The sequence below is a fragment of the Chlorocebus sabaeus genome, chromosome 11 (genome assembly GCF_047675955.1).
Source record: "Chlorocebus sabaeus isolate Y175 chromosome 11, mChlSab1.0.hap1, whole genome shotgun sequence".
Classification (NCBI taxonomy): domain Eukaryota; kingdom Metazoa; phylum Chordata; class Mammalia; order Primates; family Cercopithecidae; genus Chlorocebus; species Chlorocebus sabaeus.
In genome coordinates this window covers 8,395,018-8,466,717 of record NC_132914.1, presented here as the reverse complement: position 1 = coordinate 8,466,717, position 71,700 = coordinate 8,395,018, and the positions used below count along the sequence as shown (strand labels likewise).

General features: G+C 50.5%; 1 pseudogene; it reads left to right on the top strand.

Moving 5' to 3' along the window:
• Positions 1-14,131: 14,131 nt before the first annotated feature.
• Positions 14,132-42,319, top strand: LOC103218873 (SH3 domain and tetratricopeptide repeat-containing protein 1-like; annotated as a pseudogene).
• Positions 42,320-71,700: the final 29,381 nt, after the last annotated feature.

Sequence of the window (71,700 nt, the reverse complement as noted above, 5' to 3'; positions counted from 1 at the left end):
GAACAAACCTTGCAACATCCATTTCTGCTGAGTCTCATCCGAGGTCTGGTTCTTGACATGTACACTTTTCAGAGATACTTGGTTTTGATTTTTGTCATGACTCACCTGAGCAGCCATGGTTTCAAACTGCCTGGAGATGTGGTCTGGCAGGCCAGTGCTATGCCCATCCTTCCCACTCCTGCAGGAGGGGAGTCATCCTGGACTAGAGGGCTTCGCCTGTAATCAACTATCCCATAATAAGTGTTTTTGATGCTGGTTTCGCTGGGTCAGGAAATTTCCCATTTGGAAGGAAAACTGATACTTTTTTTGGGGTTTTGCTGAGGAGCCACAGGGTTTAGAGCAGGGGCTGGAAGTTTGTTGAGACACACGTGAGTGCACTCAAACATCTTCCATGAAACGTGGAAATACAGTATTCCAGAGAGGTCCCTGGCTTTGGGATATAAATATTTCTGTAACAGAATGGCACTGGATACCTGCTGTATTTTTTTCTCTATTTTGGCAAGTTTTATTTGGGGTGTGTGTCTCCTGTACAGAAGGTATGACATCAGTTTTTGCCACCAAGTATTTACAGCCGTTGGTACCTCCTGTGTGGGTCACTTTTGTGCCGTGGTTTCTTTGGGGAAATTGTAGGTCTCCTACCCAAAGCACATTGTCCATTTCAAGGTGCTCCTGGTTTCTGAACACCTGTGGCAGTGCCTTCCATCTGGGTGAAGCCAGCCGAGAAAGTACCCCTCCCCAGGAGGTGGGGACTGGTGATTGCCTGAGTGAGGCGGCCAGGGATGAGCCCTGGACTAGAACTTGTGACTGGCTGCTTTTCCTTCCCCTCCTCTCCCTCCTGTTTTTCCACCACCCCCACTTTGTAAAAATTTCTTATTAAAAATTAAGCAATTATTTTGGTTTCCTTTATTCACTATTCCTTGCTAATCGTATGTAGAGTGAGCCTGGGAAAGTGGAAAAGAAAGTTGTACTTGGCTTCAGATGATCCTACCAGCTCCACACTGAGGGGCTTCCGCCAGGGGGCATTGTGAAGTGGCGTTGTGGAGGTTCTCCTTTCAGTCCTCAGCGTTAACCAGCAGAGGCAGGTGCTACTTATTCCTGGTTAATGTTGAGGAAGTTGAGCTCAAAGTGGCTAAGGGAACTTCCCAAAGTCACATAGGAAGTAGCAGAGTAGAACCAAACACAGATTGTCTCTGAATCAGGCAGGTCGTCCGATTCCAAAATGGGCTGTTAATTTTTGGAGGTCAAAAAGCTGAACAGACACAGATATTTCTTTTTCCTTCTTTTTTTTTTTTTTTTTTTTTTTTGGAGCTAGGGTTTTGCTATGCTGCCTAGCCTGGTCTAGGCTCAAGCTGTCCTCCTGCCTTAGCGTTCTGTGTGCTGGGCTTACAAGTTTGTGTGACCACACCCAACCGAATAGACATTTCTTGAAAGAAGACATACAAATGGCCAAAAAATATGTGAAAAAAATGCTCAGTATCACTTATAATCAGAGAAATGCAAATCAAAACTGCAGTGAGGTATCATCTCACCTGTTAGGATGGGTATTATCAAAAAGACAAAAAATAGCAAGTGCTGGTGAGGATATGGAGACAAGGGAGCTCTTACCCACTGTAGGGGGGTGTAAACTAGAGCAGCTGGCTGGGCGCGGGGCGCACACTGACATCCCAGCACTTTGGGAGGCCGAGGCGGGCAGATCACCTGATGTCAGGAGTTTGAAACCAGCCTGGCCAACATGGTGAAACCCCGTCGCTACTAAAAACACAAAAATTATCTGGGTGCGGTGGATCACACCTGTAATCTCAGCACTGTTGGGCGGCTGAGTTGGGCGGATCACTTGAGGCCAGGAGTTCAAGACCAGCCTGGCCAACGTGGTGAAACCCCATCTCTACTAAAAAATACAAAAGTTTGCCGGGTGCAGTGGCGGGCGCCTGTAATCCCAGCTACTTGGGAGGCTGAGGCATGAGAACCACTGGAACCTGGGAGGCGGATGCTACAGTGAGCAAGCTGGGATTGCACCACTGTACTCCAGCCTGGGCATCAGTGAGACTGTCTCAAAGAGAAAAGAGAAAAAGAGGAAGAGTAAGCTAGGGCACCCACTATGGCAAACAGTATGGAGGTTCCTCAGAAAACTGCAAATGAAATTACAGTGTGATCCAGCAGTCCCACTACAGTGTAGACACCCAAAGAAAAGGAAATCAGTGTCGGAGGGGCATCTGCACCTCTGTGTTTCCTGCAGCACTGTTCACCATGGCCAAGATATGGAATCAGCCTCGGTGTCCAACAGCAGATGATGGGTAGAGAAAACGTGGTCTTTACACACAGTGGAGTACTATTCAGCCATAATACAGGATGAAGTCCTGTTATTCTCAGCAACGTGGATGAAACTGGAAGATATATGAAATAAGCCAGGGACAGAAAGTTACACAGCACATGTTCTCTTATGTGGAAGGCAAAAAAGAGTGGGTCTCATGGAACTTGAAAGCAGAACAGAGGATCCTAGAGGGTGAGAAGGGTCGGGGAAGAGGGAGATAGGGAGAAATTTGTTAAAGGATACAAAATTCTAGCTGGATAGGAATAAGTTCTAGTGTTCTATAACATAGGATGACTATAGTTAACAAGAATATACAGTTTCAGGCTGGGCGCTGTGGCTCATGCCTCTAATCCTAGCACTTTGGGAGGCTGAGGTGGGTGGATCACCTGAGGTCAGGAGTTTGACACCAGCCTGGCCAACGTGGGGAAACCCTGTCTCTACTAAAAATACAAAAATTAGCCAGGCATGGTGGTGGGTACCTGTAACCCCAGCTATCAGGGAGGCCGAGGCAGGAGAATAGCTTGAACCTGGGAAGCAGATGTTGCAGTGAGCCGAGATCGCGCCACTGCACTCCAGCCTGGGTAACAGAGCAAGACTTTGTCTCAAAAAAAAAAAAGAATCTATAGTTCCAGATAATTGGAGGAAGGGCATTGAACGTTACCAACACAAAGAAATGATAAATGTTTGAGATGGTGGATATGCGAATTACGCTGATCGCATACATTACATGTATTATAACATCACTGTGTACTCCATACATATGTACAGTACACAATTACGTGTCAATTAAAAAAGAAAAAACTGAACTTAGATTGAAACGGCTATGAAGTAGCTTTTTCATATTTTTGATATAGACCTTAGGCATTTATTTTAAGTAAACTACCCTTGACTTCAGGAAATGTAGAGTATTTGAATTTTAGCCTTGCATTTTATAATACAGAGAAGTAAAACTGTAGGCTTGCTTTGGATACAGTCACAGGAGTTTGCAGTGATGACTTTTTTAATGTAATAAGGGGGAAATGTACCTTAATTAATAGGCATACATGCTCATTTTTCTTCCTCTTACACATTTTTAGTTGTCGTCCAGACATTGTGATACTTATGTAAACAGTATGTGATATCTTAGATAGGAATCAGAATTTTAAGGTAAGAATACTTAGAGTTATATAGTTTCAAACTTTCAAACTGGATATTTTACATGTCCATTGTATAACTGTAATTAAATTTTCTTTTTTTTTTTTTTTTTTTGAGACGGAGTCTCGCTGTGTCTCCCAGACTGGAGTGCAGTAGTACGATCTCGGCTCACTGCAAGCTCCACCTCCCAGGTTCACACCATTCTCCTGCCTCAGCCTCCCATGTAGCTGGGACTACAGGCACCCGCTACCACACCCCGGCTAATTTTTTGTATTTTTAGTAGAGACAGGGTTTCACCGTGTTAGCCAGGATGGTCTCGATCTCCTGATCTCGTGATCCACCCGCCTCGGCCTCCCAAAGTGCTGGGATTACAGGCGTGAGCCACCCCGCCCGGCTTGTAATCAAATTTTCAAGAAGACAATACCTGTCTTTAATATGGGTGATGCTCTAGCTTTTTTTTTTTTTTGGAGAGGCTGGAGTGTAGTGGTGCAATCATGGCTCACTGCAGCCTCAGCCTCGTAGGCTCAAGAGATTCTCCCACTTCAGCCTCCCAAGTAGCTGGGACCACAGGTGTACAACACCATGCCCAACTAATGTTTAAAATTTTTTGCAGAGACAGGGCCTCCCTCTGTTGCTCAGGCTGGTCTGGAATTCCTGGGTTCAAGTGATTCTCCTGCTTCGTCCTCCCAAAGTGCTGTGATTACAGGCATGTGCCACTGCCTGGCCCCATATAAGTGGGATGATGACTTGAGCCTAGGAGTTCCACACCAGCCTGGGGAACATGGCACAAGACCCTGTCTCTACAAAAACTAAAAAAATTAACTGGGCATGGTGGCACCTGCCTGTGGTCCCAGCTACTCCAGGAGGCTAAGGCAGGAGGATAACTTGAGCCCAGGAGTCGAGGCTGCAGTGAGCTCTGATCTTGTCATTGCATTCCAGCCTGGGTGGCAGAGTGAGACCTTGTCTCTTTAAAAAAATTACTGGCTGCCTGATTGTACATAGGAAGAAAACCTGAACTCTGATCTAAACCTCATACCTCGTACAAAAAATAACTCAAAATGGATCATGGACCAAAATGTAAAATGCAAAATAAAGGTGAAAAGAGGAGCTGGAGACTGGGAGAAACTATTTGCAAACCACATGTCTGATAAAGGACTCATATCTATAATTTATAAAGAACTATCAAAATTCAGCAGTAAAACCAAACCATCTACTTTGAAAATGAATAAAAGACCAGAAGAGACATTTCAGATAACATATAAGCACATGAAAAAATGTTCAACGTCATGAGCCATCAGAAAAATGCACACTAAAGCCACGTCACTATACACGTGTCAGAATGGCTAAAATAAAAAGTAGTAACAAGACCAATGCTGGTGACGATGCGGGGAAATGGGATCACTCACACTTGGCTGGTGGGAATGGAAGATGCTACAGCCATTCTGAAAACAGTTTGACAGTTTCTTAAAAAACTAAACGTGCAATTGCCATAGGACGCAGCACTCACATTCATGGGCGGTTATCCCAGAGAAATGAAGACTTATGTTCACACAAAAGCCTCTATGTATCTGTTCACAGCAGCATTATTTATAAAGGCTAGAAACTGGAAACAGCCCGGAGACTGCTCAACGGGTGAATGGTTAAACAAACTGGTGCCCCCAGGCCCCGGATACCGCTCTGCAGTAGTTAATGACATCCTTGTTCATCAGTCTTTCAAACTAGAAACCACCATCATGCTTACTCCCCTTTTTTCCATCCTGGGTCTGAGTGGATTTCATTTTGCATTTCTTTCCAATGCATTTTCCCTCTGTCTTTTCTGGTTGCGCCTCATGCCTCATTTGAACTGTTGTAAGAGCCCCCGAATTGTTTCTCTGCCTCATCATGGAATCCTTTCTACACTTCATGCCCCGCATTGCCATTGGAACAATCTTTCCAAAACATGAACAAACTAACTTAAAAGAAATATCCCAAGTAGGCTTCCAAATAAGTGTAAGCTTTCTGTTAGAAGTTTGACTTCTTGTCTATAGGGAACCCCAGGACTCTAGAGAGACGGATTTGCTGTCTGCATTTTAAGATCAGGCAGAAGTCCCTGGAGGGGCCCATGTGGAATAGTGGCACAAATACTGGTTCTAGAATCAGAAGCCCTCATATCCTGGTTCTAACACTAGCTGGGTTGTTCTTGGGAAAGTTTTGTTTTCATAACCTCAGAAACTCCATTTCTTAAGAAATGGAGATGAGGAAGCATACTCAAGGGATCACACAAGGCTGCTGGGAGGAGTGGATGAGGGGCATGGTGAACATGCTGTGTAATCCGTGAAGCACGTCGCATGTGTGAGAAGTGGAGCTGTGTGGATAGTGGTTCTGGAATCATTGTATGAAAACAATGGAAAGCACATTCGTAGTTCTGCCTGATGATACCACTGGGCACCTGTGTGCCTGCAACATGGGCGAGGCCCAGGTCAGTACAGCTCACAGTTTGGTTCTCATGCAGTTTGAAAAGCCCGAGAGGACCCTTCCCCCCCTCCAACTGTAGGAAGGAGGCGGCTGTCTCCTGCCTATATTTGGTGGGATTGTCTCTGGCTCCTTAGGGACGGGAATGCAGGGAGTGGGGGAAGAAAGCCGGCCTGACTGCTTGCTAGTCAGCCTTCCCCCAGGGAGGAGTGGAGGGGTCATTTCGTGATAACTTGCCAAGTCTTTCTTAACCCATCTGCTCTTAGAAATGACCAGCATGACAAGTGAAAGACCCGTTAGAGACAGATGGGCTGTGTGTCCCGTGCGTTTATGGCTTTGTGGCCTCAGAGCTGGCAGGACTCCATAGCTTTCTGGGGAATGCTGGGTCAGCCAAGGGGCTGAAAATAGTGAGAGGAAGACAATCCACCCTGGCTGCTCTGGTCTGGGAGTGATCACTGAGGAGAGCGGCATGGAGGGCCCAGCCGTGGGGTCCCCTCTCAAGCACGCCCTCACCGCAGTGGGAATGCTGGTCTCAACCTCCCTAGGCCTCCGTGATTTTCGTCTGTCACATACTCACCTCCAGCAGGGATGTCTATGGTGATGAGATGAGGGAGCATCATAGCACATGTGGCACTTAGTATGTTATGCCCAGACCGTTTGTTCCCCAAAGAAGACCACCAGAGTCCAATGTCAAAGCCAAGCGGCAAGGATCTTTATTACAAGTTCGAACCTGGTCCCTCCATTCTACAGCATACAAGAGAGGGCCCCGAGTAATGTGAGCGTTTGCTTTTTATAGCTCGAAAATTACAGGGGAACAAAGAAATTCTTTTGGTTCCCATGCTCTCAGTAAAACCTTGAACGGCTGTCTCCTTATCGGAGGCTTTCCAGGTGGTGTTTATACTGGGCTCAGGGAGTTTGAGAGATATATGGCGATATGTGGTGGGATGGGAGGATGGAATGTTTTTGTACTAGGCTCAAGGAGTTTTGAGCCCGGGGCTGAGGAATGTGCCCAGTTCCTTTCATTCCCCCCCTTCTTTTCAGGTATCTCTAGAACCAATCTTGGGTCTTATAAGTCTGATTCTGCTTCAGCATTTACAGGTTGGTATTGGGCTCTGAGGACCATGAGTTGTACGGTGTCAAATCTTTCTCTAATAAATCGTAAAATTCTGTTAACAACACAAGGTCCTACGGTAAGTAGAAATAGTAGACTTAGCAGGGGTCCAAGGAAGGGGGCTAACAGAGAAAACATAGAGGAATTCCACCATTGGTCTGCAGCTGAAGCAAACTGCCATGTTTTTACTTCTGCGCTTAATTTGCGTAATTGTTGGACCCGGTCCTCTACAAGCCCTGATTCATTTATGTAGAAACAACAGTCTTCTTTTAGAAATATACATGTACCACCTTTTTCTGCAGTGAGTAGGTCTAGGGCCCTCCAGTTCTGCAAGGTTACCTGAGCTAGGGACGTGAGTTGCCGCTGAAGGGAGGCAAGGGACTCAGCCGACTCCTCCATAGCAACGGCAAATTGTTGGTATAACCTGTTGCTTTCTATGAGGGTGTGACCTAGGGCTCCCCCTGCCAGTCCGGCCGCCATGAAGGATGCGGTGAGAGAGATTCCTGCAATGAGGGGGAGAAATATGGCTCGTGCAGGTCTTGGTCTAGGGACTGAGTGAATAGCGGTACTAGTCCAGTTACCGGTGTACCCTAGGAACTCGCCAGCAGTTAGTAGAGTCAACCGGGGAACTAATGTGACAGGAAGACACAGTAGGTTGGTAACAGAGGGACTAGGTAGGTTTTTAGATAATGTTCCATTACACCAGAAGAATATGCCTGGCGGAGCCTTCAGGGTGATATTTGGGGGCATTGCAGTGATGCTGCAGAGGCTGGTATTGGTTCCTGAGAAACAGTAGGGAAACTTCTCTTGACTGGGATTTAGGTATAGGGGCACGTCTAGGATAGGAGCATATGAGAGGTTTCGGAGGTTGTTAGCTTGGGCTAAGGTAGAGGATCTCCATGGCAGAGGGACAGCGGTTAGCGGTGGACGCCCTAGAGTGGCACACAGAAAGCAGCCAGACAGGCTGTGAAGTCCTGTAAGGTTAGCAAGTTCTAGTCCTTCTTGTAATAACTTTAACCAGGAGAAAGGACGTAAGTCTTGTGTTAGTCTGTTTTCTTGTCGTTGGATATTCCCGTGGACTAGGGGCAGTACTTGCACTAGGCCTCGCCACAGATAGAGGTGACCGCTAGGCCATGTAGAGGAGGGGGAGTAGTATACAGCCCCATGTTGAGGCGTGGTCCAACGGGAGTTCCAGGGGTCTTTAACTATCTATGTATATGAAAAGTTTCCATCTCGTCTACGATGGAAGGGCCACTTAGGGTCTAACTGTTTTTTCTCTCCCCAATAACGGGGTCTATGGATGTTACAATAGTTATAAGGACAGCCGGCATTTTGGTGCCACCAATAGTGTTTACAATTGTATTTAGTCTGATCAAACTCAAAGCATATTATTGGTGTCTTAGGTTTGGCTATTTGAAAACCAGTAAAATTTAGTAGAATTGGGCTGTTGCACTCTGAGGAGGGGCAATCAGCAATGGCCAATAATTTCCCAGGCTTATGAGGTTGTCCTGGGTGGGTTTGGTTTTCATAAAGCCAGAATCTCCAGACAAAGGGATTAAGAGCTGGTCTTGTAATTTCTCCAGCGGCCACTAGGGCGGCTAACGTTATGGTTAAACTACCTAACTGCATGTTTACAGCGAGCTATGCTGCCGGCGCAGGGTGAGTTTTAAGGGGTTGTTCTTAGCTCTGTCCACAGTCCACGTGTCCGGTGCTTTTGCCGCCACCGTGATTGGTCCTAGAAGGTCGGAGGTTGGGTCCACCGGCTTGACGTGAGTGTAGTGGATCCACGACGCGATGCCTTCTACTTTCAGGGCGGTGGGTGTGGTTAGGAGTACCTGGAGTGGTCCTTTCCACCTGGGTTCTAGGGTCTCTTGTCGGTGTCGCTTGACCAGGACCCAATCTCCTGGCTGGTACGGATGGGGTGTCGGCGGGGGACCAGTCTCGTATAGTTCTTTCAGCTTGGGCCAGATTTCTTGATGAATTCTCTGCAAGGCTTGTAGGGAAAATAAGAGTTCAGAAACATTTTCTGTTTCAGACTTGAGCAGATCATCTTTTAGGCTGGGAACTAAGGGTGGGGGTCTGCCATACATAATTTCATAAGGGGTAAGGCCTAGTCTGTAAGGGGTATTACGGGCCCGGAACAGAGCGTAGGGAAGAAGGACTACCCAATTAGCGCCAGTCTCCATAGTTAATTTAGTTAAGGTCTCTTTTAAGGTCCGATTCATTCTCTCTACCTGTCCTGAACTCTGGGGCCTGTAAGCGCAATGTAGTTTCCAATTTGCCCTAAGGATGGAAGCCAAATCCTGACTTACCTTAGCGACGAAGGCCGGCCCATTATCTGACCCTATCTGGACGGGGAAGCCATACCTGGGGAGGATATCTTCTAGGATTTTCTTTGCTACAACCTGAGCAGTTTCTCTTTTGGTGGGGAATGCTTCAGTCCATCCTGAAAAAGTATCTACAAAGACAAGTAAGTACCAATACCCGTATTTTCCTGGCTTTATCTCAGTAAAATCTACTTCCCAGTAGATACCGGGCCTGGTTCCCCTGAGCCTTGTTCCCGTTGTAGCCTGGGATTGGGGGTAGGCGTTGTTAAGCTGGCAGACTTTGCAACTTGTCACAATGTTGCTGGCCATCTCGGCTGTATGTCTGAATCTGAGCTTAGAGCGTCTGATCAGGTCTATCATCCGCCGAGCACATAAGTGGGTGGTTCGGTGGACGTGTTCTAATACTTGTTGTCCTAATTTTTCTGGTAGGATGGTTTGGTCATTAGTATCAGTCCACCACCCATTCTGGGTCTGTTTCAGGGGAAGCTTGTCAATCCACTGGAGATCTTGTTCTGAATATTCAGGGGAATATGGCAAGTCCCGGGGGCCCGGGTCAGGGAGCTGGAGTGTAAGGAGTTGGCTGGGAGCCTTTGCCACCTTTCTTGCAGTTTGGTCTGCCAGAAAGTTGCCTTGAGCAGTTGGAGTAGTTAGTTTCTGATGCCCTGGGCAATGCACAATGGCTAACTTTTTTGGCCTCCACAGGGCTGTTAGCAGGGCTAGGATCTCTTGCTTGTTTTTTATCTCTTTTCCTTCAGCCGTCAGCAACCCTCACTCCCTGTAAATAGCCCCATGTATATGCGCCGTTGCAAAAGCATGTCGGCTGTCTGTATATACCGTCAGCTTTTTCCCCGCCCCTAAGGTAAGAGCTTGGGTGAGCGCTATCAGTTCGGCCTTCTGGGCCGATGTCCCCCGGGGCAGGGGTTCCGCCCAGATTACCTTAGTCTCTGAAGTTACTGCCGCTCCACTCCAGCGTACCTCTGGCCTTGATGCATGAAGCTGCTCCCATCAGTGAACCAGACGAGGTCGGCGTCAGGAAGTGGGCGGTCCTGCAGGTCTTCTCGAACTCCGTGCACCTGAGCTAGTATCTCGGTGCAGTCGTGGAGTGGGGCGTCCAGGTCCGGGTTGGACAGCAACGAGGCAGGGTTTAAGGTCGTTGGGGGCAGGAAAGTTATCCTGAGAGGATTTAGTAGCAGTCCTTGGTAGTGGGTGAGCCGGTCGTTACTCATCCATCGATTAGGTGGCTGTTTGAGTACACCTTCGATGGCATGTGGAGTAACGACCCGCAATTCTTGCCCCATGACCAGTTTATCAGCATCTTGCACCATCAGAGCCGTGGCTGCAATCATTCAGAGACAAAGGGGCCACCCGGCAGCCACTGGGTCTAACTTCTTTGACAGGTAGGCAACTGGCCTCCGCCAGGGGCCTAAGTTCTGAGTTATTACTGCCTTGGCGACACCCTTATTCTCATCTACATATAAGTGGAAGGGCTTGGTAACATCAGGTAGTCCCAGTGCAGGCGCGGAGAGTAGGGCGGTTTTAATCTGTTGGAAAGCCGACTCGGCTTCGTCTGTCCACCTAAATGGCTGCTGCCCCCGTGTTGCCTGATATAAGGGTTTAGCCAGTTCTGCGAACCCAAGTATCCATAGTCTGCAAAACCCCGCTGACCCCAGGAATTCTCTTACTTGTCGGGTGGATTGCGGCCTGGGGATCTGCAGAACAGTTTGTTTCCGGGCGTCTGTTAACCAGCGCTGCCCTTCTTTAAGCAGGTACCCCAGATATGTTACCTCTGGCTTACAGATTTGAGCTTTTTTTGCCGAGGCTCGGTAGCCTAGATTTCCCAGAGCTTGTAAGAGACCTCTGGTCCCTTGGATGCAAGCTTCTTGGGTCTCAGCAGCAATTAGGAGGTCATCAACATACTGTAGTAAGGTTATTTCAGGGTGTTTGCGTCGGTACTCACCCAGGTCTTCATGGAGGGCCTCATCGAACAGAGTAGGAGAGTTTTTGAATCCTTGCGGTAGTCTGGTCCATGTCAGTTGGCCATTTATGCCCCTATCAGGGTCATTCCACTCGAAGGCGAAGAGCTTCTGGCTCTGAGGGGCTAAGGGCAGACTGAAGAAAGCATCTTTCAAATCTAAAACAGTGTACCATTGATGTTTAGGGTTTAAGGTACTCAGGAGGGTATATGGGTTAGGCACAGTTGGATGTATGTCCACAACCCTCTTATTGACTTCTCTTAAGTCTTGTACAGGTCTGTATTCTCCACTATTAGGTTTTCGTACCGGCAACAATGGAGTATTCCAGGGTGAGTGACATGGGCGAAGGACCCCTTGGTCAAGGAGCCGGCGGATATGCGGGGCAATTCCTTTCTTGGCCTCTAGGGGCATTGGGTATTGGCGTACCTGCACGGGGTCTGCCCCAGGCTTAAGTTCAACAAATAAGGCAGGACGGTGTTTTGCTAGACCTAAGCCCCCCGTTTCCGCCCAAGCTTCTGGATATTGCTGGAGCCAGGTTGCTATGTCCTGGTCAGGGGCCGCTTGCTCCTGGTAGAGCCGGTACTCATCCTCTAGGGTTATAGTCAGGACGGACACGGGCTGATTGTGGGAGTTGGTCACGATGGGCCCCTCAGGGAGGAAATGGATCTGTGCTCCCATCTTGGTTAGCAGGTCTCTCCCCAATAGGGTACAGGGGCTCTCAGGAATGACCAGGAAAGAGTGGGTTACATTCTTGGCTCCGAGGTTTACTGTTCTTTGTGTTGTCCATGGGTATTTCTTAACTCCTGTGGCCCCTTGTACCCACGAGGACTTGGAGGATAATTTTCCATTAGTTTTAACTAAAACTGAGTGTTGTGCTCCCGTATCGACCAAGAACTGGACTGGGGACCCCTCCACTTGCAAAGTTACCCTAGGTTCGGGGAGGGGATCCGAACCCCGTCTTCCCTAGTCTTCATCTTGAGTGACTAGTACGGATGTAGACCTAGGGGGTCCCTGTCCTTGTTGTTTCTTTTTGGGGCAGTTTCTTACCCAGTGGCCAGTCTCCTTGCAGTAGGCACATTGGTCTTTTCTCAGATTATCATGCCGGGGGTGCCGCCTAGGTTGGGTGTACTCTGGCTGTGGATGCTCTTTCTGTACCGCTGCTGCCAGGACCTTGGTCATTTTTTCAGTGGCCTTAAAATGCCTTTCTTCTGGAGTATCTCTGTTATTGTAAACCCGCTGGGCTATCTGAAGGAGGTCCTGAATCTGCTTTCCTTCTAAGTCTTCTAATTTCTGGAGTTTTCTTTTAATATCTGAGGCTGCCTGATTTACGAAAGACATTACAACAGCTGCCTGACTTCCTGGAGCCTCTGGATCTATGGGGGTGTACTGTCTAAAAGCTTCCATTAATCTTTCTAAGTAGGTAGCTGGGCTCTCTGTCTTTCCCTGCAGAACAGAATATACTTTAGCCAAATTAGTGGGCTTGCGAGCAGCTGCCCGGAGACCTGCCATAAGAGTCTGGCGATAAAGGCGTAGCCGTCCCCTACCTTCTGCCGTGTTGTAGTCCCACGCCGGCCTGGTCAGAGGAAAGGTCGCGTTTATGAGGTCGGGGTTGACAGTTGGTTGCCCGTCGCCCCCCGGGACCAGCTTCCTAGCTTCTACCTGTATCCTTTTTTGCTCTTCCGTGGTAAACAAGATTCGGAGGAGCTGCTGACAATCATCCCAAGTGGGCTGGTGGGTGAACATGACACTATCTAGTAAAGCCAGTAAATCTTTGGGGTTGTCTGAAAACCGAGCATTCTGAGTCTTCCAGTTACACAGATCACTGGTGGAGAATGGCCAGTATTGGAGCCTGGGGATTCCTGTGTCATCTGGGGGTCCTATTTCCCGAAGGGGTAAAGCCACCATGGAGTCAGGCGGCTGGGGGGGGCTAGTCCACGAAGTGCGCCTTCGCGTCTGCCCCACCTGCCCTTCAAAGTTACTTTCCCTTTCAGCGGGTCCGGGTGCCCCGGCCGCCTCCCGTCTGCCTGCTTCCTCCCGCGGCTCAGCCCGGGGGGCGGGTCCGGGTGCGTCAGCCACCTCCCGTCCGCCTGCTCCCTCCCGCGGCTGAGCCCGGGGAGCGGAGGCCTGGGGTACGGAGGGGGTTCTGCGAGCAGTGGGTCCCCGCTGTCAGGTAGAACAGGATTGGGAGGGGCAGTTGGTTGCTTGGGCCTTAGTGGTCGGGCAACCAGCGCCTTACAGGGTTCAGAGGCTAATTGGAAAGGGGACAGCCAATGAGGCGGGTTTTCAACAAGGTCCTGCCATGTGAGGATATATGGTATTTGATCTAAGTGGCCCGCACGCCCAGGTAGAAAAATCTTGGACTTTACCCTAGTGATGATAGCAAGTCGGAAGGTCCCTTCGGGTGGCCACCCTACATCAAAGGCAGGCCATTCGGAGCGACACAGAGTAATTAGCTTTCTTTTTCTGATTTCCATACCAAGATCATGGCCCCTTGCTCTAACTTCTTTAAAATTATTTGTGAGGAGAGATAGAGGAGTGCTCTGGGTATTACCCATCCTGTAATGATTTGTAGTCTCTTTCTGTAAAGGAATGTGGGTAAGAATTCTTGTAAAGGAAATCCGTGCTGGAAGCCGGGAGCTCGGGGACCGGGGCCGGGAGCGCGGCGGCGCCGGGAGCCCGGGGACCGGGGCCGGAAGCGCGGCGCCGGAAGCCCGGGGACGTGGCCGGGAGCGCGGCGGCGCCGGGAGCCCGGGAACCGGGCCGGAAGCGCGGCGCCGAAAGGCCGGGGACGGGGCCGGGAGCGCGCGCGGCGCCCGGAGCCCGGGACCGGGGCAATTCAGACCACACACGCGCACCCGGGGACCGGGGCAGTTCAGACCGCACGCGCGCACCCGGGGACCGGGGCAGTTCAGACCGCACGCGCGCACCCGGGGACCGGGGCAGTTCAAACCACGCGGGCACCCGGGGACCGGGGCAGTTCAGACTGCACGCGCGCACCCGGGGACCGGGGCAATTCAGAGTCAGCTGTTGCCCGGATCGCAAACACGCTCCTGCAACTCAGATCGCAATTTAAATCAGAAGAGAGCCAGGGGACGTCTCCCACTGGTCTCCACTGGTTGTCCTATAGCGCGTCCGCCAGGACTGTGCCAGCTCCAGTTTCAGACCTCGCGAGCTACAGATTCAGATTCCAGACACAGACAGACGCAGACAGACACAGGCAGACAAACGGTGATGAGCTAGCTCACCTATCAGTAGATCGATCGTAGTAGATCCGTTGACCAGGGGTCTGGTGGGCTTGGGGAATCCCGGACGGGCCCCCAGATGTTATGCCCAGACCGTTTGTTCCCCAAAGAAGACCACCAGAGTCCAATGTCAAAGCCAAGCGGTAAGGATCTTTATTACAAGTTCGAACCTGGTCCCTCCATTCTACAGCATACAAGAGAGGGCCCCGAGTAATGTGAGCGTTTGCTTTTTATAGCCCGAAAATTACAGGGGAACAAAGAAATTCTTTTGGTTCCCGCGCTCTCAGTAAAACCTTGAACGGCTGTCTCCTTATCGGAGGCTTTCCAGGTGGTGTTTATACTGGGCTCAGGGAGTTTGAGAGATATATGGCGATATGTGGTGGGATGGGAGGATGGAATGTTTTTGTACTAGGCTCAAGGAGTTTTGAGCCCGGGGCTGAGGAATGTGCCCAGTTCCTTTCAAGTAGGCTTGCGGTGAGTGGACACTGGCGTCAGTGGAACAGGAGACTGGGCGCTGCGTGTGGACGCACTCACGGGCTCGTGGCGTGGGTGGACAGAAGAGAGAGGGACGCTCTGCAGTTCTCCTGTTGGTCTGTCAGCCCTGCTGTTGTGAGCAGAATCCGTGAGTGTATTCTGTTGCCCCAGGCAACTTGGTAGGCTGATTGCTCAATTTTCTGCTTCCACTTTTGATTTCTTTTTTTTTTTTTTTTTTTTTTTGAGACGGAGTCTCGCTCTGTCGCCCAGGCTGGAGTGCAGTGGCCGGATCTCAGCTCACTGCAAGCTCCACCTCCAGGGTTTACGCCATTCTTCTGCCTCAGCCTCCCAAGCAGCTGGGACTACAGGCGCCCGCCACCTCGCCCAGCTAGTTTTTTGTATTTTTTAGTAGAGACGGAGTTTCACCGTGTTAGCCAGGATGGTCTCGATCTCCTGACCTCATGATCCGCCCATCTCGGCCTCCCAAAGTGCTGGGATTACAGGCTTGAGCCACCGCACCCAGCCTCACTTTTGATTTCTTAAGAGTGGGAAAAGGAATACTTCAGTTACTTTTCTGGTTGATGGCATACATTCTTTGATATCACCCTAATGCTTTTTAATTTCTATATATTTGATGCTGGAGCTTGCCTGACATCTGTGTTTTTATGCCTCACCCTCTCGCGTAACTGTTGGCCACACCAAGACCAGAGAGAAGTGACCAGACCGATCGGTAGCAGGGCTAGGACTGGAATTCCCCAGCCTTTTGGCACCCAGCAGGCTCTGTTTTCTGTATTGCACTGCTCTTCCCTATTTTGACCCCTGTTGGGACAGTGGATGTGAAATGTAGCTGGGCGCTTTTGGGGGTGTGCTAGGAGTGTGGCAGATGCCTCATTCTGGCATTTTCCCCAATTCTGAATTCTCATGGCTCAGAGTCAGTCCCTCGGCTACTGACTGGGAAGATACAGGAAGTTGTTTTGTATGACAAACTATACCAGGGCATTTTTTTCACCCGGCAATTTATTTGGTTTGGACTGGAATAAATCTCTGATATTGGTTTCTTTGCCAATATTGTTAGGGAGTGGAGCCTGACTTGTTAACTTAGCCCGATTTGTAGTGCTTAGAATCTCAATGAGTGTGTGTTGAACTGAGTGGAAGTGTGAGAGTGTCTTGGACAGTGGTTTGCAAACCTAGCTGCGTCTGGGGGGCTGTGAAAAAAGCATGCATGCTTACTCCAGACCAGTTGAAATAGAATCTGCAGGAATGGAGCCTGGGCAGCTATAGTGCTGTTAAAAACCCCCAGGTGGTTCTGATATACCGTAAAGGTTGAGATCCACTGATCCACAGTGAATTGGAGTCCTGGATCGTAGACATGCCTTATGCTTTCACCAGCTTAGAATGGCTCTTGTGCTTTAGAACTGTGAAAAAAAGTGTTATGCAAACAAATGTGGAAATAGCCTAAGTGCCACATCCTGTTACTACCTGCCATGAAGTATATTTACCAGTTATTCACTCTGTTGTGACCTGTACCCATTCCACCTTTTCTTCTTGGAACAATAATTTGACAGTTGGTTATGCAGAACCAGAGTAAGTCTAGTTTGATTGGCGGGAAATGATTTTGGGTATGAGGTACTCTTTAGGCATTTATTGAACTCTTGTTTGTACCACCGCTCTGCTGGACAGTTTATAAATATTACTTCTTTAAACAAGGCCTACGGAGTCAGGCTGCCTGGGTTTTGCTAACTAGCTGTGTCATTTGGGGCAAGTTTTTAAGCTTATATAAACCTGACTTTCTTCTGTGAAATGGGATGACAAGGGGTCATTATCATCTCACAGGATTGTGCAAATGTGTGTGTAAAGTGCTTAGTTTGGTGCCTAACACATAGTAACTACTCAGTGAAGTTATTATTACACCGTCATCATCATATTTAAATGTAAGTATTAAGAGCTAATAAATTTGTAAAAGGTAGTATACCCTTACCCCTTGAACCAAAGACTACTTTAGTTTTAAGTGGTTGGGTTAATTTATCACTTAAATATTGGCCTCTTGAATACCTTGAATTTCAATTGAACATAGCCAGAGGATTTCATAATTGGACTGTTGCCTCTGGAAGTTGGAACTTTGTTTGGTTTCACTTCCTACACTAAGCATGTAGCTGTACGCACCTTTGTGGTGACTCCTGGTACTGGGGAATCAAAGCTTCATTCGCTTCTTTGGAGGAGATGATCTTACGCTGTACGAAGCACTCAGACTTCGTTAACTGTGTACCATCCAGACAAGACCAGGTGCTTCCCATGGCAGCCTGTCCTTTTCTTAGCTCTCTCATCAATCTAGCCTGTTCCTTCTATTCCTCTTTATACTACAACTTCTCTTTGAACAAGGAATGTTGTTTTGTCACTGCTAGGTCCCCAGCAATTAGTAATGCCTAGCACACACTAGGTGCCTCCTGAATGTTAATAGGTGATAATCTAGCAGAACACAAGATAAATCCGCAGGTTGAGATTTAAGCTGTGTGGTATGAACGCTGCATTGGCAAACTTATTAACTCAATTTTGTTAATACAAGTTTAAATGTCTTAGTAACTGACTTAGTTCAGTAATCATTTACTGAGTGTCTTCTAGGCCAGACACTGGGGACAGAGAAGTAATAATATATGATCCCTGCCTCATGCACAGGAAGTCTAGTGTGATGTACAGACATGCGCCAACGGCTGCCATAGAATATGGTGAGTACTAAGATAAAGGGGCACCCTGTGTGCCCTTGGAGCATAGAGCAGGGCTTGTGTTCTGGGAACATGGGCTCCCTGTGAAAACACAATTTAAATTAATTTTTTTTTTTTTTTGAGACAGAGTCTTGCTCTGTCGTCCAGGCTGGAGTACAGTGGTGTGATCTTGGCTCACTGCAACGTGCTCCCCCCAGGTTCAAGTGATTCTTGTGTCTCAGCCTCCTGAGTAGCTGGGATTACAGGTGTGAGCCACCAGTCCCAGCTAATTTTTGCATTTTTAGTAGAGATGGAGTTTCACCATGCTGGCCGGGCTGGTCTTGAACTCCTGACATCAGGTGATCCTCCTGCCTCGGCCTTCCAAAGTTCTGGGATTATGGGCATGTATGTATTCATCCTTTTAAATATCTGTGGGTAGCACTTAACTTTAAATGGGTACTAATTAAACTATTGAATGGCTTTAGTATGGATTGAATGGCTTTGCTGGGGCCTCATTTTTAATTTCCTTCATTAGAGGGGGGAAAAAAATGCAGGCTGAATATCCCTCATCCAAACTGCTTGGAACCAGAAGTGTCTCAGATTTTTTTACATTTTTGGATTTTTGAATGTTTGTATTATACTTGCTGGTTGAGCATCCTGAATTCAAAAATCCAGAGTCTGAGCTGCTCCAATGAACATTTCGTTGAGCGTCACGTCGGCACTCAAAAAGTTGTGGATTTCGGAGTTTCTGGTTAGGGAGACTCATCCTGTATGGGTGCTGGATTGTCGCAGGAGTTCTGGACCAGAGGTTAGGTGACGAGGCTTTGGTTTTCGCTTTGTTACTAAACAGGTTGTTTTCTTCCATAATCTCGGCTTTAGATCCCCCGGTTGTGAAAGAAGGGGATGGGCCATCTGACGTTTAAGGCCTCTGTTAGTTCTGACTTGGAGACACCTGGCTTTAGTTCATCTTCCTTAGGAGTGGACAAAGAACATGGGAATTTTGAAATTGTTAGTCAACATTTACGGGGTCTTTGCAGCCTGGTTTTGGGTAAAGGTCATCTTTAGTGAGCCCAGGGAGAAGCACTGGTTTAGCTGTCAGCTGAGAGGGATAAGCGGTCCTATTAATTTTCCTCTGTGGTAGTGAAAGCATTGTTAAGGGTCACAGCGTTAGTGGAGCTGGCTGGAAAGAGGAGGGGAACTCACTGTTACAGGTTATATTGAATGTCTTTTCTGTCACTAAATGCTTTTTATGAAATGTTTTTCAGGATTTCAGTGTTGTATGATTTCTCTGTGTTAAGCACAGGAAATTTAACATCAGCAAAAAAGAATGCTCTTTTTTGCGTGATCTCAGCTCACTGCAACCTCGGCCTCCTGAGTTCAAGCGATTCTCCTGCCTCCGCCTCCCGAGTTGCTGGGATTACAGGTGCCCACCAGCATGCCCGGCTAATTTTTGTAATTTTAGTAGAGACAGGGCTTCGCCTTAGTGGCCATGCTGTTCTTGAACTTCTGACCTCAAGTGATCCTCCGGCCTCGGCTTCCCAAAGTGCTGGGATTACAGGCATGAGCCGCCATGCCTGGCCTTGAATGTTCTTTCTATGGGAATCTACAAAAGCCAGCTTTTGAGTCGTGGCAGAAAACCTCTTCTTCATTGTTGAGCTGTGCTGTGAGCTTGGAGGGCTTCAAGCCCAGCTGAAAAAGCTGTAGTATTTTCTGTCAGTTGGCTGTCTTGGAGAACTTAATGAGCACTGGGCTGGAGTGATATTGTCAGAGTTCATGAGCTGTTTGAGGCTCTCGAAGCCTAGATACTGGGGTTGCCCGAATACATCAGCTGGACTCACTATTTCTCTCGGGAGTAGGGGGGTGGAAAGTGCTGCAGTCTTAACTCTGCTCTTAATTTTACAGTGCTGTTATTAATGGTAAGAATGATTTCATACATTTGTATTTTGCTTCGTAATTCACAGAGAATTTTAAAATCCATTATCTGATTTTATTCCCTCAGCAGTTCTGTGAAAAAGAGCAGTTTTCATATCTTCTGTTTTCCCATGATTCTCTTGTGGCTCACAGAAGCTAAGAGCCTTCACCAAGGTCATAGGGTGAATGAGTCACAGAGCTGGGAGTAGAGGCTCAGGCTTCTAGGGACCCTGTTTCTTCCTTGATAGCTCGCTCTTGTGGCGCTATGCTCAGGTAACTGTGCATGCTTGCTTTGGTCTTTTGTAAATCCCTGCCCCATTTCGGGGGAGGTTCTTGGGAGGTTTCTATTCATTTTGGAGCATTTAAGTATCTTGTCCTCTTTCGCTCCTCCCAGATGCATGGGCATTTCTGCAGGCCCCCAGGCTAGCCCTTGTGCGTGAGGGCATCTCCTGCCTCCACGTTGTTTGCATGCCCCCTTCTGAAGGTGCTCTTCCCTACCTGGAGCCCCCTTGTGCCTGCCTCCACACTGCAGGCCGTTCGGTAAATGTTACTGACTCAGCATCGTTGTTTTCTAGAAATGGGACGGGGTATGGATGCCAAGTTCTTTTCTGTGTGAAGGCTGTGATTGTATCATCTTGCCTTCCCCGTGTGTGTTCCCTGAGGGTGTCACTGTGCTGTGGTCATCTGTGTTCCCTGGGGTGCCTCCCTTGGAGTCCTGGCCGTAGCAGACATGCAGTCAGTGCTCATGGCCTAAATGAGAGGAAGGCCAACAGAGCCATTAAATCTGGAAAATGACAAGTGAGGGAAAGGAATTTTTATTTAAGGCATGTGAAAAAGAAATCTTTTTAGGAAAGTTGACCTGTTTCTCAACTGGAGTTGAATTTCAGCTCAGAAAAGCAGCTGTGTGCCCAGAGGGCTTTGGGATTTCAGTTTGTGGCGGATGAATTTAATTTGTTGTTGTATGAATGTATTATCCTTTTGTGGTTTTATTAAACCTTTCTCCCAAATGGAAGCGATTTTTCTATAAAAGTCATACTTCCTTTTTGAGAAGTGTAACACTAATTGTATGGGATGGTCTCCCAAAAGATTACGTGCCAGGAACCAAGCGCACTGCCTCAGACTCACGGCCCCTGGTTTCTGCCTGTGCAGCTGCAGGGCCGAGAGGCACGCTCGAGCTGAAATCAAGACGCGTGTCTGCACCTTCTCTTTCTTTACTGCTGTTTCGTTTCTGAGCTGGCCTGCCTTCAACGTCTGGGAGCTTGGTGGGTGTAGACACATGCTACATGGAGGAGGGATATGGTGTTGCAACAGCCAGGAGACTCGCTGAAGTCTCTGTTCTCTTCCTGCTCCCTGCTCTGACTTTGTATAAGTCACATTTGTAGAGCTGTGCACAGTGGCTTACACCTGTAATCCCAGCACTTTGGGAGGCCGACGTGGGAGGATCTCTTGAGCCCAGAGTTCAGAACCAGTCTCTGGACAACATGGTGGAACCCCATCCCTACAAAAAATGAAAATTAAAAAATTAGCCAGGTGTGGTGGCTCATGCCTGTAATCCCAGCTACTGGAGAGACTGAGATGCAAGAATCACTTGAGCCCGGGAGGTCGAGGCTGCAGTGAACCATCATCACGCCACTGCACTCCAGCCTGGTCAGAGCAAGACCCTGTTTCAAAACAAACAAACACAGAGAAACCCATTTGTAATAGTGGCAGTAGTTAACTTTTGAAAGTTTGGAGAAAAGTTCCTAAATAACCTGTGACCATGGACAACTTACTTAGCCTTTCTAGGCCTCAGTTTCCTCACTGATGAAAAATGAGAGAATATGGTACTGATCTTACAGGATTTCAACAAGAACTAAACGAGATAAAACTCAGAGCCTGGCACCTCGTGAGTGCACACTCAATGTTATTATTTCAACATTTTAGAGGAAAAAGAATGCTAATGGGTCATTATGGCTAAACATAGTCTATCACTGGCGTTACTCATGGTATTGGAAGGAACTTGAATTCCATATAGATGGTGTGATGGAGAAAGTATTTTGGGCATTGGCAGTATTTATTCAAAGAACAAAGGACGTGTCTGTCCTGTGTGGAGAGCCGTTTCCGCTTGTTTCTTTAAATGCTATGGGAAAAGCAGTCAGCCCTGTGCTCTCTGTTGGACAGCTTCAGTCTCCGCGTATTGATTTGGCCAATTGTCGCTCGCTGTCATCATGGCAGCAGCAGTTGAAGGGACAGCTTGTCTTGATTTGCATTTTTGGGTGTTTGTGCTATTTATAGACAATTAAGAAAAGACATGGAAGCCTGTTTATGGCAAGCTGGCAAATTCAGCAAAACATGGAAAAATCTGATAGCACAGTTTGCACGTGTGCGGGCACAGGGCAGCCAAGGAAACACACACGTTTTCCTGTATTTTAAAAACTCTCTGAAAAAAAAAAAAAAAAGACATTAAACCATTGCCCAGATGGCTTACAGAGCTTTTTCCTTGAAGTACATGAGTATGGCTGTCAGACATCTGAAACCCGAAGCCAGCTTAAAACATCACCATCATTTTGATGCTACCCCCTACCTGCCCTTTTTTTCCATTTGTAAGGGACAAGAAAGGAAAGTATCAGCTTACAAAGCCTTTTGTTACAATTAATCTTTCATGTTCTTTCTTTTGGTATCTTATTCTCTGTTTACATTGTATTTTTATTTTTTATTTTTTGAGACAGAGTCTTGCTCTGTCACCCAGGCTGGAGTGCAGTGGTGTGATCTCGGCCCAGGCTGGAGTGCAGTGGTGCGATCTCGGCTCACTACAACCTCTGCCTCCCAGGTGCAAGTGATTCTTGTGCCTCAGCTTCCTGAGTAACTGGGATTACAGGCGTGTGCCACCATGCCCAGCTAATTTTTGTGTTTCTAGTAGAGACAGGGTTTCGCCGTGTTGGTGAGGCTGATCTTGGAACTCAGGTGATCTGCCTGCCTCAGCCTCCCAAAGAGCTGAGATTACAAGTGTGAGCCACTGCGCCCGGCCGCTGTTTCCATTTTGTAACGCTAGCATCACCCCAGTGTAGGGTGGCTAGGGGTTATTCTTCTTTCCTGTTTCCTGGTGTATTTTCCTCTACAGCATTGATCACTCTTTAACATACTTTTTGGTTGTCTATATCTACCTACAAAAATATATGTTCCCTGTTATATCTGAGATATATATATATTTCCCTGGTGATATACCAGTGCCTGGCACGTAGATAGTCAATATTTGTTGAATGAATGAACGAATGAATGGGCTGAAAGAACCTTATTCTTCTTTCTTCTGTCACTTCACGCCAAATGCTTTTGGAAAATGCTATGTGAACAGGGATCGTAAGCAGGAGAGGTTACACACATGGCTGTGGGATAGCCCATCATCCTCAGATACTTGTCTGGAAGGAGGTGGAGTACTTGAGTAGAAATGATACAAGATAACTTCTTCAGGAAATCAGCCGAGTGTCACAGCTTTTCACATAGGCATGTGATGTTTGCGTATGTGTGTATGAAGAGCTGTCATGGCCTAGAATCACGGGCCTTTAGATCCCTTGTACAGATAGAAAAGTAAAGGCCGAGGCCCAGGAGCACTGCAGGCCACCGAGGTGGACTCCCTGTCTGCCCTTCTCAGTGTCCGGTCACTTCGCACTGCACTCCCCTCTTTACTGCTAAAGCCACCTTCCCTGACTCTGAATGTGTAACCACGAGGGAGAAAATGTACTCCAGGCTCACAGTTTGTGGAGAAAAAGCCCAGCAGCTGAAAATCATGTTCACAAAGTTTGTACCTAGAAAAAGTGGCCATTTCTATTGTGTCTTTAAATTTCCCTGTTTCTCATACATTTTATAAACAAGACAGTAGAAGGAGATTCGGGAACAGCAACTTTAGAACAAGGGGGAAAAAATGAAACCTAGAGCATTCCAGTTTCTGTTTTCTTCTCGGTTTAGGGCTGAGGCACTTTAGCTTCCTGTCTAAGGGACTACTCAAATCTGATTAGAAGCCATTGTGGGCTGGTAATTATCCGTAATTTTAGGAAGACAGATGCAGCACCAACTCTGTTCTCTAATAGCAGGCTTATTAATTTTAAATTTACGTGGCAGGAGAAGCAGTTGGCGAGGTGGGATAAGTGTTCAGATGCTTGGTCACTGATAGCTTTTTACTTCCACATATCACATGGGGATTTGGGACCCGGGAAGCCAGCTGACAACTGATGATTGTCTGTCCCCTAACCAGCTGGGTTCTTTTTCATCCTGAGCTCAGAAAGATTGCTGCTACTGCAGCCAGGGAAGACGGGCTGTTGACTGGTTAGAAATCATGGCAGGTTATTTTCTCCACCCGCAGTTCACAGTTCAAAAGCAGAGCTATCAAAAAGTTGTCTTCTCAATTGTATTTCAAATCTGGGTGTTTAAAAAATGATGTAAACAAATTGTCGTGTGTGTTCTTGATGCAAATGAGAGGTGCATTCCCTTGTAAAATCCCTGGGACTTTATAGGAAGATGTGAGCCTTAGAACAGAAGTTGGTTTTCTAGATGATCATGTAGACATGATGCTGAGCACCAGACAAAGATGTTGATTGAAGCGATTTAAAAAAATTTTGTCTGAGTTCAGATTTTACATCAATATTTAGAAAATCAGCAAAAGAACTTGGAGGAATGTTCTCAGGCATCCAGTTCAGCCCCCTGCCCACGTTGTCATAAAATCCGAGTGTGCGTACAGGGAGGCGCATTCCTTTCTGTTCTCATCACAGGTCCTTCCCTGGCTCTGCACCTGCCTGTCATGCACGTCCATGTGAAAAGACCACCAAACAGGCTTTGTGTCAGCAGTAAAGCTCTTTAATCACCTGGGTGCAGGCGGGCTGAGTCCGAAAAGAGAGTGAGGGAAGGGAGATAAGGGTGGGGCTGTTTTATAGGATTTGGGTAGGTAAAGGAAAATTACAGTCAAAGGGGGGTTGTTCTCTGGCGAGCAGGAGTTGGGGGGGTCACAAGGTGCTCAGTGGGGGAGGTTTTTGAGCCACGATGAGCCAGGAAAAGGAATTTCACAAGATAATATCATCTCTTAAGGCAAGGACTGGCCATTTTCACTTCTTTTGTGGCGGAATGTCACCAGTTAAGGCGGGGCAGGGCATTTGCACTTCTTTTGTGATTCTTCAGTTACTTCAGGCCATTTGGGCATATACGTGCAAGTCACAGGGGATGCGATGGCTTGGCTTGGACTCAGAGGCCGACATTGCCCTCTTCTCTACCTTTCCTACCTTTTCCCTCCTGTGCGGTTCTCTCACAAAGTGAATGGCCTCAGCCACAGCTTCTCTGCAGCTGCATCAGACTGTGGTGACAGGAGTGGTGGCTGCTGCAGGGCCTGCTGTCCCCACGGAGCCCAGTCTTGCTTGCCGCTGCAGCCTGGTGATCATTTTGCACTGAAAGTATGTAATTCTACAGAACGAGAGCCAACATGCTGGTGATGGAGGCGTCTTTATCACGGTGCTCTGCATGTTTTAATCTTGGGTGGAAAGGATGGAAAATTATGTGATACCTGTGGTTTGATGTCAGAAGGACGTTGTGAACTTGACGTGGACTGAGGATGTTAAGGTACAACCGGCCCCCCTGGCCTCACTAAATGAGACTTCCCCATCTGCCTGCCAGACACGCACAGGCGTGTGGCCACATCTTATGTGTTATCCTTCTCTAGAGTTCGCCTTGTCATCATGCTTAAAGTTACATGGTGATATTCTTCTTCATAGAGTAGGTCCCAAACCGCATTCAACACAGAAATGTACTCTTGCTATTATACACAGAAAGGGCTTTCATATACCAAGTGGGAGAGCAGTCCTAAAATCTGGGCTGGAATTGCAGAAGGAAGGCATTGGAAAGCAACAGGTTCCCTAGTCCAAAGCTGGTTTTTGATGAGCCTAGAAACACGACCAAGAGAAGTGAATTTGCCTAAGGCCATGACAGTGTCTCACGGTAGCATTTGAACCTAGCAGTTTCTTGACCTGTTTCTTTAAATAATTAGTCATGCTTCCTCTGATTCCTATATAAAGGTATTCCTCATTCATTCTTTCATTTCAGTGAATTATTGCAGTGCTACCATGTAACAGTATTTGAGTCAAAATGTGGCAATGTTTATCCCTTTCCAAGGTTTTTAGTTGCACAGTTTTTCAAAGTTGTGCTTACAGTTTCTTGTTGGTTGCAAGGTGTCCTTTCAGAAGCCAATTGTGTGGTGTATTTACGTTGATTGTTGGAGGTAGTTTGGTTAGAACCTACTTCGAGTGGCTGGCGTGGGCCTGGGGGACAGTGACAGCTGCCAGCTTCGTGGGCAGAGATGAAGTAATTGCTTCCTGGGAAGTACCATCCTCCTGGCCACACTCTCCAGCCCATTTCATTTGTGTGGGTTTCCTCGCATCTGCACGTTTCTGGCTTCATGCGAGTCTCATTTATTTTAGCATAGGACTTCAGGCTGTGGGGAAGAATGGCCATTTTAGCACAGAGATGCACACAAAGGAACAACTGGCTACATATGAGTGAAGACATTCTTAGGGGGGGTTTCATTTCTTTTATTCTGTAACAGGCAGTCTGGGAAGCATTCTGGACATGTGGCCTGCACTGTCACAGTTCCTCCTTGCAGGATCGCAGATGTTTGGAGATTGTAGTGATAACTGTTATCATTGAGAATGTCATTCTCGCAGGCTCTAATAAGTCAGGATTTATTCAGTGTTAATTTGTTAAAGACAACTGTATTTCTAGCCAAATCCATGTGAGCTGTTTCTCCTGGCAGAGTTGCTGGGGGTATTCCCGTGGCTTAGTCTTAGGGCAGCACACGCCTTTGAATACTGCTGAAGCTGTGAGGACCCAAAGTGCACCGGAATGCTTTTGCCATATGGGGTGTTAGTCACTGATACATGTCTCAGTCAGACCTGATGGATTCTTGACCCCTTCCTTTTTCACTTTTTTACTTTTTATTTTTTATTTTTGTTTTTTAAAAGCACAACCCCTCAGGTGGCCACCGTGAGTCTCTGGTGTTTTCAGTTGGTTGCAGCCTATTTGCCATCTCAGGTTCAAACATATTCGGAGCCTGCTGATGCTTCCCTCTGTTGTTGTTCTGCTGTGTGACCTCCGCGCCCGCAGGGTTCAAGACTGTCAGAGCTGGGAGCCACCTTCACAACTACCAGGGTTTCCGGAACCTCCTTTGTCTAGCCCTGGGGATGGAAGAGATGTCATCAGAGGCGGAGGCGTACTAGGTTTACGTGCCATTGGTAACGAATGAGGAGGTTTTCTGTTATATAAGGGGAGCTTCTTGTAATGTGCTTTAGTAGGGTAAAGAAGTTTTTGAGATTTGCTTTCTCTGGAAAGACAATTTGTGATCCTGCCCTTGCTTTCAACACAAATATAATTTGCATATCAGTGCGTGTTGTATTACTGAGCACTGGCTGACAGATGGCTCTTAACTCGTCCTTCACTCCGCCACTGTTTCTTGAATGGCACGTGTGCCAGCTGTAGTGGGAACTTGCTAGGCTCCAGGACTAACCCTTATGAAACGGGGGTCCTGGGGGAAGCAAATGCATATAACTATAAAGGTTTGTGAGGATATCAGTGGGGGTGCCTATAGGTGCAAAACTTAGTTCATTCATTGTCCTATCTAGGAGGTTTTGTGTCTTAGCAGCGTGTTCCATAGCAACGCATCCCTCTGTCAAAATATTCATCATATTATTTTGAAATCCTCTGCTTAGGTATCTGTTTTTCCCACTAAGTTTAGAACTGGTTAAGGACAAGCTAATGGGGTATGTATTATATACCCACACACACACACACATATATTTATATATACATATTACCATTGTCAATATGCAATATATATTTATATATATACACACACATATATATTTCTCTATATATATATACACACACACCACACACACATATACACACACACATACATATATATGAAATACACACACACACACACACACACACACTTCTACTGCCAAGCACAGAAAGACAAAACTAGGCAAGGGTTCTTTTAGTGTTCATGAAAAAATAGGTGTGTTAGTTGAGAGCGTCCTTCAGTTGCCAGGGGAAAGACAGGATGGGTTCACAAAGGGAGATAGTGGTTTTTTAATTTTTCTTCTTTGTTTAACTCTTGAATTTGAAATAATCCAGACTTATGGAAAAGTTGCAGAAATAGTACAGAGAATTCCCGTATGCTCTTCCCTCAGATTCCCCAAACATTTCACCCCATTTGTACTTTCTCTCTCTGTGGATATAATTTTTTTTTCTGAAATGTTTGAGAGAGGAAGGTAGAATGCAGGGCAGGGTGAAAGGCGGAAGGAGAGAGGTGGGTTGGGAGGCTTTTTTTTTTTTAACCTTCTGAGATGGAGTTTCACTCTTGTCACCCAGGCTAGAGTGCAATGGCACGATCTCGGCTCACTGTAACCTCTGCCTTCTGAGTTCAAGTGATTCTCCTGCTTCAGCCTCCCAAATAGCTGGGATTACAGGCACCCACCACCATGCTCGGCTAATTTTTTGTATTTTTAGTAGGGTGGTTTCACCATGTTGGCCAGGCTGGTCTTGAACTCCTGACCTCTGATGATCCACCTGCCTTGGCCTACCAAAGTGCTGAGATTACAGGCATGAGGCACTGTGCCTGGCGATTGGGAGGCTTTTGCAGTTACCTAGAGCGCTATGATGAGGGCTGGACCTGGTTGGAAATGATGAGGAAGGTGGGAAGTGGTTAGGTCTGGCATATATTTTGAAAGGAGAGTTTAAATGGGTTGGATGGCAAGAGAGAGAAAAAGAAGTTTTAAGGATGATGTCAAGGATTTTGGCCTGAGTAACTGGAAGACTAGAGATGCTGTTATTGGGATCGGGAAGACTGGGAGGAGTGGGTTATAGCAGAGGGAATCAAAAGTATGTTTTGGGCATGCTAAATTTGAGGTCCAAAAAGAAATGTTAAGAAGTGTTGGCCGGGCGCAGTGGCTCATGCCTGTAATTCCAGCACTTTGGGAGGCTGAGGCGGGCAGATCACCTGAGGTCAAGAGTTCGAGACCAGCCTGATAATTATTAAAATCGATCATTGATGTTTACTAATTTATAATATTATTGCTTCTAATACCGCAGGGGGTGTACACCTACCTGTGATGTCGTTCCTAATATCCAGAGACAGAGAGCATGATATTAGTTTTAATATCGCAGTAGGTGTACACTCACCCCGTGACACGGATCCTAATATCCAGGGGGGTAGAGCATGACATGACTCCCAACATAGCAATGAACGGACAGCCACCCGGTGATATTGCTCCTAATATTCAGAGAAGAAGCCTATGATATTACTCCCAATATCGCAGGGAGGGTACAGCTCTTCTGTGATATTGTTCCTAGTATCCGGAGGGGGAGAGGAGGATAATAATTCCAGTATCGCAGGCTGTGTTCACCCGCCCTGTGATATTGTTATTAATATCCTGGAAGGGAGAGGATGATATGACTCCCCATAGAGCAGGAGGCGTACACCCAGCCTGGGATATTGTTCCTAATATCTCAAGGCCGAGAGATTGATATTATTCCCAGTATCGCAGACACTGTACACCCCCGTGTGATACTCTTCCTGATATCCAGAAGGGGAGAAGATGGTATTAATCCCCATATCGCAGGAGGTGAACACCCACTCTGTGATCTCTTTCCGAATTTGCAGGGGGAGAGAGGATATTATTATTCCCAATATTGCAGAAGATGTACACGCCCCCACCTCCCCCCGCCGTGATATTGTCCTTAATATTCCAAGGCACAGAAGACGATGTTACTCCCAATATCGCAGAAAGTGTATACCCCCCAGTGATGTTGTTCAAATGATCCAGGAGGGAAGGGGATGATATTACTTTCAACCCCTGCACCCTGCAATGCTCTCACCCTGCAACACCGACACCGAGCTCAAGCTGACATGGGACCAGAGGTGCTGGCTGGGGGTGTTGATGGCTTCTCTTTTCTCCCTTGCCAGACTCAGTAGAGGAAGCTGAGACCGAGCAGCCGCAGGAACGAGGTGGGTTTTGCCGGTGGCTCAGGCTTCCTCTGGTTGAGTTGGGCCTTGGAGTAATGCTGGCGGAAGTCACAGAGCTGAGTATGGTGGGCATTGGATCCGGCTGTCACCCCTCTGAGGTGTGGGCTGGGGGCTTGGGGGATGTCACCTGAGGTGGGCCTGAACTTCCCGTCTACTCTGGCACTGGAGGCTGTGGGGTCCCACACTTCTTCCAGTGAACATGCTGGCCCCCGCCTGGTCCCCGAGCCAGGTGGGGCATCCTTCCACTGCTGGGGCCCACGTGTAGCTGTGGGTTCCTTTCTCATGACCCGGAGAAGCTGCAGCTCACCCTGTGTTCTGCCTCAGAGGTGGGAGGCCACACTGCCCTCAGTGGGTGGCAGAATTCAGAGCCTTAGGTTGCAGGGGTCTCAACTGAGATCCCTGAAGGGTCTGCTCCTTCCTGAGGGGCTGATTCAGGGAGGCCCTCCCGTCTCCCCTCTACGGCTCTGTCTCTTCCCCTCACACAGGGTCTGCATGTGGACAGCCTGGTGATATGGATGCCCCAAGGGCCCTTGGAAGTTCCCTGGGAATGGGATCCATCCCAGTACGTTTGGGATGCAGGCACAAGGTCCCAGAGGCAGCCCGGGGAGCCAGTGGGGAAGGGAAGGCTGCTGTAGGTTTGCCTCAGGGACGGGGTGGTTCCACCCGCTACCAAAGTCCCTGGAGCAAAGGCACGTGGCTCTCCAGCTGCCTTGGAGGCCAGGGTAGTGGCTGGGAGGGGCTGTGTGCCTCTGCCGGGTGGGGGAGATTTCTTAGCTCATCTAGTGTAGTCAAGTCAGACATTTGTCTCTAAATCATATTTATTTTTTTAATTCCAAGGCTTTACAGACGAATAAGGAGACAGTTTGTATTGAAAATACTTTTTACATGTGAGCTTGAAACAGAGTCTGTTTAAATCTAGGTTTTTTCCTTCCCAGTAATGCCTCCTTTCATCCCAGGTTTTCCAACAGGAAATGCGCTTGTTTGCTCACCTCTGGGAGGGGGCTTTGGCTAAGAAGCCAGCAGGCACCTGCGGGCTGCTTGAGCAGCCTGGCCTTTGTTAACCCTTTAGGAACTGTGGGCTTCAGGTTTTCAGACCACCCAAGGTGAAGGTGGCCACAGGGGCCTGGAAGCTTTCCCATCCTTCCTGCAGGGATGGTCCGTTTCCCTGCACGGAGCTGGGTACATGGCTACAACACCCCTGTCCTGTGCCATCAGTGGCTTTACCAATTTTGCTAGCAACTTTTGAGCTGATCAATAGCTCTGATGGGCTGTTGGGGATTTCATGGAGTCCTGTACCCCATCGGGGGGCCTGAAAAGGCATCTCTGAGGGATCACTGAGCTGACATAGTGCCCTAAAACCATGCTGTCAGGTGGGTGACAAAGCAGGACAGGAGGGTGATTTTGTAGGAGAGTCGGGCCACAGGCCTGCGTGTTCTGTCCCCATAGTGCCAGAGTTCCGACGTGCTCCAGGCCCCGGGTTTGCATTGCACATAATTCTCAAGGGCTCATGGCAAGCTGCACCAGGGACACAGAGGGCAGGGATGCAGGGACCCTGTCCCCAGTGGACCAAGGACTCACTGCTGGACTCTAATCTGTCTAGGTGTTTTTGTGACTTGCAGAAATACCTCCACCTTGCCTGGGCCCGAAGCCACAGGCAACCCTGCAGAAGATGAAGAATGTTCCGGAAAAATGTAACAAAGACCTGCCCAGGCTGCCCCCAGCATCCAGCAACGTGAGTTTGCAGGACCCCGAGGAGCCCTCCTTCTGCTTGGAAGCTGAGGACGACTGGGAGGAGCCCTGAGCTCACTGCTGCTGTTCCTGAACGCCCCCGGGTACAAGGCCAGCTGACGTGGCGCTGCCATGGCTGAGCACCGTGTTCTGCAGCTTTAGTGATGAGGAGCTGATTGGGCGCCTGGCATGGGCCCGAAGGGTGGCCAAGAAAGCTGGCCTCGTCACGGCCCTGGCCAGGCTCTGCTTCCTCCTGGGGCGGCTGTGCAGCAGGAGGCTCAAGCTGTCCCAGGCCTGGGTGTACTTTGAGGAAGCACTGGGGACCCTGGAGGGCAGCTTTGGGGACCTGTTCCTGGTGGTGGCTGTGTACGCCAACCTGGCCAGTATTTACTGGAAGCAGAAGAACCGGGAGAACTGTACACAGGTGGTTCCCAAAGCTGTGGCCCTGCTCCTGGGGACGCCTGGCCACATCTGCAGCACCGAGGTGGAGGGGGAGCTCCTGCAGCTGGTGCTGCGGCGGGCGGTGGGTGGCCAGAGCCTGCAGGCCGAGGCCCGGGCCTGCTTCCTGCTGGCCAGGCACCATGTGTACCTCAAGCAGCCCGAGGAGGCCCTGCCCTTCCTAGAGCGGCTACTGCTTTTGCACAGGGACTCAGGAGCCCCAGAGGCTGTGTGGCTCTCAGACTGTCACCTACTCCTAGCTGACATCTGCAGCTGCAAGTGCCTGCCCCACCTGGTGCTGAGCTGTGTCAAGGTGGCCTCATTGAGGGCACAGGACTCGCTGGCCGGCTTGCTGAGGAGCGTGAACCTGGTGCTCCAGAACGTCCTCCAGCCCCACAGCCTCCCCACTACCTCAGGCGAGCGCTGGCCTCCCTAACCCCGGGCACAGGCCAGGTGCTGCGCGGCCTTCTCCACACCAGCCTGGCCCAGCTGTACAGCCACCATGGCTACCACGGCCCGGCCATCACCTTCATGACGCAGGCGGTGGAAGCCAGTGCTGTTGCCGGAGTCCGTGCCATCGTGGACCGCCTGATGGCTGTGGCCTGGCTGCACGTGCTTCAGGGGCAGAGCCCAATGGCCCTGCACATCCTGCAGTCTGTCCAGTGGTGGCCAGCGAGGACCAGGAGGGCGTGAATGCCAACATGGTGGCCATGGCTCTGAAGAGGACGGGCCGGACGAGGCAGGCAGCCGAGGGCTACTACCGCGCCCTACGGGTGGCTCGGGACCTGGATCAGCGGAGGAACCAGGCAGTGGCGCTGGCCAACTTCGGGGCCCTGTGCCTGCACGCGGGTGCCAGCAGGCTGGCCCAGCACGACCTCCTGGGGGCCATGAGGCTGTTCTCGAGGCTGCCCTGCAAGGAGTGTGGCTGGGACTTCACCCACGTGCTCCTGCAGCTGGGTCACCTCTGCACCCACCAGGGCCTGGCCCAGCAGGGCAAGGGCTACTACCAGTGGGCCCGTCTGGTCGCCATGGAGATGGGCCACGTGGAGAGTGGGTGCCCCGAGTCGTCCTGTGCGCCTTCTGGGGCCACTCGGGTCAAGGCACACCTGGAATTTGTGATTCAGAAACAAGTGGTTTTTCCACCATCGAAAGTGCTGAGTCATGGCCAACAGCAGATGTTGGCAAGCGCCCTGGAGACAGGGCGTTCCCATGCAGGGCCGTGCCCTACTGGGGCAGCCAGCTCTTCCCAGTTTGCCCAGGGACAATCCTGCCTTGAGCACTGAAAGGCCTGCGTGCTGGGAATCCCTAGACATAACCCTGGGGTCAAGGCAGGCTCTGCTGAGCTGGGACTTGGGGCCCCTCCATGAGCCAGGCCCTGAATGCCGGTTCTTGTGCCCGTGTTATCTGCTTGGTATATCGGCAGCCTGTGCACCTGTCATCCCACTTCACAGAGGACACGGGGCAGGTGATTGCCGAAAGCTGCAGAGCAGTTCATGCAAAAGCTTGTTGTGCAGAGTGTGCCAGGCCCCACCCACAAATGGGGTTTGTGGGGTCCTCAGGTGGCAGTGGCTGAATGTAGGAATGTGAGCTTCAGGCCAGAGAAGCCACAAAAGGCTGAGTGGCGTGATGGCGGGGCAGCACTTGGCCCCGGGTTCGGGAAGACTCTTTAGTCTGGGACCAGAGGGTTGATTGGACTTAGTCAAGTAATAGGTGATGGTGGTGGGGGCGGGGAGGGGCTGGTGGTGTAGCCTGTGTGAAGGCCCAGGGGTGAGCTAGTGAGGATGAGTGGCGGTGGGTGAATGGTGGTGAGTGAACGGGAGTGTGAGCGGGGTTGAGTGAGCTGGGCTTACGCAGGGAGGTGCAGAGTTGGGAGTGGGTGGGTTGGGTGCTGGATGGTGAGAAGCTCTTCTGGAGAGCTAAGCAGGGCCTGGGGCCTTAGGCTGTGGCTTGGCCTTTTCCCCAAGAGCACTGGGGAGCCATGGTTTGCTATAGAACAGTCACTGGAGACTGAGCAGTGAACGGACAGTAGGCGGGCAGGGCTGTCCGAAATCTAGGCCGCAGAGGATAGATGGGGAAGTTGAGTCTAGGGAAATGGCCAAGACAAGGGATGCTGTTGTGTGTCCCCTCTGCCTTGCAGCACTTTGTCCATCCTCCCAGGATGGACGTCACGGCATAGTGAGACTAGAGGTGCCTCCTGTGGCCTGGCCCAGAGCCCCAGGGGCTGTGGCTAAATCTGCCCATTTCCCAGCACAGGCCGGGCACCCATTCCTGGCCCTAGGAGGGATGAGATTTTGGAAAGGACCGTGTGAAGGGGCCCTGGTCCCACACATCTGCCCAGGGAGGGGTGTGGGGTTCAGACCCAGGCTTCTTCCCCAGGGACAGTCTCTGACTGGAAGGAGACCCTCCAGGAACCCAGCTCCCCAGCCCCCACTGCGGGGAGGGGCACAAAGGGGGTGGGGTAGCAGGGCAGGGAGGGGGGCACAGGGAAGCTGGCCCAGGGCCCCAGCAGCCTCTGTCCTTGGGATCATTTGGTTTCTTGGCATCAGATTCTTTGAGCTGCTGGGCCTGGGGTCGTCCCAGGGCTGCAGATGGCCCGTGAGTCCCAGCTTGAGCCTCCCTTGTTGGGTGACACGTCTTCCCATCCCTGCCTGCACACCTCCCCAAAGGTCATCTCAACCCCAGCAGAGGCAGTACGTGCAGTCTGGGCTGTTCTTCCTACTAGGGTGGCTTTTGTCATCTGACCTCTGCCTTCCCCGAGTCTTCACTCTTGGCCTTCATCTGTCCCCTTAAATGTGACCACAGCAGCCACCTGTGGCTTCTTTCCACAGAAGACAGAGCCAGTTGTGTCACCTGCTTCCCTGGGGCAGGGTTTCAAGGTCTCACATCTCATATGTGGCCCACTCGGCTTCCCCCGAGCATCCTGATGTGGTGGGGTAGCCATGGCCCTGGCCACCCCACTCACAGGGCCCGGTGACATTGCTGCAGTTACACCTTCTCGAGTGTCGGACTTACTGACAGAGCCGGGAAGGAGCCAGATTCCACGGCGACCCGGGAGACTGGCTCCAGTCTTGGCCTCAGGTTCCCAGAAGGAAAACAGGCCAGTGTGCTAAAGCCATGCTTCTCAAAGTGTGGTGCCTGGACCAGCAGAGCAGCATCCATGTCACCTAGGAGCTTGTGGCAAGTGGGAGTTTTAGGGTCTGCCCCAGGCCTGTGGAGCCGGAAGTTCTGCGGGCAGGGCCAGCAAGCTATACGGACAGGCTTCTGGGTGACTGTGATGCCTGCACATCTCGAGAACCATCGGCCTAGATAGCCTCTGAACACTAACGGCTCCTGGTGCGTCTGGAGAAGACACAGGCCATGTCTGGGAGGCAGGGGAGATGGACTAGCACACTCCTCCTGCCACAGGGCAGCACGATGCTCGATTCCCTCAGAAGGATGTCCTTCATCTTTTCCATGCCGCGTGTGTTCACCCTGGCCCTCCCAGCAGCCTGGGAAGGGCAGAACACTGCACACACAAGGGGGCTGTTCCCAGTCCCCACATTCCAGATTCATCTGTCCCCAGACCCATGGGAGGAGGCAGACTGGTTCCAGGAGGATGAGAGCCCTTGTTCTGACATCTTTGTCTGATTCCAGGGCCTACAAATGTGCTGTGGACTACACCAAACGATGTCTGGGGATTTTCATTGACCTCCAGAAGAGGAGGAGGCGCATGCCTGGCTGCAAGCAGGGAAGATCTATTACATCCTGCAGCAGAGCGAGCTGGTGGACCTGTACATCCAGGTGAGTGGCAAGTGCTGTTCACACTCTGTCCATCCATCCATTCATCCTTCCATCATCTATTTACCTGTTCATCCATCTATTCACCCATCTATCCATTCATCCTTCCATCATCTGTTTACCTGTGGGTCCATCCATCCATCCATCATCCATCCATCTATCATCCATTCACCTGTCCATCCAACTGTTCATCTATCCTTCCATCATCCATCTGTTCACCTGTTCATCCATTTTTCCATTATCCATTCAGCTGTCCATCCTTCTATCCATCCATCCACCAACCATCCATTCACCTGTTCATCCATCCTTCCATCCATCTATCCACTCACCTCCTGTTCATCCTTCCATCCATACATCATCCTTCCATCCATTCCCCCGTTCGTCCATCCATCCATCTACCCACCAATGTACCTATTAATACATCCCTCCATTCATCTGTCCATTTGTTTATCCATACATTTGTCTATCCACCCATATGTACATACATCATCTACCCTCTACCCATCCATACATTGTCTACCCACCCATACATACACACATCATTCTAACCACCCACCCATTCATCTGTCCGTCCATCCAAGCATCCGTCTATCCACACACCCATCCATCCATCCACTCATTCCTAAGCCACTGCTGAGCATCTGTTGTATGCCTTTTCCCTCCGTCCAACTGGTTCCCTCATATCCTCCCCCAGTGGCCAGCATCTTCTCCCTGAGGGCGGAGGCAGGGCCCCTCACAGTGCCCAGCACCTGCTGGTATACAGCACATGCTCAAATAATGTGGCCACTCAGTTAACACACAGAAGAACCTGCTCCAAGCGACACGTGGCACATCTCCTTACAAAATGCATCTATCGTAGCGGCTGTTTTCAGAGGCTTTCCCAAACAGTGTGATCTGGAACAACTTGTGAAGCCCACGAACCTGGTGAAGCTTTCATCATTGAGCACCTGCTGTATACCTCCTTGAGCTGAGGAGAGGGATCAAGAGCTCATGGCCAAGAGGGGACCAGGCCCACCCACAACCACTGTTGGTGTGCGGCCCGGAGCTGTGGCAGGGATGTGGCAATGCAGAGAGGAGCCAGGGGATGGGCTCCCAGCAATCTGGGGGCCATGGAGACTGGTTTGAGTGCAGGGGGAGTGGACTAGGGCTAGCCCTGGTGGTAGGATTCACAGGTGTCGGGCTCCTGGGCTGCAGCTGCTCAGTCACCTCCTGTCACTCAGGTTCATCAGTTCATTGTCCTCATGCCAGTGGTGGGGGCAGCCCTAATGCCCAGGGTCTGATAAATGCTCAGGTGTGCCTGCAGTGTGTGTGAGGAAGGAGGCTGGCAAAGGTGGGCGTGGCCACCTCGCCAGGTGGGGGTCTTGAGGGAACTTCTGCCTCCTTTCAGGGGCACAGAATGTGGCCCTGTACCCAGGCGACCCCAACCTGGGACTGGAGCTGTTTGAGGCAGCTGGAGACATCTTCTTCAATGGGGCCTGGGAGCGAGAGAAAGCCGTGTCCTTCTACTGGGTGAGCTGGCCTGTGGGCTGATGTGGGTGAGCCTCGGGGGGCACCTGGAGGGCTGAGGCACAGGTGTGGCAGGGCAGAGGCCTCCCACCTGGAGGCAGGGCCCCCCATGCACATGCTTAGTTTCCTAGTGGTCTCACCGGGAATGATATTGACTGTGCCCCCTGCCTGGGACAAACGCTTGGGGCCTGGACATGGCAATGGCCTTACCTTTGCACGTGATGATCTCAAGCAACCATGAGCGGGAAGTCCTGTTCCCATCTTACACATGAGGAAACTGAGGCTCAGAGAGGCACAGGGACATGTCAAAGGACACAGCATGTCAGTGGGAGGTCCAGGACTACATGCACCCCAAAGTGAGGATGGCTTCTCCCTTCCTCTGAGCTCACGGTATGGCTCAGCCCTGGGCACAGATAAATGTGTTTTTAGAGCAGAGAGGAGTGCTGGCTCTCCCCCCCCCCCCGCCCCCGTCAGACCCCCGGTGCCCAGGTGGGAGAGGCTGGTCTGAGGCTGCCGGGTGTAGCTGGATGGGCCTCAGGTGACTCTTCAGCCCCTAACTTGGGCGTTTGACCCGTGCGTTATCCCAGAGCACAGAGCTGTGTCGAGATCCAGGGGTAGCTGGGGCGTGGGAAGCTCCAAGCACATGTTCGAGCTCTGAGGAGGGCACTGGGCAAGGTGGGTGCTGTGGGAAGCCTGACCCCACCTGCCTGTGTGGTAGGACCGGGCGCTGCTCCTGGCAGTGACTACGGGGAACTGCAAGGCGGAGCTGCGGCTGTGCACAAGCTGGTGGCACTGCTGGCCACGCTGGAGGAACCCCATGAGGGCTTGGAGTTTGCCGACATGGCCCTAGGAACCCCAGGAGGGCTTGGAGTTTGCCCACATGGCCCTAGCACTCAGCATCACTCTGGGTAAGTCCCCTGAGCCCCCACCCTGCTGGGAGCCACACTTTGCCAGAGTCCACCCTCCAGGTCTTCAGGGCAGGAGCTGAAACACCTGCCAGATTTTCCTGGTCTCCTGTCCAGGCAGGCAGATCTGCCCAGCTGGCTTCGTGGTCCAGCCGTGGGGCACATCCCGAGGTGTCTCACACGGTGCAGAGCCCCCTGCCTGGCTGAGCTCTGCTTCCTCTGCCTCTTCCTGCTGCTGACCACAAGGGCTGCCCAGTGTGGCCTCTGCCTTCCAGACATGCCAGGCATCTCGTTGGTCCCTGTGCCAGGCTGAATGGCATATTCCCTTTCTCTTGTGCCCTTCCCACCCTCATCAACCACACGGCTCTCTGACTGATGAAGTCCCAGTTCCCCTTCCAGCAGCCTGCCCCTTAAGGCCGGGCATCCCCTGGTGCTGTGCCAGGGTTGTCTGTCTTCCTCCAGACACAGGGAGCCCTGGGCAGGCCGCATGCACCAGCGCCTTGTGCCCCGGGGTCCAGTACCCAGGAGGTGTGCAGCTGTGGGGGAAGGCATTGAATGCAGGCTCCACGGCACTCGCCCTGAAAAGGGGAGGATATCAGAGACAGCCTAGGTGGGTTTGGGCATCTGTGGGGGGACCTGGAGCTCAGGCACACAGTAACTCCCCAGGGTAGGGGGCTCTGATCGTGACACACCCAGGAGTCGGATGTCACGTCTGTGGGTTGCCTGGAGCCCTGGTGCCCGGGAGCACCTGGACTGCATGGCTTTTGGGCTCCCCTGGTTAAAACCAGTGAGCAAAGGCAGGTGGCTATGTGTAGGCAGAGCTGGGCCATCCAAGTCCGACTTGCCAAAGCCTCACAGTAGACGGGGGCAGGCCTTATTAGTTCTGCTTTGCAGATGGGAAAGTGAGTCTGGGAACCCGGAAGGGACTGGCCAGAGCTGCCCAGGTGACCACAGGTGTCTGGAGGCAAGCCAGGTGCTGCCCGGGGTCTGCATACCTGCTCCTAAGGGGCCTGTGCCCTGCCTGCCCCAGGAAGCCACGTCCTCACACCTGCCCCTTTGGCCTGCACCCCAGGGGACCAGCTGAATGAGTGCATGGCCTACCACCGGCTGGCCGCCCTGCACCAGCAGCTGGGCGATGGCAAGCTGGCGGAGCACTTCTACCTCAAGGCCCTGTCGCTCTGCTACTCGCCGCTGGAGTTCAACGAGGAGACCCTCTACTACCTGAAGGTGTACCTGGTGCTCGGTGACATCATCTACGACCTGAAGGTGGGTGGGGAGGGGCAGGGCTCGGGGTGTTCCCGGCCCCCTTGGAGTGGGCTCTCCACCCAGACCCCAGAGTCCTGGGTTCCAGCCTTCCTTCGGAATGGCCCAGTGGCCTCCCTGGAGCTCTGCACCTAGCTGGAGGAGCCGGTAAGGTTAGCAGATACAACCCAGCTCCCAAGCTGGCCAGGCCCCACCCTCAAGAACTCAGTCTCAGCCAAGGAGGCTGACACATGAGCGGGCAATGGTGGCCTCTGAGTAAAGGGGGATCGTAGTCGGGAGGCCCTCCTGGAGGAGGTGACACCAAAGCTGAGTCTTGACAGTCAAGTGTCAAGTTGCATTTAACAAAAACAGGGTTGGGAGGAGGACATTTAGGAGGATGGCATCATCCTCACGTTGAATCCACGTTGCAAGATCCAACCCAAATCCCAGCGCCTCCTCTAGGAAGCCTGCCCAGGGTGCCAGCCTGCACTGAGCCACTCCTTCCTGCAGTCCCGAGACACCTTGAATCTTCACATCACCCAGGAAGGGTGGGGTGGGGCGGGGCCAGTGTCTTACCATGTGCTTCACAGACAGGGAAACCCCAGCGCTGGGCAGGTGCAATGGGGCGGGGCCCAAGCCAGCCAGACTGAGGCCTTGCTGGGTCGGGTCTGTCTCGAGGGAAGGTGCTGGGACCTGTACTCCCTCTGCCCCCAGCCCTGGAGGGGTGGAGAGCTGGGACTGGCAGACTCAGACCTGGGATGTCTGCACCCCTCTGGCCAGCAGGTGCCCGCCCCCCTCAGCATCGCACCGGCACCGTGTCAGTGCTCCTTATGGGCTGAGGGGCCAGGGCGCTCCAGTCCAGGAACCGAGATCTTGGGGACCTTAGAACAACATGAGGAGCTGGGGCAGCCCTAAGATCCCACCCACCACAGGCCTGGGGCTGCCTGTGAGGCCCCCGCCCAGTGCTGGCGACACCTGGTGCTCAGAAGCTGTCCCGGTGGCCTCCCAAGTCCCAGCCAGACAGGGAGGTGCCAGGTGTCAGGCCCAGAGGGACGCTGCTCAGGGGCTCACCTGGGATCCAGGGGACGGGCCTCCCAGAAGGGGCCGGCCTCTCGGTCAAGCCTGCCGCCCACTCCACCTGCCCAGGAGGAAGGAAAGGGCCAAGGAGTACCTGAGAGGCCAACGTCCACGGTTGGGGTCGAGGGGCAGAGGCCTCCTTCAACCTCCTTCCCATGCACAGCCCTCTGGACCTCATCGTGACTATGCTGTCAGCGCAGGCCAGCTTCCCACAGGAAGGGCCCCTCAGAATTCCCAAGGGAGGCTGTCTTTCCAAGGCCACGCCCTCCTCCTTGTATAGGAGGCTCTGGACCCAGGGCCCAGAGGAGTGGGAGAGAAAGCCGGGCTGGATGGGGCCTGGAAGGCTGGCGGAGAGGCAGGGGTAAATGGGCATCCTTGCCGATTGCCTCTAAAATGGGGTCCCCTTTAGTCTACACATGTGAGCCCTGGAATAGGGTGGATTAGGTGTGTCCTGGCTCAGCCTGCCACTCACTAGCTGCTGCACACACTACAGGCACATTGAAATGCACAGGCACATACACACAGGCGCCCACACACACGCATACGCAGAGACATATGCTTTGGCTGGCTCCTTCCTGTTTAGTTGGGATGCCCCCACTCCTTCAGGAAGCCCTTGCCTCCCACCCCGGGCTGAGTCTGGGGCCTCCTGGGCCCCCCACAGGCTTCTGGGCTTCCCTCTACCACAGCCCGGGCCACCCTGTATGGTCAGTGTTCACTCCCAGGTCCCTCAGCCTGGGAGCAAGGACGTTAGGCTCAGCCACACACCCAGCAGAGTCCAGTGTTCGGCTGGGCGGTGACTCAGGGCCTTCTCACGCCCCTGCTCCGTGTGTGGGGCGGGGCAGTCAGGGAATGGACTGCTGCATCTTGGACTTTGTCCTTGGCCCTGGGAGCCATCTTGAAATGGTAAAGGGGGACAGGCCAGGCCTGAGTCTTAGGTCCCTTGGGTGACCCCCATGTGGAGGAGGCACCTGGGGAGAAGCCGGGTGGGGGATGGGACGGTCGAGGAGGAGGTATGGGAGGCCAACCCAGGGATGGTGAGTTTGAGCCAAAGATGCATTGAAAACAGGAGTGGACGTCTGGGGAGTCACACTCCGTCAATATTTCAGGGAACACTGCCAGAGAGGACACCTGGGAGATGGTTTTGTACCTGGCCTGGCCCGTGGAGGGCCTGGAAATGGTCAGCAAGGACAGAGGCCAGAGGGGAGCCTGGGTCACTCAACGCTGTGCCCCTGCTGGGGCTCGGAGCCACGAGTCCTGCATGGAACTGTCAGAGCAGGCAGGATCTGCCCTGACCTCAGCCCATGGGGAAAGCAGCCACTGCCTGCAGAGAGGGTGGGACTGGGGCAGGCGGCTTGGGGTGAGTGGGGGCGTAGAACAGTCAGGAAGTATTCCAGGGGTGTCAGGGTCATCCCCACCTCCTGCAGCTGAGACCACAGCAGTGTCACAGGCTTCAGGGCTCATGGGGTGAGCCAGGATTGGCTGGACATATGGAATGACCCGGAGACAAGAACGGCCTCTGGGAAGACAGACTCTGAGTCCCCCTTTTGCTGAGCATGGCCTGTCCCCTTCAGGACCCGTTTGATGCAGCCAGGTACTACCAAGCTGGCACTGGCAGCCACCATGGACCTGGGCAACAAGAAGGCACAGCTGAAGATCTACACGCGGCTGGCCACCATCTACAACTTTCTCCTGGACCGTGAGAAGTCGCTCTTCTACCAGAAGACCAGGACCTTCACCAGAGAGCTCAACGTCCGCAGGGTCAACCTGCCTCCTCTGCCACTCTGCGGGTGGGCCCCCTTAGGTTGGCCCCCTTAGGTTGGCCCCCAGCCACCCTCGCTGAGGACAGCATCTGAGGGAGTGGGTTTTGTGCAAGGAGGATGGGCTCCTGCCTCTCCTGGTGTCTCCCGTGGCTCATTTTCTGGGAAATGGAGGCATGAAAGCAGGGGTCAAATAGCAATAAAGGTTTGTTTTTTTTTTTTATGCAATAACATACCGAAGTCCCCAAGGCATCCTTCCCTGTGTGCTTCCTGGGCTGTGTCTAGGGGCCAGCTCCTTCCCTGGTGGCAGCCCTCTGATCTTGGGGATGAGAAGGACCCTGAGTCCAACAGACCTGGGCCAGGTCACCATGAGCCTCGGTTTCCTTGGTGGCCAGAGGGGAGATGGTGGTGGAACTCCCTGGGCAGCTCCCTGCTCAGAGCTTTTGCTGTAGGTCTCATGCCACCCTTGCCTTTAACCTTCAGGCCACTGTGCCCAGATGTGGGGGCTGCTAGTGCCCCTGTTCACCATTGAAGAAACAGAGGCACAGAGAGAGGTTAAGTGGCCCACCGTCACACAGCAGGTAGGGGCGGAGACGCAGAGCCCAGTACACTGACCACCACACCACCCAGCCAGCCTGCTGCCAGGAAGGTGTCCCCCATTAGGACCCAAAGTCAACTCCTTGTCCTCTCTTGTGGTGTCAGGAGAGCCACAGGCCAGTGAGGGTGGCCCCGGGGATCCCTCACTCAGTGTCCTCTGGCTCCCAGACTTGGCTGGGCCGAGCCTGGCCAGTCCCACCTTTGGCCACTGGTCAGCCCTGCGGGAAGTGAGATGCAGGGATTTACACAGACTGCCTGTGTAGATGCTGCTGTCCAGTGTTGAAAGCCTTATCTGGGCTGCCCCCCAGCCGTCCCCACATACCCCTCCCTCTTCCGGCCCCGGCCCTCATCCCAGTCCCAGGAATCCCAGGTTTTCCTTCTTGGAATCTCTTGGCCCCAGGGAACACGGCTCACACGATCTCTTTGCCAGTTTACAGCAAGGAAACCGAGGTTCAGAGACTGTGGGTGTCCCACGTGATTCTCACCTACACTGCACTCTCCCAGGCCCCTCTTTTAAACACTTTAAATGCAGTGACATTCACATCGCATGTGATTAACTATTTCAACACAAATCATGTGGTGGCATTTGTGCATTCACAGTCCTGTGCAACCACTCAGGCCATCTAGTTTCAAAATGTATTCATCTCCCCAGAAGAAACCTCCCATCGTTACTAAACAGTTACCCCTCCTTGGTATCCCCCAAGCCCCTCGTTTAATGAAAGGAGAAACTGAGGCCCGGAGAGAGACTTGCCAGTGGGCAGAGCTCTGAGAAGGAATCAGGCACCCATCTGCTGCTTCAGTCCTGGGTTGGTTTTCCACCCAGCAGAGGTGACAGAGCCTGGAGGTTCTGGGAGCGCCACAGGGGAGCCCCATGCTTGCAGCCAGAGCCCTGCACCGAGCCTCCCCACCAGGGGGCAGCAGAGAGCTTTCCAGAACCGGCCGCGAGGCTGGCGGGAAGCAGTGGGTCAGACCTGCTGACAAGCCTCATTCATGTTGACCCCAGATCGCTATCTCTGTGGGTTGAGCTTGGGAATTGGAGGCCGCATGATTGGAAACATGAAGACGGCTCGGCCTGGCTGGAGCAGCGGGAAGCGCCGTCGCGTTTACTGAGGACACAGACCTCCTGCCCGCTGGGCCGAGCCTGCAGCCATTCTTCTCGGGGTGGGGGCCGCAGGTCCGGGTTGCTCTTGGCCCCCGACCTGCCTCAGAGTCCAGGGGGCTTTAGAACTGCCTCCCCATCTCCACCCACCCTGGCTGGTGCCATGAGGGGCCTGGATCCTGGGATCCTGTTCCTCTTGGGCAGCAGAGACTGGGGGACCAGAGGAGAGGATGGGTCTTCAAGCCCCACATTCAAACCCCAGCCCACCACTCACAGTCTGGGGGTGCAGGGTGAGGGAGTTGATTTCTCTGAGCCCCAGTTTGGTCACTAAAATGAGGTCGACCTACTGGGGCAGACTGCCAGCCCCAGGGCTAATAGAGGCCTATTTCCTACTGACAATACTTCTTACTCCTAGGAACAGCTCCAACAACCACCCACTAGAGAACATTCAACCCACGCCAACTTGTCAGAGGCACGTGAACCACAGCAACTCCATCTTGAATGGGGGCTGGGTAAAGGGAGGCTGAGACCTGCTGGGCCGCATTTCCAGGAGGCTAGGCATTCTTAGTACAGGATGAGATAGGAGGTCGGCACAAGATACAGGTCATAAAGACCTTGCTGATAAAGCAGGTTGCAGTACAGAAGCCAGCCAAAGCCCACCAAACCCAAGATGACCACGAGAGTGACCTCTGATTGTCCTCATGGCTCATTATGTGTTAATTATAATGCATTAGCTGCTAAAAGACACTCCCACCAGCGCCATCACAGTTTACAGATGCCATGGCAACATCTGGAGGTTACCCTACATGGTCTAAAAAGGAAAGGACAGAAACTCTCAGTTCTGGGAATTACTGGAACACTCATGAATAGTCCAACCCTTGTTTAGCGTATGATCAAGAAATAACCATGAAAATGGGCAACCAGCAGCCTTTGGGGCCACTCTGCCTATGGAGCAGCCATTCTTTTTTTTTTTTTTTTTTTTTTTTTTTTTTTTTTTTTTTTTTTAAAGAGATGGAGTCTTGCTCTGTTGCCCAGACTGAAATGCAGTGGCGTGATCTTGGCTTACTACAACCTCCGCCTCCTGGGTTCAAGCGATTCTCCTGCCTCAGCCTTCCTAGTAGCTGGGACTACAGGCACCTGCCACCACACCCAGCTAATCTTTTGTATTTTAGTGGAGACAGGGTTTTGCCATGTTGGACCAGGCTGGTCTCGAAGTTCTCACCTCAGATGATCCACCTACCTCGGCATCCCAAAGTTATGGGATTATAGGAGTAAGCCACTGCGCCCGGCCCGAGTAGCCATTCTTTTAATTCTTTTCTTTCCTAATAAACTTGCTTTCACTTTATGAACTTGCCCCGAATTCTTTCTTCTGTGAGATCCAAGAACCCTCTCTTGGGGTCTGGATCGGGACCCCTTTCCAGTAACTTACTTAACCTATCAGACCCTTCATCTCTTCAATCTGTAACCAAAGACAAAGCCTCCCCAGAGGTTCCAATAGTGAGGAGAGAATGCATGGGAAACGAGGGGCACGGAGTTGGTGTGCAGAACCAATGTCACAGACTGGCTGTCAAGCCACTGTCATTGGAAGTTAAATCATGCTCTCGCCCACAAGTTATGAGGAACAATGTCACAGGGGTGTGTACCTTCTCCAGTAGTGGGAGTAGCATCATCTCTTCCTTTAGATGACAGGAACAATATCACAGGGTGGGTGTACACACCGTGTTTTTGGAAGCAATGTCTCTCTCTTCTAGGTTTTATGATGCATATCACAGGCAGGGTGTACCCCTTGTTATATTGGATGGAATCTCAACCTCTTTCAACCTGTATCTTTAGAACAATATCCCATGGGGCTTGTACATCTCTTCAATATTGGTAGTAACGCCATCTTCTCCTTTCCTGGATATAAGAAACAATATCACAGAAGGGGTGTACACCCCTTGCAATATTGGTAGTAATATCACCTCTCCCCTGTGGATATTAAGGACAAAATCCCAGGGTGGCTGTACAGTTCCCACTTTATTGGGAGTAATATTGTCCACTCACCCCCTGGATAAGAGGAACCATATCACAGAAGAATTGTCCACCCCCTTCGATATTGTCAGCCATGTCATCTTCTTCCCACCTGGATATTAGGAACGATACCCCAGGGTTGGGGGCGGTGTACACCCACTGCGATATCGAAAGTAAAATCAGCCTCTTTCCCGCTGGATGTTAGGAACTCTATCACAGGTGTGTGTGCACCTTCTGGGATATTGGGAGTACTATCAGCCTTCACCCCGCTGCATATTAGGAACAATATTCGGGGGGCAGGGTGGTTACAGCCCCTGCGATACTAAGAGCAATATTCTCTTTCTCCTGTACAGTAGGAACTACATCACAGGGGTCTGTACACCTGCGATATTGGGATTAATGTTATCCTCTCCCCCACTGAATGTCAAAAACAACATCACAGAAGGGTGTACACCCCCTGCGATATGGCCAGTAATATCGTCTCTACCTTTGGATACGAGGAACAACATCACAGAGGGTGTGTACACTGCCCTGCAATATTGGGTATAATGTTATCCTCTCTTCCCCTGGATATTAGGAACGATATCCCTGGTGGTGGGGGGTGGATTACATTAAGAACAGTATCACTGGGTGGGGGTACACCCCCTGCGATATTGGGTGTACTATCATCCTCTCTTCCCTAGGATATTAACAATATCACAGGAGGGGTGTAGAGCCACAGCCCCTGCGATATTGGGAGTAATAGCCTCCTTCGACCTGTGGCCTTTCTATGGAATCTCCTATGACGGCCTCATAAACAGTGTCTGACCAAAAAATTGGCTGGCCGGGGTAATGCTGCACCACGTGCGGGGTGTGAGGGTGGAAGCACATGTGGACATCTACAAGGTGCTAAAGGAGAGTGAAGCTAGTGATGACTGGACCCTAATGGCATTCAACGAACAGGAGTCAAGCGTGGGGCCCAAGGAAGTCCAGGAAATGAGCCGGGGCCAGCCTCGGCAAGGCCAGCATAGCACTAGGGAACGCAACAGGGAGAAGCCCAGGAGAGAGATGGCCCTCAGCTCAAGTGGGAGGCACAGGAGGCTTCAGCCGACCTCATGGCCCCTCTGCTCCCTTCCCTGCACTGGAACTCAGTTCTGAAGGAAGAACCCGGAACAGAACTACTGTTTTCCGAGGTTCTGTGCCAAGCTGAACTAAGGAGTCTCCAACAGGGCTGGGAGTTTTCATCACAAACTCTGGAGCCCTTTTGGATGTGAACATCTAAGGTAAAGGCCAGCGGCTGCTCTCCAGGAGGCGCCAGGCGGCCAAGCCACTGACGTGACCCCAACGTGCCAAGGTGGCCACCATCCCGCCTGCAGCTGAGTGAGGACCCTCTCTGCAGCAAAGGCCTGTGGAACTACCTGACCATAGAGGTGGATCAGCTTATCAGGGACTGGAGGGGCCACCATGCGGGTGTCAGCACCACACCCATGACCGGCAGAATCCACTCCCCCCACAGCACATGTTGGTGAAGCTGCCTGCCGAGGAGGGCATGATTTCAGTTCTCTAAAGAACCTCTCATCTCACCAGGAAGGCTATGGTTCCAGGCAGCGGCCCCCAGTGGGCACAGCTCTGTCCCAGAGCTCGTATGTACCAGGCACTCAAACCCCTTCCTGCAGGCTCCCACAGCTGGCCCTGCAGCCTCGCTAGTCAACGCAGGCAGGAGAGGCAGGCTCCAGAGAAATGGTGCTAACGCTCCCCTAGTCTAGGTGGCATAGAAACAGGACCCCAAGGACTGGATATATCATCTCACTTTCAATCAATAAAGATAGGCTCACCCTAAGGCAGAGAGCCTTAAAAATTTACCCCGTTCTGGCCAGTGTGACCGACATAAAGCCAAGCTAGCAACGGGTTGGAGGGAAAGAGTAATAATAAATCTGGCTCATTCTTAGCACAGAAGAAACAAGTTGCTAAAATAAAGCAATGGGAGGAAACAGGGTTCTCTTACCTGGACAACAGCATTCAGGCCAGTGTCTGTGCCCAGGCTTATTTCTGTGCCTGGGACATTGTTGCTAATCGTGGCCGGCACCACACACGGGGGATGCAAAGCTCCTGGTGGTGGCCTTGTGCCTCAGCCATGTCGCACACACTCTTGTAAGCCTGAAGCAGCAGGGCCAAGCGGTTAGTGGGGGTGCTGGGTGCTCACCTGCCAGCCCCAGGGCCTGCACTGAAGTCCAGGAAGGGACAGGAGGGGCCTGAGTCACCAGAGGAAGCCCATTCATGCGGGTCAAGGGGCCCGGGGAAGCTCTGGAGGCTGTGCGGGAACAGGACAGTCCTCAGCGACACAGGGGGCTGCCTGGGCACAGCCCAGGTCCTTGTGAAAGGGGAGGCCTGCAGGCAGCACAGCAGGGTGGGTGTGAGGCAAGCAGCAGAGCAGGTTGCAGGCAGTGGCGAGTTAGTCACGAGTGGGACAGCTCAGCTCTCGGCATCTCATTGTGGGTAAGGGAGGCCAGGGCGGTCAGGACGTTTAAAGGCAAAGCCAGTCCTGTAGCTTTCTGCAGGCAGGCAAGGATGAGTGGGATGGGGCCCACAGCTGTAAGGACCACACCAAGTGACCGCCGTCATCGTGCAGAGGCGGCCTCCACGCGCAGGCAGGGAAGGAGGCAGGCAGCTGGATTACCGGGGGGCCACACTCAGCCCCGGGCAGCATCTCTGCTCTCCGACAGGAGGCTGCCATTTCTGCCCTCGGGAAGCCGCACACAAAGCCACACAGGTGAGCAAGAACCTGAGTTGCTGCTCTGGGGTTCCACTGGGAAATGGGCTCTGGTGTCAGAAAGGGGAGCAGTTCTCGAGCCCGTGTGCACCGGGGTTTTTCAGACTCCACCTCAGGGTGTTAACCAAGGTAACAGTAGGACAGGTCCACACGCCCACTGTTCCCACCTCCAAGCGGCCCCACACAGCAAGGTGTTTTGTCATCCACTTGGTGGCAAAACCAACTATTTATGGACTTGAATGTGTCCCTCTTACTGTGACTATCCCCACATCTGCTGCAGAAATGCTACTGTTGGGATGCAGGGCGGGGCCCACATCTCCCCAGGAGAGTTGGACAGTGAGCTACCCAAGCTCTGCAGCCCTGATGCAACCCAAAGCATCCCAAGGCCAGGAGCCCATGTGGGCCAAGGGCTTCAAACAGTGGGTGGAGATCCATGGCAGGTGAGTTCACAGCATGGTGGGTAGGAGGGTAAGGTGGGTGGGTCAGTGCTGGGTGACCACGATATGAGCTGTGAGCAGGGGCCTCCGTGCCCCATGGCATGGCCTCCACATCCACCCAGGCCCAGCACATGCCAGGCTGCTCTATACAGGCTCTGGCCATGGCAGTCTTTGCAGGACTTCAATCCAAATGCCAGCCTGCTTCCCAGCCAGAAACACTCATCTGGGGATACTCGCTGGCCTAGTGCCCAGGATGTTGCCCCATCCGCACCACCACCATGGGGGGCTCCTTACGCTTTTCAGGCAAGTGATGTCACTCCTTTACTGTGGAATACCCTAGCTCAGTACTGACCAAGATGGGCTGCGGGGAGCTGGCTGCTTCTCCAAGAAGCCCTCGCTGGAAGCCAGAGGGTGTGGGTGACCTGGGGCCAGGAGGGGCCTGAGGCACACAAGAGGGCAGGTGGGGGGGTCTCAGCTCCTTAACTCCACATTGAAATCTGTGGGAATGGCCACATTGCTGCAAATCCTCTCTCCCCTCTTCCGTATCGCTCCTCTTTTCCTTCCTTCAGTCTCTAAAAAAGGGAGGGAAGCTTCAAGACAGGGGAAACCCTGCCCAGAAAAGCATAAAACTCTCAAGACCAAACACAGCCGGGCCCCTGGGGTCTGTGGTGGGGCCACTATGACAAGGAATTACTCACAAGGCTGTGGTCACCGCCACCTTCGCGACACCTGACAGCAGCGTGGCACCCACCTACTGTGTTTCTGATGTGACCTGATCAAGCTTACAGGACAGAATAATGCACCAGCCAGCGCTAAGGAATGAAAGGAGTCCAACCGAAACTCCCTGCAGCCATATCCTGAGAATGTGTAACACCTGCTCTGAAGTATTCCATTCATTCTGTTCTGCCGGGAAGACCTACTCGCCAGCACCGCATAGATTCTGAGGGGCTGTGGCGTCAGCTAAGCATCAATGCTGGCAAGAAGGAAATCATGAGTGAGGATGAGGACGCACATGTCCAAAGCAGATGACGACTTCACCACATCGGATCCGCCCAGGACTTCTGAAGCACAACATGGCCACGTCCTGAGCCAGACGCCTACTATGGAGCTCGCCCTGTGCTTGGAGGAACTTTCCGCAACGTCCCTTGTCTCCAGCCCCAGGTGCTGGGAGCATCCCTTCTCCCAGTTCTAACCAGAAACCTCCCTGGACAGTACAAACATCCCCTGGGGCACAATCACCCCATGAGAATCACCAAATCGACTGAACAACTGGAGCCATCCACAGACCCCAAACATAAATGCTGCCCAGGGCCAGGCGTCACGGGTCACAGAGGGTGTGGCCGGACAGGGGAGAGACGCTCACTCCCACACGTCCTCAGCCTCTGACGGCTTCAGGACAGTGGCTGGAGCAACCCGGAGTCATCCACATCAAGTTGCCTCGCTCCCTCATTTCCCGAGTTCGCCACCAGCCCCTGTTCTATGACCAGACGAGCCCAGTTCAGACACAAATTCAAACCTTCTCAGGATTCAGCCTGTTTGGCTGTCAGTAAACAGGGCTCTGGAGAAAACAGCTGCCATGTCCACATCTCAGTCCCTCTCCCTTCAGGGGTCCACAGAGGGATCCTCGGCGGCTTTCTCATCCCTGCCCTGGCTCCCAAAAAGCTGCAACATTCGCCAGGGTGACCTCGATCAGCCGGCATCACTCACCCATCATGAAACTAGAACCACAGCACTCCCAAGACAGCCTCATTCTTCGGAGCTCAGGATCAGAAGGGCAATGAGGACACACACACGCACACTTACCAAGGTGGCTGTGCCTGGCCAACGGGAGGCTCAACTAACTACAATCTCCAGTTCTTTCTCTATTGTAATCAGTTAACTTAAGGCCCGGTGTGGTGGCTCATCCCTGTAACCCCCCTGCTTTGAGAGGCCAAGACAGGGGGACTGCTTGAGCCCAGAAGTTTGAGACCAGCCTGGGCAGCATAGGGAGACCTCGTCTCTGTAGAAATACAAAAAATTAGCCGTGCACAGTGGCATGAACCTATAGTCCTAGCTACTCAGGGGGCTGAGGTGGGAGGATCACCTAAGCCTGGGAGGTCGAGGCTGCAGTGAATCGTGATTGCACCACTGCACTCCAGTCTGGGAAACAGAGTGAGGTCCTGTCTCCAAAAAAAAAAATAAAAAAAAAATAAAAAAAAAAATAAAAAAAAAAATAAAATAAAAAAAATTTTAACCTAGCTTTGAGAAACTCGAATGAATGAAAAACTAAATTTAAAACAATCGCATAATAAATCACACAGTGCCTCCAAGGGAAGTCAAAGTGGGTGGAACTGATCATCTGTAGGGTGTTTGCCTCACATGTTTTGGTTTTCAAATTTTGACCCTACACATTTGTTACATATTTACAATCTAAAAAAAAAAAAAAGTTATTTATAGCGGAGGACCCTGGAATTAAAGAGAGATTTTCTTCATGAATGGAAGTGTACATCACATACCACAAGGATCTAATGCTTTGTGTGGAAACTTGAAAAAAAAGTCACAGGGAGATCAACATCAGCTTTGTCCCACATCTTCAGAAGCTTAGCTAACTGCAGTGACTGCTCTCAAATTCTCCACCCATTCCCTCTGGGCAAGTGCCAATTAGGTAACGATTAGGGAAAAAAAGAAGCTTCAATCCCTCCCATTTCACACCCAACTTTCACAGACCCAAAAATCCAGCTAAAGCTGGTGAAAGAGCAGTGAAAGCCATGCTGGAATCCCCTCTGTGAAACAGACACTCATGTTCACGTTCCCAGCGCGAAGGGCAGCCCAGAGCCGGGCTGGACCCACAGCAGCAAAGCCGTGACACCTGTCATCAGGATTACAGAAGCAATGTCTAGGTCAGAGATTAGTGACTGCCAAAAATAAGGTGAAAGTTGCCCCCAGAGCCAGTGAACACGGGAAAACCTGGGCAGGTTTCCTTTGCAAAGAAAGTGAAGAAAGTTTAAGATGCTCAGAAAAGCAAAAAACGAGTGCTAAGCGTTACTTACCGTATGAGTTGTATGTTAAAAGCTTGTTATTTTAATTACCAGTGCTAGAAATAAGTTGCTATGCCAAGGGTTTACCAAAAAAAAAAAAAAAAAAAAAAAAAAAAAAAACTTAGAAAAATATTCATGAGAACTAAGTCACACAAGAAAAATTAAAACTTGAGAATTTCTGAAAAATTTTAGACATCAAGTTTTAAAAAAATGAAATGCTTCCTGCATTAGGTATGGATCTTCGGATTCCCACGTGAATCACCAAGTGTGACACACAAACATGGGGATAGGCATATATTTCTTTTAGCCCGGAATCGCAGTATGTGCCTGTGGTCTCAGGTACTCGGGAGGCTGAGGTGGGAGGATCACCTGAGCCCAGGAGGTCAAGGCTGCAGTGAGCCGAGATCACACCACTGCACTCAAGCCTGGATGACAGAGTAAGACCTTGTCTCACAAAGAAACAAAACAAAACAAAAAACAGAATAATATATTTCTATGTTTCATTATTGTCTCTTGGCAAAAAAATAAACTAGCCCCAATATTGTCTTAGATGTAATTTAACATCCCCAGTTTACAAAGGGGAAAATGAGGTCAACAGCCAAGACCAAAGAGATAACAAATGCAATGGTGCGTTCAGGACAATGACTACAATTATAAAATATTCAATTTCTACCCTCAGCATCAAGGTAGGGGTTCGTCATAAAGGGAATCGGAGGCTCAAAGAAAATTTAGGCTCAACATTTAAAAAAAAAAAAAAAAAAAAGCCGATTTTAATGCTGGTGCAATCACAGGAGACTGCGGCCCAGCCATCCTCAGTGCTGCAGGTACTCACGGGCACACCCCGGGTCTTGGCCACGCTACGTCCCCGGCCAGTGGCCACACAGAAGAAGCGATAAAACTTTTTTGGGAGTGAGATCAAAACTGTTCAGTCTAAAAACCTACTTTTCCAGCGGGGAGAAAAGAACGAGCAGCTCTCATTCAGGGTATTTGTAAAAGGCTGTTTCTAGCGCACTGGTAGATAATAAGGGCCGGGCCCTCGGGTTAGCATCAGCGGGTGCCCGCCTGGTGGTGCGCACAGGGACTGGTGATAGTGTTCAGGGCTTTGTCTGCCCCGATGCTGAAATTGGAACCCGCACATTGCTGGACACAGTAGCGGGAACCAAGACCAAGGGCACACAGAACTCCTTATACTTCTCCCAGAGGGCAGACAGCTCCAGGAGTTCCATTTAAATTGACCCACTATCTGCACGCTGGCTACTCAGAGGCCGTGGTGTGGAACGGCCAGGACATCACTTAGTCATAGGGGGCACAAGCTCCTCACTTGCCACTCCTGTGCTTCTATTTCATCAAACCCTATTTTCTCCTGAATATTGACCATAGCAAAGTCATTAGCCTTCAAGATGCATTTGAAACATCAACTTGCTTTGTTCAAGAGGTTTAAGACACACGTAAGTCTTTCTTGCCATGCTCAACACACACGCCGGCTGTTTCTGAAGTCAGTGTTTCTGAAGCAAAAGCCTTGGCCTGCCGCGTGAAGATTCACACTGAGCACACTGTGGTGAGGCTGCTTGGCCAGCCAGCAGGGGGCAGGAGAGAGCCACAAGTGCCACGTGGGGTCCCTGCAAACTGCGCCTCTCTCCCTCAATCAAGGGAGGTGCCTCCTGCCCATCCAGCGGCTTCCTCCAAGGCCTCTTCAGCTGCCAGGGCACTGACTTCAGACTGCTCAGCCAATGGGGCAACAGATTCAACAGAGTTCCATGTTGTTAAAGGAAAACCTCTTACCAGGCAACCTTAATATCAGATTCAAGGTGAAATAACCAACAAGATTGTTTCCAAACCAACATGCTACTAGTGCCTTATCCTTCAATGCTACTTAAACATGGGGAAGTATGAGGAAAAAAGAGCATGGCACTTACTTAAAAAATAACACCTCTTCCAGATTCATTTTACCCATATCATAAAGACTTAGAACTGTGAATTCCCTACAGGAACGTGGAGTGGGGGTGGATCCCCACCGCTGACCCAGCCTCCCCCCAAGTCAGTCACCCCCCCCACCACGGGGTTCACACCTCTCCAGGCCCTGTCACCTCAACAAGGAAAGGTGGCATCTCTCAGCTCTCTTCACAGGGAGCACCCGGGAGCTAGAGAGACACAGACACACCCACAACTGCTTTAAAATCCTGAAATGCAATACAGAGTCAAGGACTTCATTATTGTTTTTTAAAACTGTAAGAACAGAGTGAGCCTGGTTTTAACCTCTCTGCCACAATAACACCGTGTACATCTGTCTTTTACTGTTTGTTCCTTCTCCAGCAGCTGCTGCCTGGCTGGCCGACTGCAGAAGAAGAGCCTCTGGTACTCCCGGGGGAGACCCTCGGTAAAAGCGTGAGCACCACGATGTCTCAGGACACTGCCCACGTTAAGGTCGCCCACAGACCGCCATTCCCAATGCCTAGAAGGCACTGAACGGGCCTCCTGCTGTTTGTAAATGTCAGCTCTCCTAAGCTAGGTTGTGTTGAAAATTTTTAACTGCAGTCCACACATACTTCTTTGTTTCGGTCTTGTTTTTATCCTAGAGGCATATTAGTATGGAAAATGAAGTTTGCAAGGTTGAAGGGTTTTCTGAAAGTCGACTTCTAATCCTGGAAGGAAAAAAAAAAAAAAAATGGGCCAGATGTGGTGCTCACGCCTATAATCCCAGCAGTTTGGCAGGCTGAGGCGGGCAGATCGCTTGAGCCCAGGAGCTCAAGACCAGCCTGAAAAACATGGCAAAACCCTGTCTCTACTAAAAATACAAAAAAAAAAAAAAAAAAAAAAAGTAGCTGGGTGTGGTGACATGTGTCTATTCCCAGCTACTCAGGAAGCTGAGGTGGGAGGATCACCTGAGGCCAGGAGGTGAAGGCTGCAGTCAGCCTAGATTTGCATCACTACACTCCAGCTTGGGTGACACAGTGAGACCCCGTCTCAAAAAAAAAAAAAAAAAGCAAAAACAACTGTATAAATCATTACAGAACGGAGCTGGCTGGGCACGGTGGCTCATGCCTGTAATCCCAGCACTTTGGGAGGTCGGGGTGGGCAGATCACCTGAAGTCAGGAGTTTGAGACCAGCCTGGCCAATATGGCAAAACTCTATCTCTAATAAAAATACAAAAATTAGCTGGGCGTGGTGGCGGGTGCCTGTAGTCCCAGCTACTCAGGAGGCTGAGACAGGAGAATCACTTCAACCCGGGAAGCAGAAATTGCAGTGGGCCGAGATTGTGCCACGGCACTCCAGCCTGGGCAACGAGGGCAAGAGTCCACTTCAAAAATAAAAATAAAAATAAAAATAAAAATAAAAGGGAGCTAATGTTTTTCATTTAAGGGAAGGGAGAACATTCAGTATTTATACATCTCATGCACACATCTGCAGTGGTGGCCTCAAGTATTCAAGATACACATTCCCACAAATATAGCTCAAAACTACTCACCAAGTTACACGCTAAGAGCACATGCATTGTAAGAATGCTACATTATATTTTGTAAGCGTCCATATCCAATATTTTAGCATACTGGCAGTTTTCCCTTCAGGTGCTGTATGCCTAAATTATTACATGTTTAGTCATTCATTTTAGAATTTATGACTTGCTTTAGACAAAAGAAATAAATTTAAACATAAGCTACTAAATTAATGACTTAGGGGAAAAATTACTAAATTAACTTGGAAGTTCAACTTTGCTAACTGAATTTGTTGGACCTCATGTAAGCTAGATGATCAGTTTTTTAAATTGTTGTGTGTTTCCCTCGAGGATAGAAGTCTCCTCTTGTCTCTCATCCACTGTGCACACCAGTGCTGCCCCCGCCTGTCCTCCATGGCGCCACAGTGTGGCCTGCAATTCACCCTGTAGCACGCCTTCCACAGCTTACCTGAAAGTCACTAAGTATAACCAAGAAGGAAATGAAAAGCAGATAAATGACCTCCATCCCCACATCCAGCATGCAAATGTTAAACACTCATCAAAGGAAAACCAAAAACCAGAAACCCTTATTAGCTCACGATTGTAACTGGTAGTTATGTGCACGGCAATTTTAAGAGTCAAGTTAAGTAAAAACCTAATTGAAAGTCTCAAGAAATACGGAGTTTATACAAGACGACATCTGCAAACATTGACAGTGAGGAGAGGACTTCACTCTGCATCCAGCCTGTCCTGGAAGCCACGGCCAAAAAAACAAGCATTGAAATGTGTACAGTCTCAGCAATGTACAAATTCGATATAGGATGCTCAGAAACCTTGAATTTCCAAACAGGAAACAGGAACATGAACAAGTTCCCCAGCAGTGCCCACCTTCTGCCTACGGCATGTGTAACAGGAACGCTGGCCACCTCGGGGGGACAGAAGCTTCCTGGTCACATTCGCTCTGGCAGCCACACAGCCGGCCCCGCCACAAACACCTGGCTAACAATGAAGAACCACCCGCTCCCTGGGCTTTGCTCACTCTAGCTGGGGGAGCTATTTACAGAGTACATTATCGACTGAACCCCTTGTTCAATGCATCAAGCTTGTTGGAGGCAGGGCAACCCCATTCCTGGCCCAATTGTGTGAACTGAGCAGAGCAAATGTCCCCCGTTGGACGGCACTCAGTCACAACAGCAGCGGCCACTGTTCACAGGGCGCTGGCTTCTTGCCGGGAACAGTTCCAAGCGTCTTCTTTCTGTCCAAGGAACGTACACTGCAACCCTGTGGGGCCATTTGCAACGTCCACCAGAGTTCTGAGGCAGCCGAGTCCAGGCTGTCTGTGGGCCTCGCCGTGTGGCCCGTCCACGTCCCCTGCAGACCAGACCTCACTGCAGGGACTGCGGGTTCCAGGGCTGCCTTGAGGCACATGCTCCCCTTCACCACCTCTTCCTGGCCCGACACCAACCCTCACCACTGCTGCCAACACTTGATTTTCTCAGGGCTCCTGAGGGGCCTGTTCTTTCTGCCCTTCCCTGCTCCCTGCGTCCGGCTTGGAGGATGCCCACAGCAACGCCAACGCTCACGTAATCATCACCCCTTCCATAGGGCTTGATGCCTAGGAGTCTCAATATCAGAAAGTCAGATTCCTGTGCTTCTTGGAGAATTTCTTCCCATCGTGGAAGTGAAGGAGATCAAATTCTAGGTGCCTGCAATAACCTCATTTCCACAGCTAAGCAACTTCAGTAGTAGCACAAAACAAAAAAGCTTTTTAAAACTTCTTTTATACAAGCTAAATACAATGTAATTTTTACAACCACGTTCTCATCAGCTCCCACCTGATGAGCAGGCAAATAGTAATTTTCAAAGAAACAAATTGTTCCATAATTTTAACACTTAGCATTATCACTATTAAGCAAGAATTATCCCAAAAATACACGATGATCCTGTTCTCACATTCAAAACTTGATTGTCACACAGTGAAATAGCACTTAATGCAAAGGAATGTTTCTTTTCAGGTTTCTGTTCTGGGGAAAAAAAAAAAAAATTTCTGGCAAAGAGATAAACATTAATTATGTAACTATTCAAAATGCCTCCGAGAAAAAGTCATCCAATTACTTCTTTAAAGTGTTACAAATGCAGCTGAGTTTTAATAGTAATTTGTCCACAATTATCAAAAGAATCTTTAAAAATCTTAATACTGAAAGAATAACCATAAATGGATATAAAAAGCCAAGCAGAAGAGTTAACATTTGGGGTAGATTTTGGCCCACATTTTTTAACATATGCATAGCTATTTACCTAGCTGAAGTATATCCCTCTTCTCTTAGGCTCTTCAAGCCTGATTTTCAAACAGACTGGCTTCCGGCACATGAAGGCAGCTTTAAAAGATGTCAGGATCGGGCCGGGCACAGTGGCTCAAGCCTGTAATCCCAGCATTTTAGGAGGCCAAGGTGGGCCAATCTCTTGATGTAAGGAGTTCAAGACCAGCCTGGTCAATATGGCAAAACCCTGCCTGTATGGAAAGTTTTTGTAATTAGCCAAGTGTGGTGGCACACACCTATAATCCCAGCTACACGGGAGGCTGAGGCAGGGAGAACTGCTTGAACCCAGGAGGCGGAGGTTGCAGTGAGCCAAGATCGCACCACTGCACTCCAGCCTGGGCGACAAAGTGAGACTGTCTCAAACAAGAACTTTGCCCTCTGAAAAAGCTTGAGCATCCCCCGCCCCAACCAACCCAAGGAATCACATGGCAATGGTTATCATCTGATTTCGACACAGTGAAGTTCTATTTTCCTCTCTAAACACAATGGTAAACAGTTGCCATCAACCCACAGAAACTCCCAGGACCCAGTAACACCGGACTAGCAAGACTAATGGGCCACGTACGTAGCGTTCAGCTGCAGAAAGTGATGGCACCAAGAATGTGTGTGTGCTCAAACCAGATTCCTTGCTTTCAGGGTGGAGGGTCTCCCGGGGAAGATCATCCAGTGGGATGGTTTCCACTTCCACCATGAGGAGGAAACGGGGGGTTTCCTGAGGGCACCGACAGGACTTGGGTCTCTGCCTTTGTCCTCTGTCCTGTTACGGGATGAGGGTGGGCTGAAGGCAGGTTCTCTCTACATCTTCCAGGCAGGAGATGGAGCTGACAAGTGGACGACAGATTTTCCAAAACGTTCCCATGTTTATAACCTGTTATCGACCTGCTTTCCCTGGAGATCAGTGAAGCAGCATCATTGATTCTCTTCCATTAGGGACAACCCAGTGGTACAGGCGGCAGGAGATGGCATCCGCCCTGGGTCAGCCTCCGCGTGGGTCTGAGTCAGTCACTTGGCCTGGGCCTCAGCGTGCTCGTCTGTCAAATAGGTGGCCCCACAGACCAGTGACTTTCAACCAGAGTTTCAAGGAGGTTGCCCAAGGACAGGGAAGGAGAAAAAGAGAAAGAAAGCTGTCCAGGAAATAGGGAGGAAGTGGGAAAAGGAAGGGCTGTGCAGGGAAAGGGAGGAGGAGGAACTGGAGCATGGAGGAGGAGCTGGAGTGTAGAGGAGGAGCATGGAGGAGCAGCAGGAGCAGGAGCATGGAGGAGGCGGAGGGTGGAGGTGGAGGAGCAGGAGGGTGGAGGTGGAGGAGCAGGAGGGTGGAGGCGGAGGAGCAGGAGGGTGGAGGCGGAGCAGGAGGAGCGTGGAGGAGCGTGGAGGCGGAGCAGGAGGAGCAGGAGGAGCGTGGGGGAGGAGGAGGAGCGTGGGGGAGGAGGAGGAGCGTGGGGGAGGAGGAGGAGCGTGGGGGGGAGGAGGAGCGTGGGGGGGAGGAGGAGCGTGGGGGGGAGGAGGAGCGTGGGGGGGAGGAGGAGCGTGGGGGGGAGGAGGAGCGTGGGGGGGAGGAGGAGCGTGGGGGGGAGGAGGAGCGTGGGGGGAGGAGGAGCGTGGGGGGGAGGAGGAGCGTGGGGGGGAGGAGGAGCGTGGGGGGGAGGAGGAGGGTGGGGGGGAGGAGGAGCGTGGGGGGGAGGAGGAGCGTGGAGGAGGAGGAGCAGGAGCATGGAGGAGGAGGAGCAGGAGCATGGAGGAGGAAGAGCAGGAGCATGGAGGAGGAGGAGGAGCAGGAGTATGGAGGAGGAGGAGGAGCAGGAGCATGGAGGAGGAGGAGGAGGAGTATGGAGGAGGAGGAGCAGCAGGAGCATGGAGGAGGAGGGGGAAGAGGAGCAGGAGCATGGAGGAGGAGGAGGAGGCTGATACGACAGGGTTACTTTTCAAAGGTTTGAAGGTGAAGAACAGACACAATGCATTAACTTCCTATTGCTGCCGCAACAAATTACCACAAATGCAAACCTCCTCTCAGCCCTAGAAGTCAGGAGTCCCAGGGCTGAAGCCAAGGGGTCAGTAGGTTGTGTTCCTACCTGGAGTCTCCCAATTCATAGAGGCCACCATGCAGCTTGGCTCACAGCCCCACACCCCTGTGACCACTGTCCCGGCCTCAGCCCTGCACCCCTCCGGCCCCTGCCCCACCCTTGGCCCCATGCCCATCCGGCCCCTGCCCCACCCCCGCCCTCAGCCCTCCTCTGAGGCAGACCCTCATACTCCCTCTTATCAAGACACATGTGAGGACACCGGACCCCACCTGGACAACCCAGGGTCCTCCCCCATCTCACTGTCAGTTAGTCACATCTGCAAAGCCTCTTTTGCCATGTAAGCTCCATTATACTAACAATCATTTAACAAGTCCATTATAATGATGTAAAAATCGGCATTGTTTTCCTAATGAACAGATCAGTCACCTGTAACCTATAAAATATGTGACTATTAAATAATACCGTAGGAGACAAAGATGAGGAAGACGACTGGACCCTGGACAGAAGGATGATCATTCTGAACAGAATCAATGTAACAACATTTGAGTCGGAGAGGCCAAGCAGTAAGACTTTCAAAAAAGCAACCAGAAAGTATGTACCATGCCTGTAGTTCACAGCTGAACCTGGCCTCATGAGCACAAGTGTGCTGACACACACACCGAGCCCAAGTTTAAGATCAAATATAAGGAGCTTTCAACTGTAGTATTTAACTAGATATTAAAAAATAGCCTCTTGATTGCAGTTTTTAATACAAAAAGGTCTCTGTAATTAAAGAAATTAATTTTCCCCTAAAAAGACATTTCTCTATCATTCCATATAAACTAAATGGGTATATTAAAGAAAAAAGACAAATGTTTGATTTAGGGGTTTGCCTACGACTTGGATAAGCATGATTTTCTTCTGGCCAAGCAGGGAGCAGCTGGACCAGACTGGAGGGAAGGAAAAACAAATTTCCACTCTGACCTCAGTTGGGCACCAGAGTCTTCCCTGTCAGAATGTGGGTGTGGTGCTTCCCACACACCAGCCTCTGACAAAACTCAGCACAAGGGTGTGGGAAAAGGCCGTCTACTTTGGAAAAATCTATAAAGTGCAGACACATCAAAAGCTTCAGAAGACTGTAAAGCACCAAGGACACCACTGCAGCACCCTTGGAGTTGACAGAAAATGGTCAGCAGCACACGTGCCTGAGGTCCAGGGTCACCTCCCAGCTGTTGTGACGTCGTGGGCGCAGCCCTGGCTTCCCCTCTGATGCAGAGAGCTGGTCACTCCGCCGGCAGCACTCAGAGCTCAGAACATTCTAGATGAAAGCAACGTGTTCCTTTTAAAATGGGGAACTGGGGCAGCACAACTGAAGCTCTACGACTGTCTCAACTACTGGGTTTCGGGGTAGCATTAGGAAATTATGAGAATCCAAATCTCAATTTCATAGATTCCAGATTCACTGCAGGTTCCAGAATTTCCTGAAACATTCTTCCATTTTATCACTCAGGATTCCCTTGCCAAAGCTAATAAAGTCTAAATTCCTTACGGAAAAGCCACCAGAAGCACCACCACAATTAAGATCAAATGACACCCGCCCTTTGCACCAAACATATAAACTGTTACTCACACAAGACTGTGCTGGAGGCAGCTCTCAGCTGAAGCCGAATCCGTGAGACTTCATTATCCCCATTTTGGATGGAGTGTGAAGACTCTCAGGGAACCAGGGCCCCAGTGTGAAGCAGAGAACAGATCCCCTGATGGCTGCCTGAACATTTCATTCCCACCTCTGTCTTGGATACTGAACACCCTCAGAGCTACTGAGTCACCCGCATTTGCAGGTCATTTATCCAGCTACCAGGATAACATAATTATGCCATAAAAATGCCTTCTCAGGCCTTGGTCATACTTAACAAGGATGCTCAGAAGGCTAGGTAAGCCCAAGAAAAGGGGAAGCGTCCTCCAAACAGACAAAATCCAAGGAAAACTGTGCAGAGACTCTCAAGAGAGCAGAAACACGGCCCGCTGGAGCCGTTCAGGTCCTGCTGGCCACGGTCCAGCATTAGGTGGCACCATTTCCACAGATGCATCCTGCTAGGCCCATTTGAAAGGTCCTGTGAGAGACACTCACCCCCACCTTCCAGCTCCTGCAAGACCCGCTGCAGCCCCACTCCACCCCGGGGCCGACTGTGCAAGTCTCCCTGGTGAGACCCCTCAGAGCCTGCGCAGCATCTGAGACTGGGAAGCACCAAGGATCCAGAAACACACAAACCCGTTCTCCTCAGTGCTGCTTTCTGGGTTCCAAATTGTCTTCAGAAGGAGTCCTGCACAAACCCCGGGCTGGGGAGCCAGCCACCGCCCAGCAGCACCCAGCTCATGGCTCCACCCACCCCACAGAGGACTAGGGAGGCCCCAGCACGCTCTGTCCGCGGGTCAAGACGCCAGAAACGGCCACAGTTCAGGGTTCTACCACCTGCCCCGCTGCCCTAATTACCTGCTGTGATCTGAATTCTCATTGGTTGGGAAGGTGATCTCGCAGCTCCGCTGCCGTAATTACCCACTCTGATCTGAAATCGCATTGGTTGGGAAGGAGATCTCACTGCTCAAGCTCTCCCTGCTGCTGCCTCGCAAACATAAAAAATCCAAAACCGCTCTTAAAGAACGTTTACTATAACCTCAAAACAAGACCCATCCTGAAACCAGGGAAGATACAGACGCACATCTGACATCTGGTGGGCGGTGAGTGACTGACGCCATGGCTTCCTTGTGGCCTGTGAAACGGGAGGCCTGTCACGGTGACTCAGGCTGGGATCTGAATAGGGGTCTTCCAAGCAACTAGGCAACCAGGACACACACCCCAAAACCCAAGTCCCGGCACTCATGTATCTGCTAGAAATGCTGCGTGGCCATCACACCAGTTGTGAACCAAGACCTATCTGTGTCCTGTGGCCCTCACAACGTCCATACATTCCTGGGCCCCGCACAGGCCTGCAGGGCACCCTGCTCGCCTCCAGTGGGGCTCTCTCCTGCCAAGGGGATGGCCCTGAAGTCCGTTGAGATTTCCAAAGCTCTCCAAAGTCGTGCTTCCTCCTTCTTGTTCCGAAGGCCTAAAGCCCTGAAGACACCAGTGAGAACTGACCTAGCCTCTTAAGGCAGCTCAAACACCTAAACACAGGAACACTGGACCTCTCTGCCCTGGAGAGCAGCCGATAACTTACTGGACTAAGCAGAAGCCACAGACCTCACATCCACAAGCCAGTGGCGCCCACGTTTGCATTCCAGGAGCCACCCATGTGAGTCCCTCCAAGGCTTCCAAGTCCCACTTGATTGTTTTCATCGTATCTCTATAACATCAGAGACATTATATCTCATGGTATCTATGAGATTGTCTCCACTTTTATGAGCACATATGCTCCCTGACTTACCATGGGATGAAACTGTTCCAATAAACCCAGCATAAGCTGAAAATATCCTAAATAGAAAGTACACTTGACATAATAGTTTCAACTTACAACGGGTTCATCCAGAGGCAGCCCATCTCGGGTCGAACAATTCACTGAGTGTGACTAGTTCACACCATCACAAGGTTGAAAAAAAAAAAAACTTACAAATGTAACCATTGTGAGCCAGGGACCATCTGTATTGTGGCTCCTGTCTTCAGAGACAATAGAAACATCTTCTTAGACAAGAATCACAATTTATAATCCTCAAAATGTTAAACTAAAATTAGTTTAACAACCTACAGGTTCAAGCAAACCCAAAGTAGGCCCACAAGGTCATTTGTGCCATTCACTAAGACACACGACTCTGTAATAACCCTCACCACAGCCCCTCAGTGTGGTTCCCAGAGGCGGCTGAGGCTTGTGGCTATGTACACTAACGAAACCAAAATCAGAGTACGAAGGTGCAGTCAAGTCATATGACTTCTCCACTTGAATATGCACAAATGTTCATCAGCAAATCTGATCTTTGCTTTACCTCCGTCCCATGACCTAAAAAGGAGTCCACCCCCCACACACACACCCCACTTCAAAAGCATAATTGTTACTTGCGTTCAATTCTGGGCATTTAGAATAGACCTAATGGGGGATTAAACCTCTCCTCCAACCCATTGCTTGGTCTTAGAGGATGAAGGATTTTGTATAACACAAGTCAGTATATAAAAGATCTTGTATAGAAACATACTTTCAAGTGGTCCTCATTATACTGATTCAATATACAAAGGACCCAACATACAGCACAATGTCTATTAGAATGATTAATTTGTTCCCCTAAAAATCCTAATATCTACAAAGAAAAAATAACCTACATACATTTTATCATTCTTTACCATATAGTCATACAAACATAGGAGTATCACAAAAGCAAAAGAACACATTTGGTTTAACTCGCAGTTCTAAATTTAATATAAAATTGCTAAAACCACCAAGACAAACATGACTATGAAATATTTAACGGTCTTCACCTAAATTCAAGTCACCATTCAACCACCAATACCTCTGCTCTCCTTACAGGAACTCTCCAAAAGTAAATTCTGGAATTAACAGGACACATTTTTCTGGTGATAGAAATTAGGAAGAAATTGGTTGAAGGCTGTTCCTTGGCTGTCAAACTTTTTCTCAATATTTTGTAAAATAAAAGCATCAAACAGATCTTCACATTAACTTACAATCTATCAAGCAATACTGGAGCAAGCTTTAAATAATAGCCACATTCTATCAGGGCTGACTAATATTAAATCAGCCTCAGTCTCATGTCTTGCAGCATCCACAGTTTGTCTTCTCAAAACCACTTAAGATTTCATAATTAACTCAAACTATGTAACTCATCTCCTTCATCTTTGACATGAAGGGGTGATTTTCCCCCAAAATAGTACCTCTTTCCTTGACATGATTTAATCTGTGGTTAGAGTATTTAACAGGATTTTTTTCCTTCTTAGAAAATAAAATATACACCTTTCCAATATGAAAAACACTGATAATGCTATAGCTTAACCAGGTCAAAAGCTTTTTTTTTTTTTTTTTTTAAAGTTAAATAAAGAACCTAACTGCATCTTTGGACCTTATGTGAGGCAGTGTCCAGGGTCACTGGGACCCCTCCTTGGTCAGTGCAGTCAGGTACCAGTTAAAGACAGAAACCCAAGCGTTCACTCAAAGCCCCTTCCCAGCGGTTCATCCTAGTGGAAGCCATGGGCACAAAGGAATGCGGCATTCCACGGAGGATTTTGGGGATAGGCTGCTTGAGAACAACAAAGTGGCTCACGTCCCCCGAGTATAAAGCCAGTGACTGCTCCCGGCTTCAATGCAGCACCATCCACAGCAGCCAAGGTCCAGAATCACCTGAGTGCCCATCAACAGGGGATGAAGGGAACGTGGCCTGAACATACACAGGAGCAATATTCCACCACACAGCGGAGAGCCCTGTCATCCGCGACAGCATGGATGGAGCTGGAGGACATGACGTTAAGCAAACGGGCCAAGCAAAAAAACGGCGCATGTTCTCACTCATAAGCAGGAGCTGAGAGCAGATCTCATGGAGGCCAAGAGTAGGCGGCCAACAGGGCCCAGCAGAGCCCACTCATAAGCAGGATGGGCAGAGGCTGGTAACAGGCACACACACACAGCCTAACGGGAGCACAAGTCCTACTACTGATAAATCAGCAGGGGGATGGCAGTGGGTCATCTATTGTGTATTTCAAAACAGCTAGGAGAGAATAACTTGAACATTACCAGCACAAGGAAAAGAAAATATTTCAAGAGAAAGACATCCCAAGTACCCAGATTTGATCAATATAGGGATGAATCAAGATATCACACGCACTCTGAAAATATGTACATATATTATGTATCAACAAAAACCAAAACAAGTGACAGAAGCATTTGCCAAGCACATGCAGAAGAATGGGAAGCCTGACGTGGTGTGGCTGTGTGTCCCCACCCAAATCTCATGCTAAACTGTAACTGTGTTGGAGGTGGGCCCTGATGGGAGGTGATTGACTCATGGGGGTGGTTTCTACTGGTTTAGCACAATCCTCCACGTGCTGTCCTCATGATAGTTCTCCTGAGATCTGGTTGTTTGGAGGTGCATGGCACCTTCCCCTTCACTCTCTCCCCTTCCAGCCATGTGAAGACATACCAGCCTCCCCTTCACCTTCCACCCTGATTGTAAGTTTCCCCAGATGTAGAAGCCTGTACAACCCACAGAACTGTATGCCGATTAAACCTTATTTTCCTTATTACCCAGCCTCAAGTAGCTCTTTATAGCAGTTGAAGAACAGTACAGTCCTCAGGACCAGCAATGTTTTCCTTCTACCCAGCGGCCAACAATGTCCCACACCCTAGCTGGTTTTCCGAAGCCTTTTCCAGAATGCTGAGGCTGTTTTGGGGATACTAACTTTCCCCATCTCTGGCAAACCAGATGGGGCATCCTATTTGCCTCTTACCACCTTTCTCAGAGAGATCCCACCTCTGAAACAGCCTCCGCCAGGGGCCTCTTTTTGCAGCAGCAAAGCTGAGTATTCCTTGCACTTCTCTTCTTCTAAATAAGTAAACATCTTAAGCTTGTTTTTCCATCTTCCCAGTTCATTGAAAAAAATCTCTTATGCTTTCTATTTTCCTAAGACACACACACACACACACACAGAAGAGAAGAACCATGAGGACAGGGGCTCTTGTTTTCCCAGATCTGAGCCTGGCCCTTAAACACTAGTTGAATTCATACTAGCACGATATCCAGAGGCAGAAATGCAAATATCCCCATGACTTCAAATACCCTAAGGATCTAACAGGCCGAATGGCCCATGTAACTATGGTTTGTGCTGGGCCACTCCACTGGTGTCCAAATCTGTGTCCAAGTGAGCTCTTTAATTTTGGGACTTTTCAGACAGCTGGGTTTTTTTTTTTTTTTTGTTCTGTTTTGTTTTTATTAAAGGGATCTGTTACAGTTACAATTAAGAATATCCCAGGCCGAGTGTGGTGGCTCTTGCCTGTAATCCCAGCACTTTGGGAGGCCAAGGTGAGCAAAGCACCTGAGGTCAGGAGTTCAAGACCCGCCTGACCAACATGTTGAAACCCCATCTTTACTAATACAAAAATGAACCAGCCATGGTGGCAGGCACTTACAATCCCAGCTACTCAGGAGGGTGAGGCAGGAGAATGGCGTGAACCAGGAGGTGAGGCTGCAGTGAGCCAAGATCACACCACTGCATTCCAGCCTGGGCACCACAGCAAGACTCTCACAAAAAAGTAAAAATAAACCAACAGGCCCACTTAGTTCTTCACCAATGTCAGATACATCGGTTAAAATAGTATGAAACCATGTTTTTAAATTTCAGTGTTGAATTTAACCATATCTTTTAAGAAGGTATGAAGATAGAAGTTCCCCAAGGATCGGGGGAGAAAAAAGCACAGTTAAGAAAATTTTAAAACCTCAGGAGAAAAACACCCTCAGGAGAAAAACAAGTATGGGGCAAGAACTCAAGGCAAACTTTTTCTTTGCACTTTGATTTCAAAAGAACAGAGATGCCCAAAATATGAACTCTCCCATCTGCATTTTATATTCCTCTACGTCCTTTGAAAGGCTGGAGATGGGATCCCAGGTTCCAAAGTGCCTGGCCATGGTTCACATCAGGCGGCATCTTTCACAGCCGTTTACTCCCCTGACTGTGCCTAGAGATCTCTGTGGCCCAATTTACACAAAAATGTGCGAATTTACACACGTTCATTACTTTGAACAAAGTCTCAAGAAATGAGACAAATATTGACACTCCACAGATGCAAGTATTCTCTTCCAAAAAGTGTCAGGTTCCCATGAGCCAGGCAGCTTGGTTACAGAAAGCACGGGCTGACTTGTTGGTTTAATGTTAAATGCATTTAAAATGTTAAGTGGTCCGGCCCCCTCCCAGTGGGTGTGTGCGTTGAGCTGGCTGCAGTAGTGATGCACACTGACCATGTTCTTTCCTTTGGTTTTGCTTCAAGCAGAGCACCCCACACCCAGGAAGAGGCCATAGGACAGCATCGAGGTCTAGGACAGTTCTAAGGAGAGCTGCAGGCTAAGTGCCTTGTCTGCAAATAGTCTCTCATTTCAGAGGAAATCACTGAACAGAGTTCATAACACGTGAATTTTAAAAATTCATACTTCTAATTTCATCCCATTAGAACTGTTGAATAACAGATGTGCACCTGCTCCAATGAGAGGACACTCGGACAGTCCCTCACAGGTCCTCGGCCTCCACTTCCCACCTAGAAAACGTCAGCTCAAGCCGATCACAGCGCAGTGCGATTTTCTATAAATAACGTGCACGCCTGCATCTGAACTGAGATGTGAATGTCTGGAATGTGCCTGCCACGCCCAGGAGGAACTGCAGCAGCTGTGGGGACACAAGGCGCTAAGGAATCCGATTTGGAGGGAACTCAAGGCAACTAAAACCAGTTCCACCGTTTTTCTTGGCAAGGCTTGACCAGGTAAACTGTTATCACTGTTGCTAATTCACGGTAATTGGGATGGGGACTTAACAGTAAGTAATTAGAGCAATTACAGAATTTGCTACTCATTTACAATGTCACCAATTCCTGAGAATGGAAGAACTGTTGCCCAGGAATAGAGTTCAACAGGTCCTCCCCATGCCCCAGGAAACATGGCATTTCCACGCACCCCTGCTTTGGTCCCCCGGCCACCACCCTCCTGATCTCGGCCATCTGATGGCATCACTCCCCACAGCTGGAAACACCTGACCTCTTGTCACCCTCCCATCTGCTCTGCCTTCCTCCAGCCTGGGATATTCAGGGATACCCACATACAGGACCAGGAAACCAGGGTTATCCTAAACCAGTGCCTGCATTCGAAGTCCTCCACAGAGGACAATCACCAACAGTCAATACTCCCAGAACCTTCCACCTCAAAACGGGAGCACATCTGGATTCAAGGTGACAACGCTGCATTCTCTTTGCCATGTACACATGGAGGCATGTCAGGTTCCACCTAAAGGTATCATCAGGTTCCACACTGGTCAGGAGCCCAAGCCTAGTCACTCTGTATGATCTCACTTCACCATCCACAGAGAAGCCTGCAGCTTTCCTCTGGTACACAGTGTGGATGGTGGATGCATTTCCCATGAAGACTCGGAGATGGGAGCCTGGCCAAAGAGGCCAGTCACCCCAGCCCCTGCAAGGCCCGGACCTGCCCCTCTGCTGTCTGCACACAGTACCACAAGTCTAGCAGTGCTGGCTCTGTGATGGGATCCATCTGGGCCTGCAGAGGACCCGGGACACAGGAACCGTGCAGCCTGGCTGCAGCCAGATGCCTAAGGGATCTCCACAAGGGTCTCCAGCTGAGGTGCCCTCACCATAGGCAGAGCCATGCAAGAGAACTGCCTGATGAGCTGGAAACGTCCCAATCTGCTCAGCCAACTCGAAGGCAACAGCCACCTACAGCTGCTGAGCCCCGAAACGTGGCCACTAGACCTGAAGGGCTGAATCTGGAATTTAACCTGTGAAGTTCTTTCCAGTGTGTTTAGCTATGTAATCAAATCTTTATTCTAATTAAAGGAGTCTCAGGCTATGGGCTCCCTTGTCGGGCATCACAGCTCCAGGGAGTAAGAATGGGAAGGAGAGGCCCAGAGCCTCTCTCCATTCTCCACACTAATTCAACACGTCATCGTAAGGAAAGGCACTCCAGCAGGACAGGTGTGCATGGGAAGAACTGGGTTGGCCCTGACACAAGCATGACCCCCATGGCATCACAGCTGCCTCAGCCAACAGGCAAAAGACAATGATGCCCACCTGGACAGGCCACCGGATGTGATGAGGCACCCCAAGCCCTAGTCCCACAGCAGCCAGAGACCACCCGCTGCTCGTCCTGGGTGAAACAGGCAGAGCTGCCCGAGCCCTCAAAAGCAAGAAGAAGACAATTCCCGCGATTCCCACGACACACGTGACACTCCTCAGAGACAGACACAAGCTTCGCTGTGAAAGTACAGAGGACTGTGCAGTCCCTAGGCGGGCTACTGCTTCCAACAATTGGGGAAGAAAGCAGATCCATTTCCTTGTAGGAGAATCATTTAGTACCGTGATTAGACAGAAGACAGAAGGTAGCTGATGTTATCAAATCACCAAGCACCACATGGCTGCTTCTCCAAGGAGGACCTGGAAACTTGCAGCCACCCTCGTAGGGGCCGCAGCATTTACAATGGAGACACGGGTGACTGAAGTCTGGCTTCCTCAGGGAAGCTAAATTTGAACCTTCACCACTGAGGAATCAGTCATTTACAGTCACTCACCCTCAATGCAGAAGAGGGCTCAAGACACTGCACCAGACTTCAACACTCAGGGTTATGGTCAGGGTCAAATTCACAAGTTTTACAAAATGTATTTACTTGGGATGCCAGAAAAGATGTAATTTCACACACCACCCCCCGACCCCCCAGGGTTTGCTTAGCCCCTTCACCAGTGGATCTCACCAACAGATGACACATCCAGGCCTCGTCCACGGCAGCACAGAAGAGCACTTGGAAGACAGCCACTCCCACCAAGCTTCCTGGCTTTGGTGTTTAAATTCTGCATCTCATACGTGAGATTACACTCCTCCCAACAACAGACATTGCGACTGTCATTTCACCCAAAAGGGCTTTAGGAAATGACACGCGGTCCAAACGCCAGAGGCCGCCGGCCGCCTTACTCTAGCCTAATTCCTTTGTGCCTCTATGGAGGTTTCACAGATACAACCCAGTCACAATGACCGTATGAGAAGCTCAGGGCATACACGAACTCAGTGCTGAATTTTTCCATTTATTGCCCCTTTGTTTTATCCAGAAGACAGCTGAGAAAGGTTGGGGCAGATCATCTCCTCCAGTGTAATGACTCCACCCACTTCTCTTCACCCCAGGTCACCCCCTCAGTCACACACTTTTGAGAAACCAAAGCAATTCTGTTCTCTTCACTCTGGGTTCCAAGTACTAAATTCCTCCATTTTCTCAATTAGATTATCAAGCAGCCATTTGTAATCTGGACTGCAATCTGATACAAAATGTAAAGCTAATTTAGGTTGTGGTAATAGCTCCTATTTACATTATAGACAAGGCATGAATGATAACTTTAATCTGTTTGTTCATAGGATCAATTTTGTAAATAAACCAACTATTCAAGCAATGATTGTCTTCAGTCACATGCAAATTTGTTCATAAAAGATTTTCCAGTAGGAATTTTTAAATCCATGGTCTGTATTCCCTGAGCCTGTCTCTGCACCTTTCCCCGGGTGCACGCAGGACTTCCCAGGGCATCCCATCAGCAGGCCCACTGAAGAGAATAAGCCCCCAGCCCGCAGCCCCCAGCCCAGGAATCAAGTCCGAGCCCCAGCAGCCCCTTGTCCAGCTGAGGCTTCCTCACCAGCACAGCACCCAGAGGTCTTCCAGGCTTAATGCCACGTGTGCGTGGAGAGTGCTGGAAGGACCACAGTGGACATTCTACAAATGCAAATTCCCTCCTGCAACAGCCCAACCACCCTCTGTACTTTCCTCAAAGTACCCATGCCAGGCAGGCGTAGAGAGTCTAATGGGGTGCCTAGGAATCAGCATTTAACACAACTCTGATGAATAAACAAGTTTCAGGGGCCGGTCAGTGAGAAGCTGCCGTGGCCTCCACTCATTTGCAGGCTCTGAAGAGACAGATTCAGGTAACAGGCCAGATAGGACAAGGATGGGGAGGTGGAAGGCAAATTACAGGGACAACCAACCACCCTGCCACCCCCACTGAGACTCCGTGATTTAAGGAGAGGCAAAGCCAGGGAGAAAAGATGCCCACACCACACGAGGGACTGAGATTTCACCTAAAGTGTGCAGCATGTGGCTGAGGGCCAAGGTTGGGCAAGCCAGGAGCACAGAATGGGGTTCACAGGCCCAGAGGTACCCCCCCACACCCAGACCCCACGCAGTCCTCCCAA